Genomic DNA, 72,089 nt, shown 5'->3' on the forward strand with positions numbered 1-72,089 from the left:
ATCAAGAAAATTCATTTTTAAATAGAATATTTAAAAGATATCAATGAGATACAAAGTTCAGTTTAAAAAAATAATAAATAAAATTGATCTAGCTTGATTAACCAAGCAAAAAAGGAAACAAAGTGCCAAGGTACAGAAGAGGGGACATTCCTACAGTTCATGCAGACATTAAAAGGCTAATAAGGAAATATTATGAGAAATTTTATGCTAACAAATTTAGCAATGTAAAAGACATTGAAAAGTTCTTGAACTTTCCAAAAATGACTATAGAGACCTCAAAAGTCCTATAGCTATTACAGACTTTCAGTGTGTTGTATATTTAAACATTTGCCCATAAAAACTGTAGCCATTTATGGATGCTGGTGAATTCTGTCAAACACTTCGGGAAGAAATTGATGCCCATCTTACATAAACTCTTTAAGAATATAGGTGATAATAAAACACTTCCCATATCATTTTTTAAATTAGTTTTTATTGGAGTATAGTTGCTTTACAATGTTGTGTTAGTTTCTAACTGCACAGCAAAATGAATCAGCCATACATATACGTATATCCCCTCCCTTTTGGATTTTCCTCCCATTTAGGACACCACAGTACATTAAGTAGAGTTCCCTGTGCTAAACAGAACATTTCCCTCAGTTGTCTATTTTATATGTAGCATCAATAGTGTATATGTGTCAATCCCAATCTCCTAATTCCTCCAACCCACCTATTTCCCCCTTGGTATCCATACATTTGTTCTCTACATCTGTGTCTCTATTTCTTTTGCAAATAAGGTCATCTATACCATTTTTCTAGATTCCACATATATGCATTAATATACGATATGTGTTTTTCTCTTTCTGACTTACTTCACCCTGTATGACACTCTCTAGATCCATCCATGTCTCTAAGAATGACCCAATTTCTTTCCTTTTTATGGCTGAGTAATATTCCATTGTATATATGTACCACATCTTCTTTATCCCTTCCTCTGTTGATGGACATTTAGGTTGCTTCCATGTCCTGGTTATTGTCAATAGTGCTGCTATGGATATTGGGGAAATGTGTCCTTTTGAAATATGGTTTTCCACTAATTATTAGAGAAATGAAAATCAAAAGTACAATGAGGTATCACCTCACACCAGTCAGAATGGCCATCATCAAAAAATCTACCAACAATAAATGCTGGAGAGGGTGTGGAGAAAAGGGAACCCTCTTACACTGTTGGTGGGAATGTAAATTGATGCAGCCACTATGGGAAACAGTATGGAGGTTCCTTAAAAAACTAAAAATAGAACTACATTGTGACCCAGCAATCCCATAGCATTTTATGAGGCAACAGTTTTACTGATATCAAACTCAGAAAAACATACTACAAAACAGAAAAAAAATAGAGTGCTACCAAAACCCCTTAGCAGAATGTTAGCAAATCAAATTCAGCAATGTACAAAATTGATGAAAATAGATAATACAGAGTGATCAAGTGGGGTTTATTCCAGGAACGGAAGTTCTTTTAATATTAAAAATCAGTGAATATGGTTCAACATATTAATATAATAAATGAGATAAAATCTTTAAATAACCCAAATAAAAGTAGAAAAAATTGACAGAATTCAGTGTCCACTCATAATAATAAAGCTTAGATTATAGTGAATGGATTGGAACTTTCTCAGGCTATTCAGAACACTATGAAAAGCTGATAGCTAGGACTGAACTTAATGTTGAAAGACTATTTGATTCTGCCTAAGATCAGGAAAAAGACAGTGTTCACTATCATCACTTATGTTCTATATTTTACAGAAGATCTTGGCTAGTGCAATAAGCAGATAAAAAAGATGCACATATCTGAAAGAAAGATGATATAATTGTCTCTGTAGGAAATTCTAAAGAAAAAAAAAGCAGAATTAATAAATAATTGTAGCAAAGTTGTAGGTTTCCACATTATTATACAAAATTAACTGTATTTCTCTATAATAGGGAAAAAACTGGAAAAAAAATTAAAGCAATGCCATTTCGAGGAATATCTGAAAACGAAATGGTTAATGATAAATGTAACAGTATATGTGCAAATATACACCCTTTCCTATAAAAATTGTTAAGTGAATTTAAAGAATACCTATATTAATGAAAATATATACACACCATGGTCATGAAATAAAAGAATCAGTACATGTAAAGTGTCAATACTCTCTACATTAATCTGTAAATTTAATGCAATCCTAATCAAAATCCTAGCAGACTTTTTAAAAATTCTGTGCAATGAGCAAATTAAGTAGATGTTGAATTATCTGTTTTAGTGTTGTCAATTTTGGTCTCATTAAACAAGATAAAATAGGTGAAACCTTAATAATCAAGACCCATTTCCAATTAACTCATCTAAGTATTGCATATAAAATTAGCTATGTTCCACTACTTGTGTTAAAGGAAATTTGGGATGGTTTGTAGAAGCCTGTATAAAGCCTATTAAAATCCCCAACCTTGCTGCTGTACTAGGGCTGGATATCATCCTCTAAGGCATATTATGTTTATTAAATGACGCTTTGACTTCATTAGCGACAACAAAAACTGTCTAGCAATAATTACAATATGTTCCAAGGGTGTTCACTCACAGAACCACTGCTGTCAACCATAATAAATGGAAGGGAGGATTCTGAGTTACAATGACATTCTTTTTTTAGGATGAGAGAAAGAGGATGAATGTGGATGGATGTTCTGAGTTCGTTTTTTGCTTGCTTAGAGAACCTAGGTGTTACAATCCACACAGATGGGCTAGGGAAAAGAGCAGCTGAAACAACAGTACTTCCGCCTCCACCCCCTGCCTGGAGGGAAGCCTTTGAGCATCCACTGTTTCCCTTCTGTCCTCCTGGCCTGCCCCAGTCCCTTGTGGGCCATGGAGCTTTTGATGCATGTCTGCAGGGGAACTTTCTTAGCTTTCTGCTCTGCCCTGCCTTACCCTTGGACAATCTGTGACCTTGCACACAGAGCTAAAGGCGTGGTCACCTGGGCGTGGGTTTCTCCAAGCCCTCCTGCCTTGCTGTTGTCTTGAGGGGCATACAACTTGAAACCATACAACTGCCAAAGGCCCTGGGAAAGAACCGGCATTTGGATGTGGATGTGCTGTTTCAGAATCCCACTCCTCATAGCAGGCCACGTGCAGCTATTAAAAGGGCATTAAAGTTTGACTTACTCCTTACGCTTCTCTGTGGTGTGTTTGCTCCTCACTTATCCAGTGGCCACAGGGATGGAAGCTCCCATATATCTCTTCTCTCCTAGAATCTGCATATTCCATCTTGACATTTATTTAGGCAGGTTTCTTTGATGAGTCCTCAGCATTCTGATGGTAAAAATAAACAGGTAAATAATACATACACACATCCATCCCTATATATACATATACATAAAATAGGATTTTAAAAATTGTATTGCTTCTACTCTGTTAGAATGGGATGAGTAATTCTTGCACTTTCTACCTTTTAACAAAAATTGGAAGACACCTGGTGATGTTTCAATTTCTGTTTACTGGAATTTAAAGTGCTTAAACATAGGTAACTGCCCTGTCTATGTCCTTCTTTCAGAGTGCCTTTTATTTTGTATATTTATAAACATATTATATATATGCAGATTAAAGTGTCCTGTTATTGTTTAAGGCATATTTTAAATTGTGTTCTTTATATCTGCCAGTTTCATAATATTATGACTCTGAGAGAATATTAGCTAATTCAGAAAACTGAATCCAATTACTTAGGTTTAAAAGAATGAATCAAACCATAGTAGAGTTAAATTACAATAAACCCAGAACTGAATTGTTAAGATAATTGAAATAAACAAAGTCACCTTTCTTGGACTAATCTGATTCTGAAACCTCTGGGCAAAAATAGGTTGCATTTTGTTCTGTCATACATTTAAGTATCCATGATAGAAACAATTATTTTGGCTTGACGATTATAATCAACTTCATTTTAGTAATCTTCTACCATCTTTAGCAGTTACTTTTGAAGCTGATTTAGAAAATTTTGGGAAAGAAATAAGAAATGATATTCTGTAAAAAGTCTCTATTAATTTTCTTGTTTGGATTATGTAGTAGTAAATCCACACAGAAACAGAAAGGGAGGAGAACACAGGCTGCAGTAGGGGTGTGCTGACAACACTGCAGATGAAGGGCAGAGTAGCCTTGATGGCAAGGACAAAACCAGTTAGATACCACTCTATACACAAATTCCCAAAATGTCTTACTTCTTAAAACATGGTACCAAGAAATTGATAACCGACTTATTTGAAAAAAAAACTTGAGGACGTGATGTAGAACTAATACTATTTATTTTATTTATCCTTCTAACATAATTTAATAAATTATCTACTTATACTCAGCAGTAGAGTTTTTTTTTTTTTTTTTTTTTTTGCGGTACGCGGGTCTCTCACTGTCGTGGCCTCTCCCGTTGCGGACAGGCTCCAGACGCGCAGGCTCAGCAGTCATGGCTCACGGGCCCAGCCGCTCCGCGGCATGTGGGATCTTCCTGGACTGGGGCACGAACCCGTGTCCCCTGAATCGGCAGGCGGACTCTCAACCACTGCGCCACCAGGGAAGCCCAGCAGTAGAGTTTTGACATTGATTTTCTTTTCCTCTCATAACTGAAGACAAGTTTTTACATCTTTAAGGAAAAAAAAAATCATTTCTTTCTGTTCCTGTTGGAGGATGTCACTGAGAGATGTGACCATTGGCTGACCCTTAAGCTGGACTCAGGCAATAGGAGGGTCTTCACCAGTCTCCTGTCTTGAAATGTAAATTCTGTCTACCATTTCCACAGTGGGAGCAGTTTTCAAGGACACAGCCTTGAGAGAGTAACATGTTGTTGCCACCTTCTGGGTGGTATATGTGACTGAAGGCCCATTAAGGCCTCTGTGAAAACTTTAAGGTTCTGGTGGACGAATTGGAAATTTACTTGTCTTGAGGCTACTGTCAACAAGCCTTGTACATAAATAAGTTTCCTGGAGTATTAAAACTGCCACCTATCAACCTGGGGTGGTCTGCCTCTTTCATTGGGTTCTGCTCGCGCTCTGAAGGTGAGGGATTAGCTTCAAATTTTGCCCAGGGAACTCTGAAAGTTACAAATAAAAAATTCCGTTTCATAATATTTTTCTTTCATTACTGAATTCCTCTTACTCTTAGCATATGAATCTCACTTTGTGCTTGATCTACGTTGGTCACTGACCAGGGACTATTTTCTTATCAGATATCTTAACACTATTTCCACGATGTCACTCTTCTCTCATTTTTATTGGCTGACAACTCACTTGAAGTGCATGGTCATAACTAACTGCACTGCAAAGGAAACTCTATTTCCTTCAATTACACTCTAAAAATGCTCACTGCAATACAGATACCAAAGTTTTCTGTTTTTCTTTTTGCCTTCTGTCTCTGTATTCTGTAACCTCTCTTTAACCCTCTGATATAAAATATATGTTGGTTTTATTTTATTCATCATTCAATTTTATGTGAAATGTACCCTCTGTTGGATAAAAAACATTGATTCCAGGACAGTTCCTGGGTACTATAAATGCATTTAATCTCTAGCGACAGCTACTTGGGGTTGCTTCTAATGTTTAAAGATTGCGCATTCACTGAATTTTGGACTATGTTAAATCTGTTTGACTACTTGTTCTATACACATGGGTACTCTACTATACCTGGCACATAAAGAAATATGAAAAATGTATCAACTATGATGTGAAGACATTATATCAGAAATGTTTTTCTTTTTTCATCACTTTGTCTTAAGACTTTTTTGCTTTTAGAGCAGTTTTAGGTTCATAATTGTTCCTCCTTTACTTTTAATAATACATATATAATGATTAAAAGTTTAAATTAATGAACAAATGATATATGATGTGAGACATGACTAATATTTAAGTACTCGCTCACTTAAAAATTGTATTTCTATATTTATGAATACGAACAACATTCCAGTACTTTTCTCAACCCTGAGGATGTAGAATCAAACAACAACAAAAAAGACAGTCACTGCTCAACTAGAGCTTACATTCTATGAGAAGAAGAGAGATAGTGAAAATATGTAAGTATGCAAGACAATGTGTACTCCAGGACGATGCTGAAGAAAACAGTCTAAATGCTGGATAAAATAATTTCACCAGGCACAAGTTTAAAGTGCTATGTTGTCAAAATGCCAACACATTCATCACTGAGCATATTTTCATGCTAGGTGTCCTGTATTACTAAAATCTGTTTCAGTGTTGAAATCTTTAACTTGGGGTACTGAATAAATGTTAATTGGGAAGTATAGACACTTTACTTCAGTCTAGAGGAGTGGTTAAAAAAGTGAAGAGATAATTCTTATTTATTAAAAATAATTTTCATCACTGATCAAAGATGAGAAAATAAAGACATTATTTTAGATGTTTCATAAATATGAAAGTGATTTGACTGAAATGATTATCCTTTATAATTCTTTTTTTCCTACATTTTTGTTGATAAAACATTTTTTGCTTAATAAAACCATAGTGATTTTTTGGTAGTTGTTCGTTTAATACTGATCATTGACAGAATTAAAATAGGACACTCTATATCTGTTACTTTTCAAATTCAAAGTCTGGAAACAATTAGAAATATTCTCAAGCACACCTAACATACCCAACCACTGTCTGAGAACTTGCCAGCATTTTTAGTCAATTCATCAGCTGAGCTGATTTAGCAATAACCAATAACTGTTTTGAAGTAACAAAACACTGAGTGAAATCTACAAAGTTATTCATGTCATAATTGAACTCTAATATTAAGAATCTTTTTGTGCCCTCAGAATATGCATACAAGCCTGTGGAAAAATAGGTAATAAGAGGTAATACATTTCTACAAGGCATGAAAATTCATGCATTTTCCATAGTACACATTTTACAATCGTAACTAAGAAAAATGTCCAATGATAAATAACACCAAGGCTGACAGAATAATAATAAAAAAAAGATGCATTAGTCCATGTCTGAGGAAAAAACTTTCTATGTTCTCAAACTCTTTGGAGACACAATTTACAAAGGATGAACATAGAATAATTAGAAGCTATGTGTGTCTTATGGTAAGATGTTTTCTTTCACTTTGGTACCTAAATGTGTAACTTTACTACTATTAAATTGAACTATACTCTTGTTTCAGGAAAATAAGCCTGTTATATCAAAGGTTAATGTTATTGTGTTGTAAATATCTAAAGGGAATATAGTATGTAAAATGTTTGGGTGATCTCTGTTCAGCTATAGACTTACAAATATATGCCTTAGCTTTGTTATTCTGATGAATCTGGCATAAATCAGAAGAGGGCCTTTTGCACACTGCCTGCAATAAAGAGAGTCCTGTCATGAAGCAGTTGAGCACAGTGCACAGAGATTTTCTGCAGTAAAGCTGAGAAAGGGAACAAATCACTAATATTGAAGCATACAACTTTTTTCATCACAATTCCTAAATAAGAATGGTTGAAATTCAGTTTTAAATTTGTTACTATTCCATTTACAAGCAGATATTGCTATGAGGTGAATGCAATGCTGTATTCACAGGTTTCCATTAAGGGGGAGATTGTATGTCTGCCATTCCTGGATAAACCTCAAGTAATATTCTCCCCACATGTTTATGCAAGCTTTGTTTGTAACATGATGAAATCATAAAATATTTTCATATTGAATATATTCATACTTGGCATCACTATTTTAGTATGTAAATGATGATAATAATTATTTCATATTCAAAAACTAGTTTATTTTGTAAATTTGATATTGATTTTTCAGTAACTTGCATTTGCTTTCTGATTACACATTCCATTCATTGGCTGTTTCAGTTATAATGTATAATTAGCTAAGCACTATTTCTGAATAAACTTGCAAAAGGATGGGATGTTAAATAAGCACTTGATATTGTTTCCTTTATTCCTGTTATCTAAGTATTAACACAGATTTTAAAGTGTTTGTTGTAAGAACTAAATTGCTAACATATTCTTATATTAATGATAGATTAATAATGAATTTATCATTTGAATATCATGAATAAAATTCTGTTGTTAAAGAGTAACCCCCAAATACTCATCTTAATATTGTTGTGTAAAGATACAGTAGTTACCAGTTATGTTTTGAAAGATAAATACCTCATGTTCTGTTTGCTTATGCAGTTACAAAAATGTTAACCAGACATACTAGCTATTTTCAATTCTTTTCATCTGGGTTCATTTGCACGAAGCGTGCTACTTGGAGAAGTGCCAATTTCAGAAATTCAGCTGCTAGGGCTGGCTTAAAAACTGTAATACTAGGAGATGCTCACAAAATGTTTTAGTTTGAAAACTGGATAATTTTTGGTAATTCTGTTGGTTATAGACTTATTTAAGAATACAATGCAAAGTATGTTCTGCATATTCACTTAAATATCAAACTTTGAGTTTATATGAACTCCAGGTATCACTGGATAAAAGGAAAATCTGCCTACGTACACAAATAATAACCATGAAATATCTATCAATTGGCAATGAAAATATAGCTATAGATTAATATTTAGGTGCTAAACAGGTGCATATCTCTAGAGCTGTAACCGAATGATAAATCTCAGTTTAATATCTCTATCCCATTTATTCCTATTTTCTCTTATAGGTGTGATCAAATTTTGATTATCTTTCCTGATTAAAGTAAGTCAAAGAACACCGAAATGTTTGTTCACAATAGTCTTTGAAATATACATTTTATTTGCATTTGGATATATTCCAAAAATTTCAAATAAAATAATGACAATGTATTTCCATGGCATTTATAACCTTTTCTTCTACCTTCTCACTCCACCTTATCCGACTCCCACTATATGATAAACAACCTTATATATGATTATTAACACGGGACAAATTTCTATATTCAAAACATGTTTATTGGTTCACAGAACTATTATTATATCTTTCTGAAGTGATTTTCTTATTTTTCAATGTTTAACTTAATAAATTTAAATAAATTTAGGCACAAAAAAGTTGCAAAATCAAATATTAGATTCCTCATAGAATTCCCTACATTTTTATATATAGAAAATAATTTTTCTATATCCTTGATTCTTAAGGATAGGTGGACTTGTCATAAAATACAGTGGCCCTCCATATTCATGGGTTCCACATCCATGGATTCAACCAACCATGAATGAAAAATATCCCCCCCCCAAAAATTCCAGAAAGTTCCAAAAAGCAAAACTTGAATATGTCACATGCTGGCAATTACATAGCATTTACATTGTATTAGGTATTATAAGCCATCTAGAGATGATTTAAAGTATTCTGGAGGATGTTATATGCAAATATAACATCATTCTATATAAGGGAATTGAGTATCCTCAGATTTTGGAACCAGTCCCCTGCAGATACTGGGAGGACTGCTATTTGGTTCAACTTTTTTTCACTGAATTTCAAAAAATGCTACATTTGTATGTATTTTGTTCATATGTGGCTTTTGAAAAGTCTGATGACAGCACAATCATTTTCTCATTATAAGAAGTTTTATCACTTTGTCTGGGACTTAAGGATTTTTTCTTCTTTAAAATGTACTAGCTTTATTAGGATGTATCTTGAAGTTGATTGTTTTGGTTAATTTTCCCAGGTACCCAGTGGGACATATTAATATATAAATTCAGATTTTTCCCCAGAAGGTCTTCTTAGAGTATAATTTTAAATATTAATTCTATTCTATTGTTTTATTTTTCTTCTTCAGAAAATCCAAAACAAAGTTATTCCTCTTGCCTATTTTCCCCTCCCCCTACTTTCTCTTGAACCATTTTCTTTCCCTAATTCGTTTTCACTCCCTTGGTTGTTTTCCCGTCTTTCTTCAATGTATTTTATTTATATATTTTTTTAGTTTATTTTCTCTTAGGTACCTGCATTATATAGTCTTTACTTTTAAGAAAAATGTATTCTTTCACTTCTTGCTTCAGTTTAATGAATTCCCTTTATTCTTTTTGTCTGTTTATACACTTAGTTTTTGAATCTCTTAAGTTGAATTTTTTGTAAGTCTAAAAAATTATTTGCTTGAATATACTTAAGCACACTTGGAGAGGTGTCTTCAAGTTTTCTTCTGCTTTATGCTTGTGCTTCTAGGGAAAATTCCACTCAATTTATAAAAGTGTTGAATTTTGTTTTCTGATTTTTGCAAGAGGTGTTAATTTTTTGTTGCTTGTTTATGTTTGTGTTATTGTGATGTTTATAGGCTTCTTAATTTGGGCATCCTTATCCTCTGAGTATAGCAAATTCAGTTATTTAGTATATTTTGGTTTTGTTTTTATTTTGTTTGCTTTGATGATGGGACCGGAGTTAACATGCCCTCTAAAACTTCAGGTCTCTTAGGATGTGCAGGCCCTAAAATGCTCTCTTTTGCTTCTTCCCCCTCCAGCATCTAACAGCCAAAGAGCATTTTCCCTTCCTTTTTGACTTTTTTTTTTCCCCATGTTTCAACAAGTGTCATTTAAAATCATATGAATGTCTTAGTCCCTCCTTGGGGACATATTTTGTCCATGCATCTAACTGCCAGATGCAATTTGCATTTCAGACTGAAACATCAGGGGACTTAGTCTTCCTGGTGACAAACCGAGATCATTCTTAGGATCCACTGTTCGTTCTCTTCTCTCTTTCATTCAGTGTTTCTAGGTCAGTCTTTGCTTGCCACTTGCCCTGTCATAGGGTGTGGTTAGTGCAGGACTGGGAGAAATTCCATGCTGTGATTTGTTCTTTTTTCCTGTCTCTACTTATATTATTTTAAAGTTCAGGCACTCTCTGCCTTCAAGTTATGCTGAAGCCATGATTTTTATGTAGTTTCCTTTTCCCTCAGCATTACTGTTAGAGGAAACATGGAGATTAGTCCTAGGTACAGTTGTCTTCAAATCCCAGAAATTCTACATTTATTTTATTTTAATGTTTTAAATTCAGGACATATTAGATTGATGTTGCTATAATTCAAGTAACTAATACATATTATCTACACTTTATTTACATCTATTTTACAATGTTTAAGGTATAGCTTTTGTTATATTTGTAAAATGTCAAATATCTTACATTTAGATAGGAAGAAACAGATATCTGTAACAACCTCTTATTTAAGTTATTAATTACTTCACAGAACAACCTGGCATAATATATTCCATTATTGTAGACTCATATATAAAGAGACTGTAATTCAACAGTATGATTCACTGTGTATTTGAATACAATTTTATGTAACTCAAATGACAATGAAGTTTTCATTCCATTGATATTTTCTCTGAATTTCAAATTCTAGTTAAAACTATACCACATATGAAGTCACCATTCACATGAGCATATTAGCACAGATTATCAGAATCCATAAGATGCAAACTCATAAAAGGGAAAAATTATCCTATGTTTTTATAAAGTAACTATTAATCTTCAAAGGAAAATCAAATTAAAAAAAAACATTGAAGTCAATCATTTCTGGGATTATTTTAATCTCAAATAAAATGTTATGTTCAATTCCCATCAAAAGCGATATGATTACTCTTAGTCCACTATGATTATTTAGAAGATATTTTGCTCTGAATGGAGTCAAATTGTTAATCTCTTGATTAAAGCAATACCACAATAATGTGACTATTCTGTAAGATCCAAAAGCATTTTCTAGGGCAACAATTTATTTCAACAGTTTATTTTACAATACATTATACAGACATGGATATACTCTCAGGTCAGCAATTAGTATTTCATATAGTATCATACACATTTTATGGTAGTTTATTTTAAACCGGCTTTTATATCTTCTTTTTAACATCACTTGTGCACTTGAAGGCAATTTCTAGCTTCTATTATATCAAATAATAATAATCAATAGTACCATTAAGGAAAACTTATAAGTTAAATTTTCTAAATGTAATGCATTTTAATAAATAAATCAGTAAATTAAATAAAATTAATTTAATATTGATTTTGATAACTGAAATTTAAATACATTATCTGAAAATATAAATAAAATGAACAATTTAATTAGAAGTCTAAGTATGTCTTTTATCTCATTAAAAATCATATTATATCAATAAAGAGATAAGAATCCTTATTCTACCACTGACAGGGTAAAGAAACTAATGAAGACTTAAAAGTAGAACAGAAAAGAGTACTCTGTGTAGGGCATACACTAAAACTGGGTCTATATAATTGATTAGATTTATATTTGCATGCTGACCATTCCCAATGTGATTACATGCTACACCCTTGACCATAACAAAAGCCAAATAAATTGACTAGATCAGCAAAGGGTTGAACTGGTGGCAACTGAAGTTCAAGTATTGGCTTTTTGTTAACATGCAGACTTGGCGGCAGGCAAGTTCTGATAATATCCACTTTGGTTATGCAGTTTCCCTCAAGGTCTTGTTCTACTTAAAAGGAAATGTATTTTTCCTAGTGGGATTTTACATCCACCAAAGCATTTATTTGAATCCCATGTACTAAATCCCATGTAACTAAAATTTAGTTTGGACAACTTAAAAATGTGTTTAAAAGCAGCACTTAGTAACAAGTGCTCTGTGTAAGCACAGGTATTTTCATAAGTAATCGATGACCTCTTTTGAGGCATACTTGTCAAATGAAAGAAAGTAAATTTGCAGAGCTCCCAGTTCCCATTCTTTGTGCTTTTCTCTCTTCTTCCCATTCTCTCCTTTCCCATTTCAGTAAAGAAGCCTACTGTGTGAAAAAAGCTGGCAGCACCCTTGCACATAATGTAAATTTCTTACTGTGAATACCTCAACCTATTAAATGGTCCTAGATTTTTATCTCCAGACAAAATTTTACCCTGAATTACACACAATCACTCAGGCCAACTGCAAGGGGGGGGAGGAAAATGAGAAAAGTTATGAAAAGGAAGAAAGGTATCACGTGTGCTCTTATGATACGTTTTACTGAGGGTTAAGCAATTTAAGTGCATGGACTCATTTAATCCACTAAAGCTCTTATTACCCCCATGTGTAAATAACTGGCTCAATGAAGTTCAAGCCATTGTTGAAAACCACAGTGTTCTTAAATTTAAAAAAAAGTTTAAATTCATATTTTCTTTAAGATAAAAATAAATTTAATTTTAATATGAAAGATTAAGATAAAAGAGAATTTTTAAAAAATTAATGGCAGTTTTGTATCATTGAAATGGTAGATTTTTGACATGCACATGAGAATGATTTCATAAAATGTGCGCTGAATTAGGTCCTAGGCCTCTGCCCAGGATGATCACAGACTAAAGAGCACAAGGTAGCAGTTCCCAAGCTGTGTGCTGACGCAGGACACAGCACTGTAGGCAACTCGCAGGGGCCCGGCAGGATATTTTAAAGTTTCAAGGGAAACAAAGAGATACTGAACATCTGTCAGCCACTGCACAAAATACTAGCTTGAGGGAGTTCAGAAGTTTAATATTTGATTATGCTACACACTTTCGATGATGTCATGCTTGTGAAGCTAGGTTTTTATAGTTGCCATGATAAAAAGCAAATACTGAATGAAAATCAGGGTAAAACTGAAAATCAGGGTGGTGGAGTCCGATCTGATTCCAAGTTATATAGTGCCCAACAAATGCACACATCCCATTGGTAAATAATGATGGTTATTGAAGACAGAAATGAAAACATTCTTTTCTTCTTTCAACTTATGTGTATTGTTATTTCAAATGACTGCTAAGCTGTTAAGACATAAATAATTGTTAAGGTTTTTGGACTTAAGAGCTAAAAAATTGGAATTCTTAGATATTTCTTTAGCAAAGGGGCAGTGCACTGAAAGTGTTGCGAACCAAGAAAGTTTTGGAGCTTGTGACATAGGGTTTGGATCGGCGTCCTTGGGTTGGAATCCTGTTTAACCTCAGGCAAGTTATGTAACATCTTTCTGTCTCAGTTTTCTTACCCGAAAAATGTGGACAAAATATTAAGTATCTCAGAGGTTGTTTTGGTTTTTTTTTCCTCCAGAATGAAATGCTTTAAAAATGCATGAAGCGGAGGCAACCCAACACTGGAGCCTTCCCCGGCCCTTTGGTGGGGCTAATGGCAGACTCTGGGAGGGCTCACACCAAGGAGCACGTCCCAGAACTTCTGCTGCCAGTGTCCTTGTCTGCACGGTGAGCCACAGCCACCCCCGCCTCTGCAACACTAGCAGATAAAATACCCAGGAGCTGATATGGATATCACTTTGTCTGCTAAATCATTTTGCGTCAAATTAGCCCAGAGGAATTTGAATACCAAAGAGTATACGGCTCTCAGGAACCTCTGGCAGCATTGTTGGAGGAAGTCATCACAGATGCCAAACTCTCCAGTAAAGAAAAGAAGAAAAAATTGAAGCAGTTTCAAAAGTCCTATCCTGAAGTCTACCAAGAACGATCTCCTACACCAGAAAGTGAAGCACTTCTGTTTCCTGAAAAACCTAGAGCAAAATCACAGCTGCTGATGTGGGCACTAAAAAACCCCTTCCAACCGTTTCAAAGAACTAGAAGTTTTCGGATGTAATACTTGGATAGCTGTTAAAGACCTCTGTTGTTGCTGTTGTTTTTGAGTAAATAGGTGGTTAGAGGACTATGGTGGTGGAAGAAACAAGCACATAAACCACAGACTACTGACTTATAAAGATTTCCTGACTTAAAAAAATGTTGAGACATTATCAGTATTTTTATAAAACTCAATGCTGTTTTTAAAGTGTACAAACCAATTAAAAATAATGAGACAAATATATAGTGGTAAAGTTAATGTTTTTAATTTGTTACAAAATGTAAGGGTATTTTCATTTTTTTAATTTGTTGTTTCCTATGGTGTTTATAAAATATTTGTGTGTACATCCTAGTTACTGATGTCTTTGTGATAACCAAGACTGAAAAATAGTGTATATGTTTGAATAAGAATGACACTGGGTACTGTTACTGTGATGCTATTGACCTAATAGCCAATTGTAATTTCTGCTGTATAAACTGTTTTTCACTGTTGCACAAAGATTCTTAATGTTCTTTATTACAATGGCTGTGTCTTTTATTGCAGGTCTGTTGGGTGCTATGACAGATTTTATGAAAGCTAGTTCTTTTATGATGTATGTATTAGTTGGTGTTTACTTGTAAGTGAAGTAGATTTTCATCTGCCTGCAGTGGTGTAATTTCAGTCTTGGCTAAAGATGGAAAACTGAACTGGATAAATTCTTTTGGTCTCATTAGCCCTGTGATTCTAAGTCAAATTTTTGTTGTTTCATGAAAAACACAAATGGGTTAAGTAAAATGAGACTACTTCCTTTATAAGTATCAATATATTTTCCCCAGCTTCCTCATCCTTTTGAAAGTAAATGGAATGTAAATAAATACTGTTCTTTTTAATACTGTAAAAAAAAAATGCATGAAGCATAGAAAACAGCATCAGGCACATATTAATATTAGCTTAATAACTGTTAACTACATGTATATAAATATTACATAAACCATGATTTTGCAGCTCAAGGAACTGACAATTTTTGAGGAATCAATCAACAAGGACTCAAGCAGCTAAAAGTCAAACAGTATGAGTTTTATTACAGAGAAACAAAGCTACATGGAAGCACGGAGAAAAATATGAACAGCAATATATAAATTAACATAACTGCATAGTTTGTTTAGGGGGAATCTCTGTTCAACAATCACACATCTAAGTTAAAAACACTGGTTAATTTTACAAGGTTATATAAAATTATTTAGAATATTAGTATTTAGGTTTCAGTATACATTCTTATAAAATATGTTTTAAAAATGTTAATAGGCAAATATACACAATTTGATAGCTTATGGATGTAGAGATAGATGGTAGTATGCTATTTCAAAATGTAAAAAAGCAGTTAATACTTAACTCAGTACACTGGTTACTGCTTTGTGGTGCTATATCTGGGAGGCCACAAAGTCCACCTAAGATATAGATGTCACATAATATAATATAACATAACATAATATTTTTCATTATATTTAGCATACTGATATGTTATTATTTCATAAACTCTACATTTTATATTTTTGTGATTACTCTATTTCAAAATATAAAGATAGATCATTATAAAACATAACTTTTGCTTTTGAAACGTGGAAAAAAGCCCAGCCTGTTTATTCCACAAACATCTTACTTTGCTTTCATACTACATTCCTTTCGGATACCTCAACATCATTGGAACATACAAATTTCAATTGCAGAAGACTTTGTAAAAGAAATTTTGTCTCCTGCTAAAGACTTTAACAGAGTAGGCTTTTAACTTTTTCTGTTAATAAGCATGTAAATACTTGCCTTTGTAAAATAACACTTACTAAATTACCATAATATTAAAATATGAAACAGTTTTAACTAATGCTACTTTAAAATGATCTCACAGAGTGCGATTTATAAGAAATTAAAAATAAGGTAGTCACATTTTGAGTGAGACCATTATGACTATCCTAGCGAAACATACCAGTTTTCCTAGCATGGCACTGGATGGCAAAGTGTCTGTATGACAATGTTCACCCTTATTAGAATATTAAACTTAAAAGGACAGCCTTAAAAATACTGAAGTCAGGCTACAGGCCTGTTTGGGGATATGAAATAAACTAAGGGTGGGGAAAATGACAGATTCTTCCTGATTAGTCTGACAGGGTGGTGGGCCTAACTGATAGTTGTTCTTGGCACCATCATCCTGAAATAAAGTTGTCAGAAAATAGAATTTTCTGCCAAATTTTATTATGCTGGCAAGCTTGTTTCTACTTTCTCAACCTTCATCTGCTTTTAAAAGTTAGGGTAAGGAAAAGTCTGATAAAATTTAATAGCTCTTATATTGACTTTCTCTTTCTTTTTCTTCCTTCTTCCTCTCCTCTCCTCCTCTCCCCTCCCCTTCCTTTCTCCCTTCCTTCCTTCCTTCTTTCCTTACTTTCTTTCTTCCTCCCTCCCTCCCTCCCTCCCTTCCTCCCTTCCTTCCTTCCTTCCTTCCTTCCTGGAACTCAGTGTTATATCAGTATAAACTATCAATCTATCTCTCTTCTCCCTTAAGCTGTTGTTTACAATTAAGTTAATTTAAATATCATTATTTAATAAAATCAACAAAATGCATTATTAGTTTTTAATTAGATAACTTGAAAATTAGATTAATTGTTAATAGGGCATTTGGGAACAAGTTTCATTGAGAATCCACATATGACACCACTGAACACTGAGGATGGAACTGCACCTCATCAAAACAAATCAGTTTAGCAAATTCATTATATTTATTTTAGGGTAAAATACAGTTTAAGAATTAATTTGCAAATATTTTTATCAAATAATTAAGCATTTGTTACATGTCTACTCTGTACCAGAACTTTTAATGTAGTTATACTTCCTGACTTTGAAAAATTTTGCATTTTGTGGGAAAAACTGACTCATAAACATATAAAATAAATACTATCAATAGCTAGTACAGTATGTGGAGCTAGATTCCTGAAACTTACCAATAGCAGAGACATGAATATTGAAAATAGGTAGGGAGATAGCAAGAGACATCAATGACATGGTGAGTCTTACAAACTGAGGAACAGGAAAACCATTACCCATTAATGAAATTTGAAGACTTCTAGACAATTCTCAGAAAAATACCAGCATGATGTGTATTTTAAGTTTTATATAATTGGAAAAATAACCCCAGGCTCATATATGCAGAAAAGTGCTAAAAATGTTTATTTGAAACCTTAGAAGTTCAAGAGTTGTGAAGAAAAATTATGCACAGACAACTGGATGATATGTGAATCCCATGGAATTGCTTTAAATATCAAGAGATGATATTTAGAATATTGTAAGTGTCCCTAGCCAAGTGCACTGTTCCTAGACCTGTAAATTGCTGGTAGAAACAGTGATACCACGAAGAAAGCTAATAAAAAAGTACTAGATGAATAACTAGAAAAGTAAGTTGAAAAATAAGCCAAGGAACTTGGAAGCAACCAAGATATCCTTTGATAGATGAGTGGATAAATAAACTATGGTATATCCACACAGTGGAATATTATACAGCAATAAAATGAAATGAGATATCAAGCCAGGAGAAGACATGGAGGAACATTAAATGCATTTTGCTAAGTGAAAGACGCCAATCTGAAAAAAACAACATTAGTACAATTCCAACTACATGACAATTGGGAAAAGTCAAAACTATGGTAATAACAAAAAGATCAATTGTTGCCAGGATTTGGTAGGAATGGAAGGCAGTGAAGATATGAATTAATAGGTGAAGAGTGGGGGATTTTCAGGGCAGTGAAACTATTCTGTATAATACTATAATGGTGGATACATGTCATTATACATTCATCAAAGTCATAAAACATACTGCACAAAGAGGAAGGTCCAATATAAACTACAGGTTTACTTAGTAATAATGTGTCATATTGACTCATCAACTGCAACAAATACACCACACTAATGCAAAAAGTTAATAATAGTAGAAACTCTGTGTATGTGTGTGCACACTCCTGTGTGTTTGTGCAGGGGGGTCTGGGGATATATGAGAACTCTGTACTTTCCACTCAATAATTCTATAAACCTAAAACTACCCTAAAAATAGAATTTATCAATTTAAAAATAGGCCTAGGAATAAGGGAGTTTTGAGAAGTAGAGAGTAGTCATATTGTCCTTAATTTAACAAATACTAATGGAGAGGTGTCTGTGTACCAGGCACAATGCTAATTACTGAAGAAAAAGTAAGAATAAGATAGACACACTCAATAGTTTCACAAAGCTTATAGTCAGTTGTTACTACTAAGACCAGTGTGAAATTTAAAGATAAGACAATGGAATTAGCAGTATATAGATTATTTCTTATTGCTCTATTCACTTAAAACACCAGGTAGCCCTCTTCTCCAACACTATATTTGTGATTACCTATTTAATATGTATATTCTTCACTTGAATATAATCTCCAAGATGGCAGCAACAAAGTCTGTCTTTTCACTATTGTATAGATAGCATGTAGCAAAATGCCTATCACAGAGCTGATACATCCACATACAAATATATGTATAAACATTCATATACGTATAAATATATAGATCATTACACATATCATATATGTATATATAAATCATAAAGTACTTTCAAAAGAATGAAGACAAAATTCAAACTAAAGCTAAACTTTTATGTATGCGTGGATTTCCTCTCTTACTGTACTCAGCAGATGGTTGATATGCACATGTTAAAGTACACCTGTGATAGTTACACTAATCAACCTCTTATTAGACTAAGTCTCTCCACTGTGTGCCTGAAATGAATGACAGACGTGGAGAATTAGGCTCCTGCACTCAGGATTTTTTGGTTATATGTACGGTACTCAAAGATCCTGAATTAGTTACCTCCAGCAATGAGGAGCATTATTTGTTTTCCTTAGTATAACAGACACTTCCTTACTTATATGAAACTTATGTTTTAATTGTATAGAGAAAGAAATTAAGCATATAAACAATAAATACATATCAATTCAGGTGGTCCTAAATGGTATAAATTTAAAAAAATAATAATAAAGCTTGTGTGAAGTTGTGTGAAGTTCCAGTGAGGGTCACGTCAGTATCTCTTATTCACATGCTCTTCTAGAACATGTCACCCTCCCCTTAAGAAAAAAAGCCTAATCTCATTCCCTTGAATCCAAACTTGCCATATTGCCTATGTCCAAGAGAATGTGATGACATGTGACTTTTCATCTTGGTCAGTAAAAGTCGTGAAGCTTCTCCCTGGCTCTCTTGGAACACTTGCTCTAAGATTACTCCTTTATGTGATACTCCACTCAGAACCTAGCTACAATGCAGTGAGAGGCTAAAGACACAAGAAAAGGCCACATTTATCCAGGGCTCTGGTTGACAGTCCCAGCTGAGTGTAGTAGGCTTTGGACCATTCAGTCCAAATTCCAGACACATGAATGAGGAAGCCTCCAGGAGATTTGAGCATGACTTCTTCGAGACTTCCCAGCCAAGGCCCCAGACATTGTGAAATAGCAACAAACTCCCCCCCCGCCCCCGGTTTGCTCTGTTCTAACTCCTGACGCATAAAGAAAAAAGGGTGATTATTTTAAATACATAAAACTAAAAAAATAAATGAGTTACAAATGCCAGTACAAAAAGTCAAAAATCTAGAAAGAGCAAAATTAAAACCACTAGATCAATAAAATAGTATTTATTAAGAGTTTATTGTGCATGGAAGAACAGTTCACAAACTGGGGCATTTAAACCCAAAACTGATGGGAAGCTCAGAAGAATGACATTACATTTTTACATTAAAGTAAAAATTAGGAAATTTTAACTTTCACAATGATTGATTATTACAATGGGGGTTTCCAGATAGTGTATGCTTGGTTAAAACTGATTATCTTATATCATTTTTTGAAAGATGACACATTTCTTTTATGATTACTGGAAGCATTTACAAGAAATAACCCTGACTAACTTTTTCTTAAGTTCATGAAATAAGCTAGATTTAGTTTTCTTACGTGGTTTAAATGGTTTTGTCTGCTCAGGGGATTCTCAAGCCTGGACTCTATTTTGCATTTAATTTTAATGGATCAAACTGTCTCTTTTTGAATTACGGATTTCTCAGGGTATATGCCCAGTAGTGGAATCGCTGGGTCATATATTTTTTAAGGAACCTGCATACTGTTCTCCATAGTGGCTGTATCAATATACATTCCCACCAACAGTGCAAGAGGGTTCCGTTTTCCACACACCCTCTCCAGCGTTTATTGTTTGTAGATTTTTTGATGATGGCCACTCTGACCAGTGTGATACCTCATTGTGGTTTTGATGTGCATTTCTCTAATGATTAGTGATGTTGAGCATCCTTTCATGTGTTTATTGGCAATCTGTATATCTTCTAAGGAGAAATGTCTATTTAGGTATTCTGCCCATTTTTGGACTGGGTGGTTTGTAATTTTGATATTGAGCTGCATGAGCTGCTTGTATATTTTGAAGATTAATCCTTTGTCAAATGCTTCATTTGTGAATATTTTCTCCCATTCTGAGGGTTGTCTTCATGTGTTATTTAAGGTTTCCTTTGTTGTGCTAAAGCTTTTAAGTTTCATTAGATCCCATTTGTTTATTTTTGTTTTTAATTCCATTACTCTAGGTGGGTCAAAAACAATCTTGCTGTGATTTGTGTTATAGAGTGTTCTGCCTATGTTTTCCTCTAAGTATTTTATAGTGTCTGGCCTTAATTTAGGTCTTTGGTCTCTAATCCATTTTGAATTTATTTTTGTGTATGGTGTGAGGGAGTGTTCTAATTTCATTCTTTTACATGTAGCTGTCCAGTTTTCCCAGCAACACTTATTTAAGAGGCTGTCTTTTCTCCATTGTATATTCTTGCCTCCTTTATCAAAGATAAGATGACCATATGTGCATGGGTTTATTGTTAGGCTTTCTATACTGTTCCACTGATCTATATTTCTGTTTCTGTGCCAGTACCATATTGTCTTGATTACTGTAGCTTTGTAGTATAGTCTCAAGTCAGGGAGACTGATTCCTCCGGCTCCATTTTTCTTTCTCAAAATTGTTTTGGCTAGTCGGGGTCTTTTGTGTTTCCATACAAATTGTGAAATATTTTGTTCTAGTTCTGTGAAAAATGCCATTGGTATTTTGATAGGGATTGCATTGAATCTGTAGATTGCTATGGGTAGTATAGTCATTTTCACAATGTTGATTCTTCCAATCCAAGAAAATGGTATATCTCTCCATCTGTTTGTATCGTCTTTAATTTCTTTCATCAGTGTCTTATAGTTTTCTGCATACAGGTCTTTTGACTCCTTAGGTAGGTTTATTTCTAGGTATTTTATTCATTTTGTTGCAATGGTAAATGGGAATGTTTCCTTAATTTCTCTTTCAGATATTTCGTTGTTGTGTTTAGGAATGCAAGAGATTTCTGTGCATTAATTTTGTACCCTGCTACCATACCAAATTCATTGATTAGCTCTAGTATTTTTCTGGTAGCATCTTTAGGATTCTCTATGTAGAGTATCATGTCATCTGCAAACAGTGACAGTTTTACTTCCTTTCCGATTTGGATTCCTTTTATTTATTTTTCCTCTCTAATTGCTGTGGCTAAAACTTCCAAAACTATGTTGAATAATAGTGCTGAGAGTGGGCAACCTTGTCTTGTTCCTGATCTTAGAGGAAATGGTTTCAGTTTTTCACCATTGAGAACAATGTTGACTGTGGGTTTGTCATATATGGCCTTTATTATGTTGAGGTAGGCTCCCTCTATGCCTACTTTCTGGAGAGTTTTTATCATAAATCGTTGTTGAATTTTGTCAAAAGCTTTTTCTGCATCTACTGAGATTATGATACGGTTTTTATTCTTCAGTTTGTAATATGGTGTATCACATTGATTGAAATGTATATATTGCAGAATCACGGCATTCCTGGGATAAACCTCACCTCATCATGGTGTATGATCCTTTTAATGTGTTGATGGATTCTGTTTCTAGTATTCTGTTGAGGATTTTTGCACCTATGTTCATCAGTGATATTGGTCTGTAGTTTTCTTTTTTTGTGACATCTTCGTCTAGTTTTGGTATCAGGGTGATGGTGGCCTCGTAGAATGAGTTTGGGAGTGTTTCTCTCTCTGCTATATTTTAGAAGAGTTTGAGAAGGATAGGTGTTAGCTCTTCTCTAAATGTTTGACAGAATTCACCTGTGAAGCCATCTGGTCCTGGGCTTTTGTTTGTTGGAAGATCTTTAATCCCAGTCTCAATTTCACTTGTTGTTATTGGCCTGTTTATATTTTCTATTTCTTCCTGGTTCCATCTCAGAAGGTTGTAGTTTTCTAAGAATTTGTCCATTTCTTCCAGGTTGTCCATTTCAGTGGCATGTAGTTGCCTGTAGTAATCTCTCATGATCCTTTTTATTTCTGCCATGTCAGTTGTTACTTCTCCTTTTCCATTTCTAATTCTATTGATTAGAGTCTTCTCCCTTTTTTTCTTGATGAGTCTGGCTGATGGTTTATCAATTTTGTTTATCTTCTCAAAGAACAAACTTTTAGTTTTATTGATCTTTGCTACTGTTTACTTCATTTCTTTTTCATTTATATCTGATCTGATCTTTATGATTTCTTCCCTTCTGCTAACTTTGGGGTTTGTTTTTCTTTCTCTAATTGCTTTAGGTGTAAGTTTAGGTTGTTTACTTGAGATGTTTCTTGTCTATTGAGGTAGGATTGTATTGCTATAAACTTCCCTCTTAGCACTGATTTTGCTGCATCCCATAGGTTTTGGGTCGTCGTGTTTTCATTGTCATTTGTTTCTATGCATTTTTTGATTTCCTCTTTGATTTCCTCAGTGATCGCTTGGTTATTAATAGTGCATTGTATAGTCTCCATGTGTTTGTACTTTTTAGTTTTTTTCCTGTAATTGATATCTAGTCTCATAGCATTGTGGTTGGAAAATACACTTGATATGATTTCAACTTTCTTAAATTTACCAAGGCTTGATTTGTGACCCAAGATATTATCTATCCTGGAGAATGTTCCATGAGCACTTGAGAAGAAATTGTATTTTGTTGTTTTTGGATGGAATGTCCTATAAATATCAATTAAGTCCATCTTGTTTAATGTGTCATTTAAAGCTTGTGTTTCCTTATGTATTTTCATTTGGACGATCTATCCATTGGTGAAAGTGGCGTGTTAAAGTCCCCTAGTATTATTGTGTTACTGTCGATCTCTCCTTATATGGCTGTTAGCATTTGCCTTATGTATAGGAGTGCTCCTATGTTGGGTGCATATATATTTAGAATTGTTATACCTTCTTCTTGGGTTGATCTGTTGATCATTATGTAGTGTCCTTGTCTCCTGTAATAGTCTTTATTTTAAAGTCTATTTTGTCTGATATGAGAATTGCTACTCCAGCTTTCTTTTGATTTCCATTTACATGGAATATCTTTTTCCATTCCCTCACTTTAAGTCTGTATGTGTCCCTAGGTCTGAAGTGGGTGGGTCTCTTGTAGACAGCATATATACGCGTCTTGTTGTTGTATCCATTCAGCCAGTCTATGTCTTTTGGTTTGAGCATTTAATCTATTTATATTTAAGGTAATTACATTTAAGGTAATTATCGATACGTATGTTCCTATTACCATTTTCTCAATTGATTTGTGTTAGTTACTGTAGATCTCTTCCTTCTCTTGTTTTTCCTACCTAGAGTAGTTCCTTTAGCATTTGTTGTAAAGCTGGTTTGGTGGTGCTGAATTCTCTTAACTTTTGCTTGTCTGTAAAGGTTTTAATTTCTCCGTCAAATCTGAATGAGAGCCTTGCTGGGTAGAGTAATCTTGGTTGTAGGTTTTTCCCTTTCATCACTTTAAATGTGTTCTGGCTTGCAGAGTTTCGGCTAAAAGATCAGCTGTTAACCTTATGGGGATTCCCTTGTATATTATTTGTTGCTTTTCCCTTGTTGTTTTTAATATTTTTTCATTGAATTTAATTTTTGATAGTTTGATTAATATGTGTTTTGGCGTGTTTCTCCTTGGATTTATCCTGTATGGGACTCTGCGCTTCCTGTACTTGATTATTTGATTTCGTATGGTAGGGAAGTTTTCAACTATAATCTCTTCGAATATTTTCTCAGACCTTTTCTTTTTCTCTTCTTCTTCTGAGACCCCTATAATTTGAATGTTGATGTGTTTAATGTTGTCCCAGAGGTCTCTGGGACTGTCCTCAATTCTTTTCATTCTTTTTTCTTTATTCTGCACTGCAGTAGTTATATCCACTATTTTATCTTCCAGGTCACTTATCCATTCTTTTGCCTCAGTTATTCTGCTATTGATTCCTTCTAGAGAAATTTAATTTCTTTTATTGTGTTGTTTATCAGTTTGTTTGCTGTTTAGTTCTTCTACATCATTGTTAAACATTTCTTATATTTTCTCCATTCTATTTCCAAGATTTTGGATCATATTTACTATCATTACTCCGAATTCTTTTTCAGGTTGACTGTCTATTTCATCTTCATTTGTTTGGTCTCGTGGTGTTTTACCTTGCTCCTTCATCTGTCTGCCTATGATTTTAGGCAGCCTCTCTGATAATGGGTGAGGTTGTGTTCCTTTCTTGCTTGTTGTTTGGCATGGGGCATCCAGCTGTGGAGCTTGCTGGCCATTGGGTGGAGCTGAGTCTTAGTGCTGAGACAGAGATCTCTGGGAGAGCTCTTGCTGATTGATATTACATGGGGCCGGGAGGTCTCTGGTGGTCCAGTGTCCTGGACTTGGCTCTCCTACCTTGGAGGGTCAGGCCTGACACCTGGCTGGAATACCAAGACCCTGTCAGCCACACAGCTCAGAAGAAAAGGAAGCAAAAAAAAAGGAAAAAAAAATAAAAAAAACAGAAGAGGGCAACCAAACAAATAAACAAATCCACAAATGATAACAAGCACTAAAAACTAAGATAAACATAAAAATTAGAAACAAATCAGTCGCAGACAGCAGACCCCAATTCTACAGTTGCTCCCAGAGGCTACCATCTCAATTTTGGGAACATTCATTGTCTATTCAGGCATTCCACTTATTCTGGGTTCGTCAAATTGATTGTGGGGATTTAATCCTCTGCTCCTGCGGCTGCACGGAGAAATTTCCCTTTCTCTTATTTGTTTGCACAGCTCCTGGGGTTCAGCTTTGGTTTTGGCCCTGCCTCTGCATGTAGGCTGCCCTAAGGCGTCTGTTCCCCACCCAGACAGGAGGGGGTTAAAGGAGCGCCTGATTAGGTGTCTGTTGCTCGCTCAGCCTGGGGAGAGGGAGGGGTATGAGAGTTATAATTGAAATTCAGGGAAAGCCTGCAGCGCAGAGGCCAGCATGACATTGCAACAGCCTGAGGCATGCCATGTGTTCTCCAGGGGAAGTTGTTCCTTGATCTCAGGACCCTGGCAGGGGTGTGCTGCATAGGCTCCTGGGGCAGGGCGGGTGTGGGTAGTGACCTGTGCTTGCTCACTGGATTCTTGGTGGTAGTGGCAGCAGCATTAGCATTTCATGCCCATCTCTGGGGTGTGAGCTGATAGCCAGGGCTCACGCCCATGCCTACAGCTCGCTTAGGTGGTGCTCTGCCTTGTGCGGGCACACGGGGAAGGAATCCCCCTTCTCCTCCTGCACCCCAAAACAATGGTCTCTTGCCTGTTTGTCAGGTCCAGACTTTTTCCCTAACTCCCTCCCGGCTAGTGGTGGCGCACTAGCCCCCTTCAGGCGCTCTTCAGGCAGCCAACCCCAGTCCTCTCCCTGGGATCTAACCTCTGAAGCCCAAGCCTCAGCTCCCAGCCTCCACCTGTCCCGGTGGGTGAGCAGACAAGCCTCTCAGGTTGGTGAGTGCAGGTCGGCACCAATCCTCTGTGTGGGAAAATCTCTGCTTTGCCTTCTGCACCCCTGTTGCTGCACTCCGTGGCTCCGAATCTTGCCCCTCGCCCATCCCCCATCCCCACCAGTGAAGGGGCTTCCTAGTGTGGGGAAACTTTCCCTCTTTTATAGCTCCCTCCCAGAGGTGCAGGTCCTGCCCCTATTCTTTTGTCACTGATTTTTCTTTTGCTCTACCCAGGTACATGGGGATTTTCTTGCCTTTGGGGAAGTCTGAGGCCTTCTGCCAGCGTTCAGTAGGCGTTCTGTAGGTGCTGTTCCACATGGATATATATATATATATATGTGTATATATATATATATATATATATTTTTTTTTTTTTTGCAGTACGTGGGCCTCTCACTGTTGTGGCCTCTCCCATTGCAGAGCACAGGCTCTGGATGCACAGGCTCAGCGGCCATGGCTCACGGGCCCAGCCGCTCCGCGGCATGTGGGATCTTCCTGGACCGGGGCACGAACCCATGTCCCCTGCATCGGCAGGCAGACTCTCAACCACTGCACCACCAGGGAAGCCCGAGATATATTTTTGATGTATTTGTGGGGAGGAAGGTGATCTCCACATCTTACTCCTCCACTATTTGAAGGTCTGCCCATCAACCAGACTTCTAATATTAGTTGATTTATTTTTATACCACAAAGCTATGGTAATTAAAACAGTATGATAGTGGTGCAAAAAAAGATACAGAGATCAGTGGAACATAATAGAGAGACCAGAAATAAACCTGCACATTTATGGTCAATAATCTATGACAAAGGAGGCAAGAATATACAATGGAGAAAATATAGTCTCTTTAGTAAGTGGTGCTGGGAAAACTGGACAGCTACATGTAAAAGAATGAAATTAGAACATTCTCTATCATCATATACAGAAATAAACTAAAAATGGGTTAAAGATCTAAATGTAAGACCTGATACTACAAAACTCCTAGAGGAAAACATAGGTAGAACCTTTTTTGACATAAATTGCAGCAATATTTTTTTTGCATTCATGTCCTAACAAAAGAAAAAATAAACAAATGGGACCTAATTAAACTTAAAAGTTTTTGCACACCAAAGGAAACATCAACAAAGTAAAAACACAACCTACTGAATGGGAAAGGATATTTTCAAATGACATGGTTGATAAGGGGTTAATATCTAAAATATATAAACAGCTCATACAGCTCAACAAAAAGAAAAACGAACACAATTAAAAAAATAGGAAGAAGACCTGAATAGACATTCTTCCAAACAAGAAGTGCAGATGACCAACAGGCACATGAAAAGATGCTCAACATCACTAATCATCAGGGAAATGCAAATCAAAACCACAATGAGATATCACTTCACACCTGTCAGAATGGCTATCATCAAATGGTTATCATCAAACAAATAATGTTAATTGATTTTTAACATTTTCTACTAGTAAATATGGAAACTTATTTGCAAAGTAAAATATCAGTCCTGTGTGTATTGGTGTTTACTCTATTACTCTATATTTTTCTCTAGTTTTGAAAGACTTACTATTAAAAAGAAGAGCAGAATTTTTTATCCCATGCCATTGAATTTTGATTGGACATCTTTACATTTAGGGTATCTCAATGAAGTCAGTAAAATCCTGTTGTAACAGCAGAAAACAACAGGCTATTTATCTGTAGGCTTTCCCCCAGCAACACCCAAGACCAAATAACAATGGAGCAGCATCTAAACTTTTCTTAGAAAAGAATTATAGCTTAAATATATGCAACCATAGCACATTTTCTTAACATGAAAAACAGAGAGCATTCTTTTTAAAAATTTTTATTGCAGTATAGTTGATTTACAATGTTGTGTTAGTATCTACTGTACAGCAAAATGACAAACATATATATATATATTCTTTCCCATTCTGGTTTATCACAGGATAGTCAATATAGTTCCCTGTGCTATACAGTAAGGCAATGTTGTTTATCCATCCTGTGTGTACTAGTTTGCATCTGCCTATCCCAAACTCCCAATCCTTCCCTCCCCCACCCCTCTTCCCCTTGGCAACCATAAGTCTGTTCTCTATGTCTGTGAGTCTATTTCTGTTTCATAGATATGTTCATTTACGTTGTATTTTAAATTCCACATATAAGTGATATATTGCACTTGTCTTTCTCTTTCTGACTTTAGTATGATAATCTCTAGATCCATCCATGTTGTTACAAATGGCATTATTTCATTATTTTTATGGCTGAGTAATATTCCATTGTATATGTATACACCACATCTTTTTTGTCATTCATCTGTTCATGGACATTTAGGTTGTTTCCATGTCTTGGCTATCGTAAATAGTGCTGCTATGAACATAGTTTGTGTGTACTTTCCAAATTATAGTTTTGTCTGGGTGTATGCCCAGGAGTGGGATTGCTGGATCATATGGCAACTCTATTTATAGTTTTTTGAGGGACCTCCACATTGTTTTCCATAATGGCTGCACCAGTTTACATTCCAACCAACAGTGTAAGAGGGTTACATGTTAAGAGAGCATTTTTAAACATGAAAGATTTTAAAAATAAAACACCTATGAATCCTTTACACTTAAGGCATTTTAAAGTTTTTCACACTAGAACCATGATCCTGTTCATTGTTTCTGAGGTTTCTATTTGAAGAATATGCCAGATTTAAAACTTTTAATAGCTCACGAAATGCTTACTATGTGAAGGTACTATTAAGCATTCTTTACACATTTTACTGAATTATCTTAAAACATGTAGCAGGGGGGCTTCCTTGGTGCACAGTAGTTAAGAATCCACCTGTCAAGAAAGGGATATGGGTTCGAGCCCTGGTCCAGGAAGATCTCACATGCCACGGAGCACGTAAGCCTGTTCACCACAACTACTGAGCCTGCGCTCTAGAGCCTGAGAGCCACAACTACTGAGCCTGTGTGCCACAACTACTGAAGCCTGTGCACCTAGAGCCCGTGCTCTGCAACAAGAGAAGCCACTGCAATGAGAAGCCCGCACACTGCAACAAAGCGTAGCTCCCCTCGCCACAACTAGAGAAGAGCCCCCACACAGCAACAAAGACCCAACACAGCCAAAAATAAAAAAATAATAATAAATAAATTTTAAAAAATTAAAACAAACAAACATGTAGCAGGTACCAAAACTGTCCACATCTTATGTCAGAATCTTATTTGGAGGCTATAGTAGGGAAGCTATCAGGATCACAAAGCTTATAAGTTGTGGAACCAAGACTTGAACTTAGGAATTCTGGTTTTAAATGCTATGTTCTCTATTACCATACTCTGTTTCTCTCACGGATTAAGATAAATAGGTTTACATAGTTGTAAGATTTTAACTCTTAAGAGAAAGCAATAGATTATCTATTTCATTTTCTTTTCAAAAACAACTATGTTAAAAAAAATCAATTGCCTCTCTGTCTAGGGGCAAAAACCATCTATGTTTGTTCAATAACCTGTTACAATAGTTAATCAGATTTTCAATTATAAAATCTATTCTTACTTCAATCCAACACAGCCCTTCTATGATTTAATCTGTTAACTCTAATTCCCTCTATAGAGATGGAGATCAGGAAACTGGTACCATCCTTATAAAACTACTTTACACAAGTGAAAAATATAATCTAAAATTTTATCAACTTGCAAGGGGGAATGCAGGAAACCACAGTGGGAACTGGAAATAATTAAGCTCAGTGGGAACTGAAAATAATTATAAGCTCAATATAATAGCTCCGTGTCCTTTCACATACTTTTCTCAAGTGAATATAAGGATAAGTTTTTAAAAAATCAGTTCATGCCTAGTATATATGATAGTTCTTCCCCCAAGATAAAAATATACTATGGAATTTTAGGGAATACATCTGAGTTATATTTGGACCATTATTTATACCAATAAAGCATTACCCGTGAAATAAATTATTTTCAGGAATGGTGAAAACTATTGGAGACCATTTGCTCCATTGATTAGAACTTCCAAATGTTGCTTTTTCATCAATATAAATCACGGCTAGTGGAGACAAAGTTTAAAAAAAAAAAACAAAAAAGTTAAAATTAGGAAATATGGAGCAATGGTTGCCAAAGTTTGTGTGAAAAAAGTAGTAGCTGGGTTCTTCTGAGGTGTATTATTTCATAAAATAATGTGAAAAATCACCATAGAAGAATATAAGAAGAACCTTGTGCTGGACTGAGCATAAAGAAAGTGATTATTAAAGAATACTAGGAATCTTGTATCTTTTTATCTCTGTAATAATCATGTAGTACATAAGTACATAGTGAAAAGAGCATCTTTATTTTGTTTTAAAACTGTACTTTATTTTCTTTTTCACAGATGTTGTGGGAAGATCTGTCTACAAAGGCAAAGATCATAATCATGCAAGGAACAAGGAAGTTAAAATTGCCTACAGTCAGGCATAAGAAATAAGCTCCGCAGAAAAACAAAAATCAACACTTATTTGAACGCTAGACTTAACATGACTTAAAAAGTACAAGGTCAACTTTACAGGTGTTAATAAGGCTCGATGTACACCTCCATGTGTACTGTGCTCTATTGCTTTGATGCATTTGAATGAAAACAACATTTTCCTTCTGCCTTTAGTGACATCCTCTGACCCATGTTCTGTGAAACAAATTTTTACTCATCCCTCACAACTTGGCCTAAAGCTCACTATTCTACTTATAACAATTTTCTTAGAAATTATTGTACATTTATTGTTCATGTGAACTTTAGGATGCTCAATAACACACTGTATGTCTGTTAGTGCAGTAGAAATCAGCCTAAAGTATACATTAATTTTTTTCATTAAATGAAGGATAAAGCCAGCAGTCCTGAATATAACCTTTCATGGCTATTAGTAATTTCACATACCACTAGTGTACATTTCCTATTCTCAAGAAGGTTGACATAACTAAATTAATTTAGTATTCTCCAGGCTTCCCAGATGACAAGTGTGTCTGTGTTTGCATGAAAGTGAGCTACCTATGCTAACCTAAGTTATTTACGTTTAGGGGAAAAGAGTAAGCCTAATATGATGGCAGAAAACAACCACCAAAGATGATTATTTACCTTCACCTTCAAAGAGAAGTTTTAACTGAAAAATATTACTTGAAGAGAATAAAATTTTCTCATTTAATTGTATTATAGCAAGCTTTAAAAAATATAAGAAATTCTATGCATATTATGCCATTGAACATTACGGGAGAGGAACAGAGGATGCACTTACATAAACTTAAAGAAGCTGACATATGATGTGCATAAGTGATCCTTAAAGTAAAAATTTCTAACGGGAGTTCAACACCAAGGAGGAATGTTTCTAGGTACATATATGTTTAAAAGTCTTCAGGAAGTACGATTTTGCAATTTCAGATTAAGAGAATATGTGTGAATTCTAGCTGGTGAAAGTAAATATATTTTCGCAGAAAAATGACAGTTTCAAATCACAGATTTTAGGATATATGGATACAATTCAGAAAGGATTTTACAAAAAGAATAAAAAGAAAGATGTATAATGCAAGTTTTGTATGAAAGTACCCTTAGAAAGCATAGTGATGCTCCATATGTGTGCGTGTATTTTCTATATATTTTATGTTATCTGCCATATATATGTATATACTCTTTTCTTTTCTTTTTTTTTTTTTTTGCGGTACGCTGGCCTCTCACTGTTGTGGCCTCTCCCATTGCGGAGCACAGGCTCCGGACGCACAGGCTCAGCGGCCATGGCTCACGGGCCCAGCCATTCCGCGGCATGTGGGATCCTCCCGGACCAGGGCACGAACCCGTGTCCCCTGCATCGGCAGGCGGACTCTCAACCACTGCGCCACCAGGGAAGCCTCTGTATATACTCTTAAATAGCGTATGCTTGTATATATACATGTTCATGTATATATATATTTAGATATTACATATACTATTACATAAAGTGTGTGTGTGTGTGTGTGTGTGTGTGTGTATATATATATATGATGTGTGTACATACTCACTGTGTATATACAGATTGGGAGAGAGAGAATAAATGATAAAACAAATTGGGCAAAATGTCAACAATAAACAAACGGCTAAGAATACAGTATGTATGCAACTTGCTTATAGGTATAGAAAATAAGTGATAATAAGGATGACAAAAGTAACAATAATAATAACAATAAAAAGGGCTAAAGTAGGAATAATCATAGAAACAATTGGAGATCAGTCTCAGAGGAGGAAGGAAAGGCTTACATAAGGAATTGATATGTAAGCTCAGACCTGAATTATAGGATGGCCAACAGGAAAGAAAAAAGTAGACAAACATATAGAAAATCCTGAAGGTGAAAGAGAAAGGTAATTTTTGGAGACCAAAGTGGTTAGAAGAGTTGGAATTGAGAGTGGTGGCTGACCAGGAGGGAAAAATGGTCAGCAGTTGGGTCATGTAGGTCCATTTAATCCACTTTGAGGATTCAGACTTTATTTGCTGGGGTTAACAGAGGATTTTTAACATAGAACTTACTTGGAAACTATATTAGTTCAATATTTTGAGATAATTAAAAATGGACATGTCTGGATCAACAAGACTACTTAAGAGATTGCTGCTGTAATTTAAGATAGGAATATATCACCAGTTTGACTAGTATACTATTACACTGACATCTGGAATGCAGATAAGAGGATGGACTAAAAAATAGAAGTTGAGCCAGTTGACATTCAGCATGGAATTCACAAGAAGAAGGATGAATCAAAGATATGGCAATTGTGTTAGCATTCCATACACTCTGTTAGCTGCAATGGGTGAGAAACAAAGGCCCACATTAAGGGTGATTTTTGGATGGTAGCACACACATTTTTCTACTCCAAGCACCCAGACATCATTCTGGATAACTCTATCTAAAAATGAAAAAATCTAGGAAATGACACAAATTCTCATTTTAATGATACCTTTCCAAAAACCAACTTTCAGAGCCAAATATTGGACGACTTGATCACTGAAAAATATTCCAATTTAGAAATCTGCACATGAAACACCCCACTCTGTTCTCATCTTCCTCTTTTGCCAACTTCCCCACTCAGTTATTTCCACCACCTCTGTTCCTAAACTTTACTGAAAATTCAAGACCTGGAACCTTCTACATTTTCCATGTTTATTGATACCTTCCTTTCTTATCTTCATAGCACGGACTCTGGAGCCACACCACCTCATTTTAAATACTAATCTCCCACTTACTCTGTGGAGCAATTCATTAACTTCTCCACACACTGATTTTCACACTTGCAAATGGTGATCAAAATAGCACCTTCTTATGAGGGTCATTGTAAGGAAAAAATAAGCTGAGCACATGACTACTATGCAACTGAAAGCCCTTTTTATAAACCATCTGTGATTTATAACACTTTCAAAGTATGAATTTAACTGAATTATAATTAGTCCATATCCTTCAGTAAATTACAAGTTCTTTGATGAAGTCATACTAAATGTTTATATCCATATTCACTGGTCCTTGTCTTTTTCTGGGCACAAAGGTAGTCAGTAACTGTTTATTGAATGGATATATTGCCAATTTATAGCTAAGCCCATCCTCCATGGGCTGATTTTTATCCAGGGGACTTGTCCCAAGTCATTGCTGCATATGTTATAATAGCTAAGCCTTTTAAGAATGCCTGACATCCCAGCATGTTTCAGGATTAAAATTAATGATGTCAAGAGAACTTCCACAGCAGCTTATGTGTATATGTCAGTTTCCTTCATTAGACTGTTAAGTCCCTGTATTGAAGAAACTGTACTTTATTCACTTCTGTATGCTTCACCGCACCTTAGCAGAATACCCTGAATTTAATAAGCCTTCAGTACATATTGAGTTGAACTGAGTTATTTGCTCCTTCAAAATCCAGCTCAGATGTCACTTCTTAGACAAGACTTCCCTGAGTTTTCCATGCAGAACTGATTATTCCCTATCCTATAGTAAGTGTGTGTGAAGTGAAGTGACAGTGACAGTGAAGCGGTCTTTTGAATATGGAAAGTTTCTACCTACACACAGAAATGAACATATGACTACACTGATCAAACTATAGTTTCCTTTCCCTGAACACACTGATTCATTGATTAATCCAGAACAGGTATCTGACCCAAGTCAGGCCTCTTGAAGACCTTCACAGGAAGACAGAAAAAAAAAAAAAATCAGTCAAGAAATTGAAAGATAGAGAGGAAAACAGTCTTCACTTCCCTAATTCTTCTATTTCTTGTCATTATGTCTTTGATTCTGTACACTGTCCAGAAAAAATTAAATTTAGTCAAATCAAGCTTTTGTAACTTGTACAAAACAAAGTATAGACCAATACACCTTGCCTCACTGATAACAGTGTTGTCTTTCTCTTTCTTTTCTTTCTTTCCTTCCTCTTTCATTCTTTCTTCCTCTTCCTACCTAGTGTGTTTCATCTTTCTTAAAAATGTTAACAAAATACAATTAATTCCTATTTATTCTATCTCAAAATCATTTCCCAAATTTACCTACATATATTCATGTCCACTGTTCCCCTTCTAGACAAAATTAAATCCTGAATTATATAGATAGAGAAATAGATACTATATTGTTTATTACCCTTTTTCAAAATCTTTATTAGCTTTTTATTTTGTTCAGAATGAAATCAAACCTTTTATTGTGAATTATCTAGCTCTACACAATACAAGATGAGAATCCTGCTTAACTTTACACCTCATCTACTTCCCCTACCCTCTGTTTAAAGTGATTCAAAGGGTAGGGGAGGTACCTGTCTTTCCTTGTTCCTTAAGCACAGGGAACTCACCTCTGCCATGGATCTTGGCACTAACTACTTTTGCTGTTTGATGTGCTCTTGTGGCTGGCTTATTCTCTCATTTATCTTAAATCTCACTTTCTTGGAGATTCCTTCCTTGAACTCCCAACATAAAGGATTTTTTTTTCATCCTTCCCTATAGCATAACATGTTTTTATTTTCACCTGTATTTGTTTATTTATTTGTTCATTGCCTGTCTCCTTTATACTTCATGGGGCAGAAAACTTGTCATCTCTGTAACTGTAAGGCAGAGCATAATAATGGGGTTTTCAAAGTGGGATAAAAACAAGGCCAAACAGTAATATTTGTACAAGAATATACACGTTGTAATTGCAACACATTTTTTCGAAAATGTATTGCCTGTCGAAACTGCAATACATTTTTTAATTTTCAAAAAAATGTTTTCTGTATAGCCATGATTCCTCTACATTGGCCAACCTCTCTAGAATTGTTCCTAAGGCTAATATATTCTTCTATTTACAATCCAACTCTACTCCTATCTTCTGTATTCATTGTATATGAGCTAATATAACATCCAAGCATATTGTATGGGTATAATGATTTTCCATGGAGTATTCTGAGGCTGTCTGAATAATGAATTAACATCTTTGAAGACTTGTTAAAAAAGTGATTAAGACCATAGACTTGAGACTCAGAGACTTAAGCAGAAGTCCTGGGTCTATTCCACTTCCAGACTGTGTGACCTTGACAAAATTATGAAACGTTTCCAGATCTTTTGATTTTCACATGTGTAGTGTGAATAATAATAGTACCAATGCCATAAAGTACCTATGAGCATTATACAAGTCATGCATTTGGGGGGCCAGACCTGTCAGAATTACTGCTTGGATCCCCTTAGAATTTCTGATCACACATCTAGTAGTCAGTACAACATCACTGTATGAAGGATATCCTGGCTTGTTAAAATCCACACTGTGAATCTACAGATGGGACAGAAGTGACTGGGAAACAATGTCCCTGAAGAGGACAGACCTTTAGCAATGTCTGATAGATGGGTAGATACTAATATTCCTATTCCCATTTTTTTCTTGGCCACAATACATCTAAGGCGTGTATTCTGCATCATTACGCAGAATGGTCCTGCAGGATTACTCCATGTAACTGGCTACTTAATGTATTTCTCTTGGCTGCATTCCCTTCCCTGTACCATCTTCCCTCTCACCTGCCATTGTATATTGACCCTTCCAAATAAACTATGTCTTAGCTTCTCCTTTGCTTATATGCAGAAGATCCCAGATAAAGCTACAGAAATAACTCAGCACAAAAGGCTCTTGCAACAATTCACCATCTCCCTTCTACCCAACACAGACATCCTGTTTAAATACAGACTTTACTATTATTAATTCTATGACTTTAGGCAAATCATCTAATTTCACTGAGTTGTTACCTAATCTGTAAATCAAAGCTTACTAATGTTTAAAACTTCAGTGGTTTAAATCTTTAGAAGAAAAATAACTGAATAAAAACTAAGAAAAGTCATATAAATCTCTATTGGATATTTCATAAAATTATTACAAAATGGGAAGAAATCTAAGTTCAAAAACAAGTGACAGTATGATAAATAGAAAGATGAGAATATCTTTCATATTTGTACATTAAAACTGCATTTTCTTTCCAGCACCTGTTGCTGCTTCTCTCTCTTTGCCTTACTCATTTTAGTCATATGTTATCAAATGCTGAATAACATCTACAGGATACCAGGTGCATCAAGGAAAGCACCACATTCAGAAGAGTCCAAGAAAAGTCTGGAAACCAGAACAGGAAGATCTCTCCATGCATATGTCTAGATGTGGCTTCTCTCTGTTTCTGGAATTATCACTTATGGCTTACCCTTTCTAATTTCATTGTCAGTGTCCTGTCTATTTTTACCTTGACCTTTAGAAAATCACCTCATTTAGCAAATGCTTATTAAGCTTCTACAACACCTGAAAGAGTATGCTAAGTCTTGATGGGAAAAAATAATCAATACAAGGAGACAACTTCTGGATAATCTAATGGTTGCTTCTCTATATTATTTGCAACTTAAATTATAACTAATTCCATTTTTCATGGCTTCTTTGTTGATGTCACATTATTTTGAGCTTGAATCTTGCTATAAATAAACTCTGGGATTCAAAACATAGTCTTATATTTTCTATAAGTTGTCTATGGTGCCATATATAGAGAGAGACCGAGAGATATTATAAGTAATAAAAAGCAAAAATTAAACATTTTGAATATGACTTGAACTATCTGATCTTTTCTTTATGACTGATTAATAGGCTAAAAATAATATAATCACTAGAATTTCTTTTGTTTCTGTCTGCCAATTTATTCACAAATTTAATATGTATGAAGAGTTGCTGACTTTTATCGAATAAAGATAAAAGATCACAAATATCTAAAATGATCTCATAATAACAGCAATGTAAAAACAATCAGCTTGAAAATTTCTTGATTTTTTTTCTCCCTCTCAAAAATGAATGCTCATCATTCACAATTCCAGAATATAAAAAATTTAGTTGGACAAAAGTTTCACTGGAAATGACACTATTTGTATAGTTTGCCTTTACATATCCTTGCAAATTTCTTTTTTTGGAAATTGCAAGTAACATAATTAAATGACAAGAATGCTGGGGATTAGGCAGTGAAATGCAATATGTAAGGATAAGAATACAAGAACTAGGTCTGACTGTGTTTGTAGAAAATGATTTAGCTCTTTATCATTTACCTGGAATTATCAGAAGTCTTTTCAAAATACAGAAATAATTTGGGCTTCATGTAAACCAGAACTGGAATTAAATGGACTGGATCTACATAACAAAGATTCTCTATTAAAAAGAAAACACTGCAAGATATTTAGCCTGAAAAGTGTAACTAACTCATCGTTCCTGAAATAGAAAAGCTAAACAATTGAAAAGATATGAATTACATAATTATACCTACAGAAAGTAACTATGATTGGATTATGTGAAATTATCATGCTTATAGGTCAATAGAAGTAAATACTAACAAATTCATATGCTTTGGATTAAGCAACAGTAAATGTTTGGTGAATGGTAAATTGATGAATGAGTGAATAATAGGAGGTATACAAGAATATACAGGTTAAAAAATCCACCAGGTACAGCAGGATGTTTTTTTAAGGGATTGTGGAGCAATACATTGTTTCAAGTGATATAAAGAATTAATAGCCAAACATTAGGGGAGACACACTTCTAAATTACAGAACCTGAATTAATTGATCATTTGCTTTTGTAAATCAATGAATGAAAATTTCCAATGGATTCAGTCAGAATGGAGTTTTTCACAAAGTTTATGTATAAGTTACGACAATAACAGCAGCATTAATGAGAAACCAAAAACATTTCAAAGGCTTATTACGACAGAGGATTTTCTTTTCTCATTTCCATAAATACAAAACAACTTCCATCTTTGGCTCCGATATCTTCAACACACAATTTCCAAAGTCGTCCTGTGCTATCAGAAGGAGAATGAACGTGAAAGTATGCTAAACCAGGCAGTCCCACACATTTCTCCAACTCTCACTCCATTGGGTACAACAACACGTGACTAGATCGAATTTTGAGGGAACCTACGTAAATAGTAATCTTTACCGTAATACCTTATCTCCTGCTAGATTATAGTTAGTAATAAGCATACACAATGTGCACTAGATTCTCAGCTGTCTATTGTGAGGACTTTACCCCTTAACAGACTGTTGTGCTTTTCTTTGTGCCTCTTTTTTTTTTTTTTTTTGGTGGGGGGGGGCATTTAAAAATAATTTACATACAGTAAAATTCACCACTTTTATTGTGTATTTCAATGAGTTTTGACAAACATATGCATTCATATATCTACCAAAACAATCACAATATATAATGTGAATCACCTCAAAAAACTTCCTTGTGATCCTCTGCAGGGAATCCTTTCTTCTATCCCTGACTCCTATCAATAACTGATCAATTTTTTTGTCCCTACAGTTTTGCTTTTGCAAGAAATTCATAGAAATAGAATCATGTGATATATTGTATTTTGTCTTTGTCTCCTTTTACTTAGTATAAGGCATCTGAGAGTCATCCTTGTATTGTGTGTCTCAATAGCTCATTCTTTTGTATGACTGAGTAGTATTCAATTGCATGAATCACAGTCTGGTTTCCCATATACCAGTTGAAGGGACTGGCAATCATGAATCAAGGTATTTTAAACATCCACACATAGTTTTTGTGTGAACTTGGGTAACCAGTAAGATTGCTAGTTAATATGGTAAGTACATGTTTAACTCCATAAGAAAATGCCAAAAGGTTTTCCAACACCATTCATAGTCTTTACAGGTAATTATTTTAATGAAAAAATAAGTAAAATATCTTATGATATATTATTTCTATTTAAAGTATGCTATTCTTAAACCAACTTTGTTAAATATACAAATCATACAATTTTCCCCCAAATCATCATTTAGTTTTCATTCTGTTGTCTGATCTTGCGATTTAACTTTATTTTAAAACATGTGGGTTCATTTGTCTTTGATTTCAAATGTATGCAATACCCATATAAGAAAGAAAATGTATTTTCCAGGTTTCTTGAAACATTTTTGACAGATCAATTCCAATTAAGTGCATATAAAGTGAGGGTCACAAAAGTAAACCAACACTCATTAAAAAATTAGTCATAGGACAAATGTTACCATGTCAACATAGACAGTTACCAAAGATTTTAGAAACTAAAACGGCATTCACAGTAGCACATTATCCCAGCAGGCAAATTCACTAGGGTTTTTAATGGTGTCTCACTAATTGAGGAATAAAGAGCTTCTGTCACATTTATAGCTTATTCTTATGAGTTACAATAATAAGAAAAAAAATCAAACGTGTGTGTGGAAATGATGTAGAGTGGAGATAACGTTCTATTACATAGTTTTAGGACTCTTTCTTTCTTTCAGCTAAAGTTATAAAAACTGGCAAAATTTCATAGAGAAATACCTGTCACTGCTTTAGCCACCTTGTCCCTTTGGCTTTTCCTTACAGCTCCCAATCATAACCCTGCCTCAGGGCCTTTGTAATGGAAATCCCTTTAGTCTAGTTTCTTGCCCAGATAGCAACTTGACCTGCATTCTCACTTAATGCCACAGCTCTGCTCAAATGCTATCTTGTGAAAACAGGTCTCCCATTTATGCCAATAGATATAGCAGAACTTCCTTAAAAAATTCAGCCATCTGTTTACACCATATTTTACTTCTTAGCACTTCTCATGCCCCAGCAAGTGTGACCCCATGAGTTTAGTTTATAACTGTCTTATATAGCTTGCTTTCACATATCCTTAAAAATTTATGAGTTTGCAAGTTCATGAACTTGCAATGCAATGAACTACAATGCAAGGTCATGAGTTAAACCCTGCCTTGTCATTTATTCTCCAGAAGACCATTTTTTGAATTAAAAGATAAATAAATAAATAAAAATGTAATTTGATATACATAATTCCTAGCCACATACAAAATAAATTTACACAAAAAATTAAGGCTACTCTATAGTTAAAATGTAATTGCATTTTCTGATATAACATCCTCTTTGCCCAAGGCAGCTACTGAATGAAGGACTTTCATTAATGTTTTAATTAAAGATATGTGTCCATACCATCTGCAGGGTACTGGTAGTTCCAACAAAACACAGTTTTGAATGATATAACCACAGTTTAGCCAGACAAACAATTACACAGAAAATTATAATAAATTTTGAAAATTGCTAAGAAAGGAGATGTTTAAATTGTTATGAAGGAGAGATGAAGATGTGACTTATTACCCTAAGGAGAAACAGAATAACAATTTTATGTTGTATTAGGAAAAAATAATAGAGTAAGTCAGGAAGAGGGTAGACTAAAAGCATTGCAGTGAGTGTCATGCAGGGGGTGGGGAATTAATCAAGGCTGGTGGGCTGGGGTCTGTTGAGTGAGGGAATGTGCAGCATCATGAGGAGATAGGAAGTACAAAGCCTTGTGTACCAAAACAGAAACAGTCTCTTTTCCCAAGTGCCACTGAATTGACCAAATTTGATTTGAACACAGGATGTCTGTGTGCAGCTGTGGAAGCTGTACTCAGGATAGAAAAGCAGGGACTGTTGAATGTTATATTATGCTGGGGTTGGTGGAGTTTGATGTAAGTGATAATATTAGAAACATAGTTTATAGAAAAAAATCTAATTTTGTAAGAACAATTTAAAAATCTGATTTATCAAAGAGGAAGAAACCATTACATGAAAATATCAAATGCCACTTAGATGTTTCTTAACTTTTTCAAAAAATGCAAAAATGAAGGGAATAATATATTTTAAAAACATCATGTACTCCACCACTTACTTTCAACAATTATTAGCTCATGGTTAATCTTGTTTCATTTATACCTACTCTGACACCACCGATCCCACAAAGGGAAAAATGTGAAGCAAATCTCAGGAAAGATATCATTCATCCCATGTATCTTTTAGTATATACATACAATTTAATTTTAGAAACCTGACACTTTATCATTGGAAATAAAACATGTATAGGAATCATGTTCTTTTTGTTGATAAACATTTGCATGACTTACCCATTCTTCTTTTGTAGAAGTGGTGCAGTCTCCCAAATTGTAATTAAAAATTCCAGTTAAGACCCCAAAACGGAGCACGAAACACTATTTTCACCTTGTTCAATCATTTAAAACTGAAAGGAAATATTTAAAATCCACTGATTTGGGGAATAGAACTTTTTGAATATGAAATATATTGCCTGATTTTACAAAATCCATACCCTTTAGAATATGTGAAAAGCACTTTTTTTCAGGTAACGTATATCTAGGCATACCCTTAAGAATTTTCCAAACTGATCTGATTATTATGGATTACATTATATTTTTTGATACAAAGAAATGTATTAATGAGTGTGTTCATAATTTCAAGTTGTTGTATTATATCTTTTAATTCTGTGGGGACAAAAGAGCATAATTGTAGGTGCCAGAAAACTAGCTATAAAAGTATGGAAAGTGAAAATTTTGAAATATGAACCAACAGAAAGTGCTAAAAAATTTTAAATGGTTCTACCCATCAAATTCTAAATATCCATGCAAATTATTAATCATTTTAAGATCTAAAGAGTACAGCTGCTTTCCAATTATGCATGTAAGTTGAGAAAGAGGGGGACTGTCATGGGTGGCCAGACACTCCATTTATCTAGGACTGAAATAAGTCTTCTAAAATAAGTATGTGATCTTTCAAAAATAAATGAATTGGAGAAGCAAAAAAATTAGTAGCATAAAACAATTGTCTTCCTAATTTTCTTCTTAGAACAAAAAGAACAAAAGGCTCTGTTCCTTTTAAAATTTGATTACTCTAAGTCAACCAAACCACCTAGGTAATTCTCCATGCTCCTCTTCCTTTAATCATGTATTTACTGAATATCATGTACAGTCACATATTTCCTATCATTTACTGCCCTCCTCTGCAAATGAGCTCTGGTCACATTTGCCCTGGTTCACACAGATCAGTTTTATTAATTTTGAATCCTTGCCAAATTTAATTGTCATTTTAATATTTTTACTACCATATGATCTGTATTATCATTATAAAAATTTGCCTAGTACTTTTTCATAAACAGTCAGCCTCCATGTTTGTAGTTGCCAAATAACCCTAATACCTATGAAAAAATATTTTGACAATTGTGAAAGCTTGTAAGGGAGACTTTATTCATAACTATTGCAATAGGTGTTGAGACTACAGCAATTTGAGAGACAGAGATTGGTCTGAGAGGTTAATTGCTCTTAATTTACTCTGGTGCTTTATTTAAAAGATAGGAAATTACCTACTTAAAGAGAAAACCCTACTGTTCCTCTCTCCTCTCACTTTTGTTCTTGCTCTCAAACTCACTGTCTTCTTCTCTCTTTCTTTGATTACTGAGTATGAACCCAGTCAAATCTGGGTTCAAGTGAGGAAACATTTCATTTATAAATTATGTCTTTTGAAAAATAACACCATTCAGTCTTTTTATCTGTGAAAAGAGGAGATAAAATATTCCACAGAATCTTTTAAAAAAACTAAATGAATCAATACCTATAAAGGGATGTAGACAAGCAATCCAGGAAATAAGAGGATCCCAAATGATAGTTAAGTTCCCTTTTTCCTTTTTATGGAGATAACTCATTTCTAGGCCTTTATTACTAGTACTTCATTTAAGAAAGTTGTGTTATAGTGGAAAGGTATTACATCGAGAATCACAAAAATTTTTCAAAAAGAGAGATAAAAACAAATATTCTGAATGCCTACTATGTTCTAGGCATGGTGCTATGCTTTTCTGGTTCTAACTTTATGTCCTTGGACGAACAACCTAACATAGCCTTGTTTAAGTTTAACTTCAAAATGAATAAGTTAAAAGCAATTTTCATTTTCCCAAGGACATGTCATAAACACTACCTCTACAGGTATTGATTGATTATTAGGATGGAGAAAAACAAAGTTTTCTTTAGTTAAGTAATTTGGGAAATGATAGATTAAACCAAATTAAGCCTTTTTCCTTGGATTTGGAAATAGACCTAGGTCTGATTATTGGCTACGCACTTATTAGTTAATTAAACTCCGGCAATTTGCTTAACCTAAGCCTCACTTTGAATATCATTAAAATAGGACAAAAGGAATCACAGAAGAATGTTGTACAGAAAGGAAAGCATTAGGGAAAATTTCTAAAATGCACAGAATGGCTAGAACACAACAAACCCTTGAAAAAAGGTAAAATTGTTATTAATATTATCTTAATTAGCACTCACCTCTTCAAAGGTATAGAATATTAAGACAAAGACTTATTTTCCTTCTTCCTTTCTGGAATAGATCAGGCAGCTTTTTAAAAAGCAGGAAGAAGAGGTTCCTGAGAACATGTGAGGTTTCCTCTCCTTCAAGCTCTAAGTCTATTGATAGCATCTCAGCAGGAAAAGTTGCACAAGCACTATATGATGCCTGTAAGCAACCATTCGTCCTTAAAAAAAAAAAAAAAAATCAGCCAAGTAGGAACTCATTTTCTTAATAGTACACAGGAGAAAACATAACTAGTACCTTACTGGCTCTAAATTAGTAATTAAAACCAATTAGTTTCTCATACCCAACTGTATTGCATTTTGCTCTGTACAATTTAGGACATAAATAGGTAGATAAAAATGCCTGACTAATTAGAGAAGTCCTTTTTTTGTAATTTAGGATAGATGACTTTATAATCCAGTATGAGATGTGAATACAAATATATCAATAATTTTTATAGCTAATAAACTATCAGATTAGACAATTCCAAAAGACAATTAGCAAAAACACTTAAGCAAAGGATCATCACTGGAATACACACATACCTCTTACAATGATTATATTGGGGAAAAAAAACACATATTTGAATACAAACATACATGAACATACATTTCAATGCTTTAAACTGCATCTTTAATTTTTATTTTTGCATTATTTTTAATTAAAACTCTGTATTAGTATCTGAATGTTTCTAGATCTTTCCCACAGCAGAATGATTCTTAAAAACATATATTTTCTAGCATTTTGATCCTTTAAAAAACAATGCTAAGTACAGTCATATGCAATAAGGAGCTTAAAATATTTTGAGCAATGGAATAATTACTAGAATGAATGACGAGAAATCCAGATGCCTCGCTTGAAGGGAAAAATGAATTTGAAATCATGTCATACTATGTTTCTTTTAAAATCAGTTACATTGAATTTTTATATAATTATTAGTGGAAAATAGAATTGGAGGAGCTAAGTGTTTTGGGGTAAAAGCTATGTGACCTTTGGAAAGTTTTCTAAAGCCTTTTGAGCAATAAGCTCCTAGTTTTTAAAATGAGAATGATGATATTTAACTTGAAAAGGTGCATGTTGTAAAGAATAATGAGACATACAAAATACCTGGCACATGGCTAGTAAGCAAAATATTTCTACTTGAACAACTGTGTGAATGGTAGTGGCATTTGTTGAAATGGGGAAAATGGGATACGGGACAGAATTAGTTATTAAAAACAAAAGGCCCAATTCTGGATGTTAAATTTACTGTTCTCATGTAACAACCGATCAAGATAAGAAGTAAGTGATTTGGTGTAAAAAGGGCCAAAAGGTTGGGCTTGGAAATATCTATTAATTGGAAGCCATCAACATGTAGATAATATGGAAAACACGGAAATGATAATATCAACTAAAAAAAAGTAGAGCGAGATAAAAGTTGTGGCCCATGTTTGAGGCCCAGGAAAACAGTAATTAGCAGTCAAGTGATAAAGGAACAGGAAAAAGTGACTGAGAAGAAACATCGAGAAATACATAATTAGAGACAGGAGAACAGAGGAGGAGCCCAGAGGAGCCCAGTGAGCAGCATAGTTCATGTGGAATGAGGTGGACAGTAATGTTGAATACTCCTGAGAGTTGAGAAAACTGTTAAGTGATACAAGGTAATGATTTGCATTTGAAAACCAAAGAAATAGGGTGGTAGCTGGAGAGTTAGGGGTTGTTTTCCTTCCTTTTTTGGTATTTATCTTGTACATTTCTTTATTTACTTGTTATTTTAAAGGAGATCATTGTATAATATTTTCATGCTACTTGAGTTGAGACAACAAAGATATGAAGTCCAATAATATAGAATATAGAGGGGGAAGCAGAAGGGGAAGGAAGGGATGAATTGGCAGAGCACAGAGGATATTTAGGGCAGGAAAACTATTCAGCATTTCATTATAATGGTGGATATATATTATTACACATTTGTCAAAATCTGTAAAATTTACAGGAGTTAACCATAATGTAAACTATGGGCTTTAGGTGATAATGATTCATCAAAATAGTTTCATCAATTGTAACAACTGTACCACTCTGGTGTGGGATGTTAATAATGGGGGAGGCTGTGCTTTTATGAGGGCACAGTTCATATGGGAAATCTCTGTACTTCCTGCTCAATTTTGCTGTGACCTTAAAACTGCTCTAAAGAATAAAGTCTACTAAGAGAAATTCAATGGAAGAATATGCACCTTATTACTCATATAGATCTCTGTGTCACAAAGAATGATGATGGAAGTTGGTATAACACCATTATAAAAGCACACCTAATTTTCAGCTCTAGAATTTTCACTTGATAACTATTTATATTTTCTTTTCAGCTTTGTGATAAGCTCAACAATTGTCCCTCCAAGATATCTATGTCCTAATCTGCCAAATCTGAGAACACTGTATTTCGTGGCTAAAGGTAATTTGCATATGTGATTCAGTTGAGATGGAGAGTTTCCTGGATTATCTGTATTGGCCCTAAATATAACCACCAGTGTCCCTACAGGAGGAAGGTAAATGGAGATTTGACATAGTGGAGGAGGTGATGTGGCCTCAGAAGCAGAGATCTGAGTGATGTGGCCAAGAGCCAAGGGATCCTGACAGCCTCTAGAAGTGAAAGCAGCAAAACAAGGATTTTCTCTGTTGCATGCAGAGGAACCAGCTCTCCTGGCAATTTGATTTATCCCAGTAAACTGATTTCGGACTTCTAATCCCCAAACTAAAAAATAATAAATTTGTATTGTTTTAAGTCACTGAATTTGGAATAATTTGTTACAGCAGTAATAGGAAACTAATACAAATGTGCTTGACTCTTCTCTCATTATATTATCTTTCTCTGAAATTCTTTGAACATTTCATAAATATTTATCTGTGAAATTCAATAACTAGGGGCACATGGAGTCACTGTCTATTGACTACTTTTTCCCCTGATGATAAGTGATAATTTTCTGTGTCTTTTCACGTCTAGTATTTTTTGGTTGAAAACTGGACATTGTAAATATGTAACATGTCAATGACAAGGTGATTTTTTTCCTATGGATGTCTCCCTTAGGTAATCTGACCTCTTTTTTAGGCTTCTCTTTGTGGGGATTTCTCCTGCAACTTCACAGACTGCCAGTAAATTAACAATTTGGACAGACTTCAAGACAGCTGGACTCAGGGTCTCTGCAGTTCTTTTGTTGCTGGGTCCTGCCTATATTTCTTCCCTATATATATCAAGAACCAAGAATAGCTATATGACATAATCCAGGAAGGCTTCCACTTGCTGAGGTGTGTATCGGTTTCTGTCTACTTTTTCACCAGGCTCTCTGGGGACTTCCACAGCATGCAAAATCTAACAATTAGCCAGGGATAAGAATAGAGTTTATACTCAGATTTTGGATTTCAAACTGTGGCTTTCTCAGTTCCAAAACGTTCCCTTTAAATTTCCAGTGGCCCAGCTGCTCTAAACTCTATTATCTGTCCCTTGAGCTTACAAAACTATGTTTTTCCATCTGAGGGGAGTCTTGGGAGGACTCCAAACATAAACTCACAGTTCTTACCTGATACACTAGCAATCTTTCCATAGTAAATTCTTTTAAAGTTTTACCCTCTATTTGCTCATTTTCCAAGTCCTTCAAATATGTTTTCAAGATTTTTTTGTTTTGTAAACTTCAAGTGTCTTCTGTGGGAATAATCACTCAGCCTCTTCATGCCCTATAACCAGATAATCTCTACCAACATTTAAAAATATGTTTGATGGGGTTGATAACATAATTTTAAAATGAGATGAAGTCTTTTCAGACTAATAAGATTATCATTACCTTGCTACCACAATGTTACAAATAAGAAGTTATTCATTTTAAGCACATAAAGGTATGAATATATTTAATAATTAGTGTAAACTATTTACCAGTATAAAATTCAGGGACATAACTTTTAAATGTTTTATTTAATCTAGTTTTTGGAAGAGTACTGTATTTATGGGAGAGACAGAATGGAACTGAGTTGAGTTTGATCAACATAGAACAATACATAAGATCCTATTATTTTTACACCATTGCCAGGCAGCTTTTGCAACTAATTTTTCAGATATTTAGACTTTCTTTACAAAAGGCAGTCACCAAGAAGAAGGTTATAGAGTTCACCCATCCCCAGGAGCTTAATCTGCTGAGTGTCCCCAGATTGCACTCATTCAGTCAATTACTCTCTGTCAAGAGTCACAGTGGGAAGACTTCTCACTAGCATCCAGATCCCATATTATTTTTATCTTCTTCACATCTAACCACTCAGAATACTTTTTTTTTCTTTCTTACTGTTAATTCAAAAATTTTCAAGCTGTGGCATACTAAATGCTTTGGAGAATGGAGAGATGTTAATAGTCTTAAAGCTGTATTTCATGAACTTCAAGTGTTTACTCCAATTAATGTAGCTACATATGCAATCAACTCCACTAATTGTAATTGCAACAATGCTCTGGTATTTTCTTTTAATTTTTCATCAGGTAAATAATCTGAAAATTCTAATATTGTTGAAATTTCACATAAACCTCCCAGTGTCCCTCTTAGTTCTTCTGCTTCCACAATCAAACACTTTCAAACCACAAAGGTATTTTAACTGGTATATACCTCCATATTTCTAAATATTTTTGTTCTTGACTCAATTTTATATATAACATTTTTCTTACTATTATGACAGTTAAAATTTTAGATCAAATGGTATGAGTCCACTGCTTTTTCATTCATACTAAATTGTGAAGCAGAAAAGAACAGACTAGAATCTCTGCCCATATGTTTGAGTGTGTGTGTATGTGTGTTTGTGTGTACTGGAAGTGCTGAGAGTACACTGCTGGTCTTCAATGTAAGGCATTTAATTATTCTATCAGTTCGGGTCAGGTGAAGAAGGGATTTACAGAAGGGATTAGGTAGTTAAAGCTTTGTTTGAAGGTCTAGAGGAAGACAAGGCAGCTTGATATTTTGCACTGTTTAGTTCAAGGGCACATGATGATACCTGAAGTAGAGATGAGTAAGTCACTGCTGCTGTTACAACTAATTTGAACATCTATGATGATAGTGATTAGACACTTTGCTCCTGGATCAGGATGCCAAAAACTTTCTCAACAACTACATTTTACAATACTGTCTGTCTAGCATCAGTACCAGACAGATAATTTCCACCCGTTTCTGTGTTTCAAAATTTAGTACATTGTGAAGTTAAATTTTAATCCAGAACCTTATATACAAGGGACTCTGAGGAATATATATTACAATTCTAAGAGAAGACAGCCAGTATACCATATTTTACATGGATCAAATTATACAGGTAATTTTCTGCTATTGGAAAACTCGAGTTGTCATTACTTACTGGTCTCTTCTCTTGAGCAATTTAGATCATCCATAGAAATATCCTCCAATCTCCTGCCTATGAGATTTGGGTCTTGTGTGGATAAGAGAACTTGTTTCCTTACCTTTCAAAGGTATATCGTTCCTGTTTTCATCATGGTACATTACCACTGTCATTCTCAGAGCCTTCAGATATTCGAGAACAGAATTCTGTCTGGCTTAGTAGAGGAGCTTTTCCTCACTCAACTGTGCGAGATTTAACTGAGAAGATATAAAGGTCAACTTTGATGCTCTTTCAAATTCTCCTTTTCCACTGCCACACTCTCATTTTCTGCATTTTCCGTGTAGCACCATGCCTCCAATTCCTGAAACATGACTTAATTCCATGTAAACCAGTTTACACACACACACCAGGTTTAGAATCATCATCTCATTGTTATTTCCTCTTTCTCCCTATTTTTCATGGTCATCTAGCATCATGTGGAGATAGAGACACCTCTAATCTTCATCAAATATAGAACAAATGCTTCATTTTCCTTTATGCTTCATTTGTTTTAGGATCATATGAATGAGGAAAAAGCTGTATAAAATTTCTGCTTTGCCATACTGAATTCAGGTATCTTCAAAATTTTTTCTTGATGAAACTGTCATTCTATAAAACTGGTGAGTGAATCAGTAATACAGATGTGGAATATAAATTAGAAGTAATCCACATACACTTGCAAAATCAGTTGGGTTGTCTCACTCAGTGCTAGTCATAGCTCTAACAAAAGAAGGGTACATTATTTTGAACAACTTAACCGTAGAATTTTTAATAAGATATCATTTAACTATATTTTGATATATGCCTAAAATGTCAATCTGTGATTTAATTTTTAACATGCACATTTAAATCTGCTTAATTTTTAGAACTGAGATTTGTTACTTTTTAAAATATACAGATACACATAATATATGATTAATAGACATATATTTACCATAAGCTTTAAATTTTTATATTTTATGATGCACCTAATGGGAATTTACAAAAAATAATATTACTTTATAACGAAATAGGAATTCCATAACCAACTGAGCAAAACAGGTACAATAGGCATTTAAGATTTGTTAATACCATTATACTATATGTGAATATTATCATCAGCAGCATAATATTTAAAATTTCATTTTGAGTTGTCCTCACAAGAGATATTAATATCTATTAAATAAATGTGTGATGGTTTTTATTTATTTATAGGTTACTATGGGATAATATTGGGAACAACTTCCATTAAATCTCTTCATAATTGATATAGAATATCTGATTTCCATGGTTCATAAACTAATAATGACCTTTTTTTCAACAATTTCTCTCATCATTTGCTAACTACCCTTTACATTGATTTTTAAAAATATCAAACTGAAGAGTTAAATGGCATTTGAGTTAATTGATGAAGTTATAATACTTTTTTTTTTTTTTGGATTATATACCCCTTTTGTGGCAAAGACTACTTCTTTTAAGATGACTAGGCTCTTGGAATTATTTAGAGATAAGTGGTCATTATGTAAAAACACACATTATAAATATTTAATTTCCAAATGAAAATCTCAGAAGAAAGAAGTATGTATTAGTTTTTTCTCAAGATTTTTGAAATATTTGATTCATTAATTTTAATGGTCTTATTTAGTTAATTTAAATAATTTTAAATTTTATTATATATGCTACAATTATCTCATTAAGAATTATTGCCTTTTTTAAATTATTGAGGTGCTATAGTAGAGTTCAAAAATTTTCAAACAATATATATTATATACACTAATATAGAAAGGAGGCAAATAATATAAATATCCTTGAACCAATGAAACCACTAACAGTGTTTAAATCAGTATTCTTTCCCCAAGTTGTCTTTAATGATTTCATCTAATAGTAGAATCTGCAATTCAATTTGAAATTCAGAGTTTGCTATTTTGCAAGCAGTCCATTTACGCCTTCCTAAAACTTTAATCAGAGGGTTTAACTCTTAAAGAAGTTTGGATTACAAGTATCAAACTCATCTGCAAATCATTTTATTGCTTTGTTTGTTCCCCTTCATTTAATTAGATTCTCTTGAGTTTAATTAGGTTTAAAGCACAGTGATTATAGAAAAACTATGCTGTTTATTGCACACATTTTCCCAAGTGGTCTTTGCAAATTCCCCAACTTTATTTAGTGGATATTCAATCACCTTGCTAATTACTGGAAGAAAACAGCTCAAAAGCACATTCCCTACTGATGGTTGGTTAGTACTATCATCCTATTATAGAAAAGACAGTACAATTAAGCAAAGAAGTTTGTAAAGCTTACAGCATTAATTATTATTCAATGTTTTTAAGGAAATGCTCACCTTCTACTTATATTCTTGTCCAAGTGGAAAATCATTCTATTGCTAATATACTTTCAGGAAATCAAGTCCAAACAAATGAATTGAAATGATCTAAACAGCCTAGAAAATTATACTTCCTTTATGAAGAATCTACTTCCAGGGACTCTATCTTTTCATATTTCAAATATGCATGAAAAACTTTAATCTCATGTCTCAATTATTTTTTCAAATGAAAGTACATTGGAGAGCAGCAATTGGTATGAATAGGCTCATTAAATACAATCCACAAATTTAAATAAATTTCAAATTTTGCACAGGCCATTTTTAACCATTTCCTCATGTATCTGGTTAATCGTTTACTTATTTTGGCCTTTCTTTTAAAAAAATCACACAATTATATGTCATAAGTATTAATAAAATTACCTAACTGTTCTGTGACAGATAATTATATCTAAAAAATAACCAAAGTAAAGAAATGTAGATCTTTACAGTAAATACAATATAAAAAATTAACCTTAATAAAAATAAAATGTCAAATGAAAACTTGAAATCTAAAATACAAGACAAATAGTACATGCTTTGATTTTTAGAATTTTTTATCTTTTTCTGTTCCAATAAACCATTCCCCCCCAAGAAAAAACCCCTTTTTCCTGACTTTTCCTTCAATTTATTATTGATAATGTAATACAGTATAGTTTTTCCAAAGCTACACGCATTGTTCACTATTTTTATTATAGTTTTGTAGCTGTATGTATAGTGTACAGAAAAAATCTTAAAATTTTTTTGAGGTTTCCTTTGTGGCTTAAAAACAGGATTTTATTAGTAAATATATTTTGAGAGCTAGAAAATGTCTAATCCCAAATTGCTGACTGCCAAGGTATATGATATCCAATAAATCATACATATTTATATTTGCGCAACTCTTTCATAAACCACTATTAAATTTTATGAACTAAATCTATTCAGTTCTGAGGTTTTATAATTTCTCTCTCTCTCGTGTGTGTCTGTGTGTGTGTTCATGTGTGAATTTCATAATTTTAATAGTACACAATTATAATGTTCAGTGTTAAGGTTGGTGATCAAAAGACCCAAACCCCTCCATGGTTTTCAGAGTAGAGTTTTTAAAGGCAACAGTAGGGGTGAAGGCTGCAGATCAGCTCGAGCACGGTCTTCTGCTTGGTTAGCAATGAAGCAACAAAATGAGGTTTCAAGGGTCAGTATCACCAATCTTCTGGCTCCAACCATCTGGGGTCTACATGCTTGAGGTCAGCAGTTTACATCTGGTGCAGGTCTGGTTTCTATAACAACTTACGGAAGTTGTTGTGCTGTGTGTCAGGCCTTTATCTATGTCTTTCAAAAGGAACTGGGAGTCTTCGTGACTCTGCTATGTGGCTGATTTATAATTCTAAATTGTTAGCAATTCCTCTGATCAATAGCTATGTTTTGTTTTTAAACATTCATATTTTCTTAATCATTAATTCTTGAGCTAGCTTTCTGAGACTCTGAAGAAGCCTAGAAAACTGAAGCAAAAGTCTTGCTTCACAAGACAGGGAGACAGAGGTTCTTGTACAGTTTCATTTTCTTCTGTGCAATTCTAATGTTCTTCTTCTCCAACTCTTCCAATTCCATCCAAGATAGAGTAGATTTACTCTCCATTAAATAACCAAAACATGTGGACTAAACATGAAATAACCGTCATTAGACATTGCACATCAGGTAATGCAGAACAATAGTCTCTGAGACAGTGGAAACAAACTAGGTGAGGTCTATGATTGTTCAAGACTCCTTCTCAGAAAGAGTTTCCAGGCTAAGTCAAAAGATTTACTAAAACTAACCTTAATGGTCTCTCTTGGTTAAGAAGATGGGGATGGAAATCAGGGTGGGGGATGGGGAGGGATGGTATCTTACTATGGAGGTGAAGTAAAATTAGACTCTGCAAAGCAAGTCTTGAAAGGATCAAAGTATTTCCATGTGATTAACTGCATCGCAAAACAAAACTAGGATTTATAGGAACACAAAAATATTTAGCATCCAAAACTTGAAATTTACAAGCAGCTCATGCAGCTCAATATCAAAAAAACAAACAACCCAATCCAAAAACAGGCAGAAGATCTAAATACACATTTCTCCAAAGATGATATACATATTGCCAAGAAACACATGAAAGCATGCTCAACATTACTAATCATTAGAGAAATGCAAATCAAAACTGCAATGAGGTATCACTTCACACCAGTCAGAATGGCCATCATCAAAAAATCTACAGAGGATAAATGATGGAGAGGGTGTGGAAAACAGGGAACCCTCTTGCACTGTTGGTGGGAATGTAAATTGGTGCAGCCACTATGGAAAACAGTATGGATGTTCATGAAAAAACTAAAAATAGAACTACCATATGACCCAGCAATCCCATTACTGGGCATATACCCTGAGAAAGCCATAATTCAATAAGAGACATGTACCACAATGTTCACTGCAGCTCTATTTACAATAGCCAGGATATGGAAGCAACCTAAGTGTCCATCGACAGATGAATAAAGAAGATGTGGCACATATATACAATGGAATATTACTCATCCATAAAAAGAAACGAACTTGAGTTATTTGTAGTGAGATGGATGGACGTAGAGTCTGTCATACAGAGTGAAGTAAGTCAGAAAGAGTAAAACAAATATCGTATGCTAACATATATATATATGGTATTAAAAAAAAAGTGGTTCTGAAGAACCTAGAGGCAGGACAGGAATAAAGACACTGACGTAGAGAATGGACTTGATGATACAGGGAGTGGGAACGGTAAGCTGTGAGGAAGTGAGAGAGTGGTATGGACATATATACACTACCAAATGTAAAATAGATAGGTGGTGGGAAGCAGCCACATAGCACAGGGAGATTAGCTCCCTGCTTTGTGACCACCTAGAGGGGTGGGATAGAGAGGAAGGGAGGGAGACACAAGAGGGGAGATATGGGGATATATGTATAGCTGATTCACTTTGTTATAAAGCAGAAACTAACACACTATTGTAAAGCAATTATACTCCAAAAAATGTTTTTAAAAAAATTGAAAAAACTTATTTTAATGTTTGAATTGTCAGGACCTAGTACAGTTAATTCAGTAGAATAGGAGCTTGATAAATATCTAGTGAATTATGTGTGCATTAAATGAAGAAATGGATGAATCTGTGTAAAATGATATCATTTAAGAATCTCAGATATATCTTAAGATATATTTGACTTAAGCACTTATAAATCTAGTACATGTGATACAGTTGCGCTGGTAATCTGGAATCAAATACTTTCTTGGTGACGGTGATAGAATAGCCAAATGTCCAGTGAAGTAAAAGCGGGGACAGTGATTTTAAAGATAACATGCTTACTGTGTGGGGCACTTACCCAAAGACTGAAGAGTAAATGTCTACATAAGTATGGATGTTGGAGAGATTGATGCAAAAACCACCAGCTAGATTAGCTTTAGATTCCAGGAATGTACTTCTATGCTTCTTATATAAAACACGTGTCAACAGGGTAAAAATGCTCTCCAAAGTAAACCAGGAATAACTGGAACACCTTCAACCACTTCCTCTAACAGGGAGCAAGGAGAGCACATCTAGGAAATGGACAAAGTGGGGGACCTGACAAATTACAGGGCAGCAGGTAACAGAAATTGCAATTATATGTGTACAGGTCATAAGGAGGCTGAGTAGGGTAATCTGCATGCCATGCCTACCCTCAAAAACTAACTGCATAGTTGAGACACTGCTTCACCAAACAAGCTGCAATTGGATCTACTATACTTTCTCAAGCTCCAACTCACTTGGAGAGGATGGTTTGGGGAATCAGTAATTAAATCAACTAAAAATGAAGGGCTCTGGGATACAAGCCTTTCCTGACCCCACCCAGGGAATTTTACATCAGATTCTGGAATCTGTACCCTCTCACACAAGACAGGTGGGAAATCAAGTGGATGGGTATTTAAAGTAAATCCTACAGAGCAGATACAAGTGACCACAGTATTTAAATTGTTTTATGCCAAATATCTGTGTCACCTCCCACTGCGAAGATTTGCTATGCTGAAACAGTGTTCGGTCTTTAGGTCTGGGAACGTATCTTTATCTTTCCGATGTAATTATATGCCTGGTCTGGTAATAGAGATTGAAGTGGGGTTGATTGTACTACTTTCTTATTACTCAGAGATGGTGGTTAGAACAAATTCCAATAGGCTAGCCTTTTACTGTTTGCTTCTGGTAAGTACTGGATACCTAGATAACCTCCTTTACATTCTATATGCTGGTGCCTGTCAAAAGATAACTTCAGAGTAGAGGTACAAGCCTTCAGCTTTCATTTTCCTGACTGAAGTTGCACACATGGAAGAATCTTTTGGAAAGTTTACGATAACCATAAAGCAAAATAGGAAATTATAGAGAACTTTCCAAGCTATTTGTCATATTATGAATTATGAACCTGGAAGAAAAATTTAAGGTAGGTTTTAGGTGATAGTCTACCTTAAATCTATAAAAAGATCTATAAAGAGAATATTGAACAAAACATAAATAATCCATAGTACACTGAAGAATTGTATTTTGCCATCATATTTAAATTCCCAAAATATTAATTATTCCAGATTGTGGTGGTACAAAAGACACTGTCAAAATACACATGTGTAATGCCTACTATACTCTTAATAACACCAAAATTTCAATAATGCTATGCCAGGGTTCTAAAAATGGGTTATTTTCTAGGATGACGCTGGTTTTCATTATTGGATTTGAGTGTGATTATCAAATTTATATGACTGGTAGGAATACAGATTAAAGCTGCCATCATATGTCACTTGGGCTGTATCAATTTGAAAGTGTTAGAGGGAGCACTGAGCCGCCAAGTTTTGAGGTGGTCATTAGGACAATGAACCAAACTAAAAGTAACAACTAAGCCTTTATTCACTCACTGAAATAACGCAAGCAAGAGGCCAAAAGAGAAGGCACCAGTTCCTTCAATGTTCCATTGTTTTCCCCCCAAAGATCAGAGAGTTTGATGTACCGGTACATATGGGGGCAGAGGACTGAGTCCTTCACTGTCTGAGTCTTATCTGAGATGACAGGGGTGACTTGTCACACGTCTCGTTATTTTGCAGCCTATATCATGGCTCTTCACAGGGTGGTCGTGGCAGGGCTTCCTAAGTGCAGCAGGAGATGATGTCCCAAGGAGGAAGTAAGTGTCTTTCAAGATTCTGCTTGGGTCATGTTTGGTCACTGAATAAAACTCTTTGTGTCAATCCAAACTTAAGAGGGAGGAAAAAATCATATCTTTTGATGGGAGAGGAAAATCTGTGGCAATTTTTTTTAATCTACCAAGATGGCAACAGAGCAACTCTTACAAGGAAGTGAAAGGCAAATACAAAATTATTTGACCAGGATAAGACAGAGAATAACAGAAAGGAAGTTAAAAAGCACCCTTGACTGTCACCAGGAGGGAAGTGAGATTATACACAGAACCAATACCTAAAGACAGTACTTCATCACTCCAAGTGAACATAATTTTGTTTACACAGAAGGAGAAAATCAACAATTCTCTTCACTATCAGGTAAGAGCTTTCCCTTAATAATCACCTATGTACACCTTGAATTCATGAATCAAAAGGAAATAGATTAAGTCCTGAGACTTTGTTAAGTATCCTGATCTTAAAGTTCAAGAACCTAACAGGACTCTACCTTTCTTTAAAAACTCAGAGCATATATAAACCATTGGAAGCTTAAGTATTTATATTTGATCCCCAGAGTCAGCGGAGGTATAAAAGTGAAAGTTATAATGCCAGTTCTTGGGTTTAGTGGAATGTTGAGAAAAATATACTTTTACATTTTCTTTATAGAATCATTAGATAAACTAAAAATTTAGTAGAATTACCTAATATGAAGAAAAATAGTTCTGATTTCTCATCCTTTGAAAATCTGATAGGAAAAACTGAGCATGTTGAGAACTACCGTTTTAGGCATAGCATCTTGCCTTTTAACTCTGCCTTTAATAACCATCAACTACCACTACATTGCAGCACATATAACTGAATTTCTTTTTATTGTAAAAAATTGGTTCAGCATTTTCTTACATCTATATGGCCATTTACATTCATAAAGTCTGTATATTCTAGTCATAAAATTAACAGATTTAAATTAAATGACAGAAAAGACTAGAAGTGGAAGGCATTAAAACTGTACATTAAGTATGTTCTGTGCTTCTGCTTTCTCCCATATGATAAGAGGGTATTTCTCCACCATTTCACACTTCATAATTGCCATCTGACTTATTCTATCAGGCGGAATATGAGCAGAATTGATATGTGTCCCCTCCTGGTTGAAAGTGTAACAGGCAGTGCCTGGGCTGCCACATTGTCTTCCCATCTCATGGAAGCATTGCAGAGATAAAGTATCTTTTATTCTGGTTACCTGAGTGACTACGGTGCTCAAAGACACTTGCTCCCCTCATTCCTCCTGCATCCACCTTAAGTAGATATTTCAGTATGCTAGAGAACTAAATTTTCTCGGTTAACTCCCTGGGATTTCGGAGTGGTGTGTTAGCATAGTGTATCATAGCTCATCTTGACTAAAACAGACATTTGTACCTAGAAATCAGGTGTTCCCATAACAATAGTTGGCTAAGAAACTCTTGAAGTCTTGAAGAATGGTGACCAATATAATGCAGTGGTTTTATATTGTTACAATTGTCACTAGTGATAACTAGGAAAGCAAGTAATATACTTAATAAACTTGATAGACCTACAGAATGAGAATGGAAAGTAGGAAATTATTAGTGTGTGTTTCTGTGCTTGGCAAGGTATTACAAGAAGGTGATTCGTGCTCGAAACAATTGGGTCATTTGTAAGTAGAACAAACAACAAAACAGAGTTATAGATACAGAGAACAAACAGGTGGTTGCCAGAAGGGAGAGGGATGGGGGAGGAAAGAAATAGGTAAGGGAGATTAGGAGGTACAAACTTTCAGTTGCAAAATAAGAGAGTCACATATATGAAATGTACAGTGTGGAGAATATAATCAATAATTATGTAATATCTTTATATGGTGACAGTAGACATTGTGATGATCGTTTTGGAAGGTACAGAAATATGGAATCACTATGTTGTGTAACAGGAACTAGTGCAGTGCTGTTGATCAACTATATTTCAAAAACAAACAAGCAAACTCAGAGGGGAACAAAAAAGATCAGATTTGTGGTTACCAGAGGCAGGGGTGTGGGGGGGGGAATTAGATGAAGGCAGTCAAAAGGTACAAACTTTCAGTTATAAGATAAATAAGTACTAGGGATACAATTTTCAGCATGACAGAAATAATTGACACTGCCATATGTTATATATGAAAGTTGTTAAGAGGGTAAATCCTAAGAGTTCTCATCACAAGGAAAAATTTTATTTTTTAAATTGTGTATCTACATGAGATGATGGATGTTCACTAAACCTACTGTGATAATTTCATGACGTATGTAAGTCAAATCATTACGCTGTACTCCTTAAACTTATATGGTGCTGTATGTCAATCATATCTCAATAAAACTGAGAGAAAAAATGCAAATCTCACAAGAAAGAAGAGCTACATCAAAACAAAACGGATTATTTTCCGATATAAAAACTATGTGCACCATCTGAGTTTGACGGTCTGAGTGGACGGTAAGGGCACTTTTGCGGGGAGGCTAAGTATACTATTTTTGCAGAATGAATTTAAGAACCATGTAGCTTGATTTGGAAAATGAATTTTGAGTGTAAATTATATGTATTACTTCTACCCTGAGCCCTAGGGCCACTGTCTGACTTGCCAGCTCCTGGTTCTTCTCCATTTGTGATCACGGAAGGGATCAAGGATGCGCTTGTTGAGGATGGACTTTCTAATATTTTCTTGTTTATTTTGCATTATTGCAAAATAAATTTATAGGAAGATAAACTGTCTTATAAAAGGCTAGGGGCAATTTGAGATCCCAGATTCAGCTTCTATTGTAAAAAGATTCAACTTCAGGTAGCGCAATTTCATGTCTGTTTTTAATCCTGAACATTCTTGAAACCAGAAACAGCCGACTATTTAAACAACACACTCACCCTGACTCCAGCGCCCGTGGACCCACAGCCTCCGGCTCAGAGACCACCATGCTGCAGGCTCAGGAGGGCCCGGCTGCTGACAACGCTGGCCAGGTCCCGGCATCCCGGTCCTTTTCGCTCCAGGCACCTTCTGAACGCACAACACTACCCCAACCCGGCCGCCGCCTGAGGTAGCAGCCCCTCCCCAGCGGCGAGCAGGAAACCGGAAGGAGTCTTGCGTGCGGGTGTGGGCCTTCCGGGTGGCGCCCGGGCGGCCGGCGGCGAGGAGCCTGAGCGGGAGGCTTCACTAGGGCCGCATCCGGCTGCCTGGCAGCCCAGGAGAAGGAGGAAGGAGAAAGGAGGCTCACGGGTGTGGCAGCCCCTGCCCACGGTGGGGAGAGCTGCTTGAGACTCCTGGTGGTGGCCGCGTGCAGCACCTGGTGGCTGCCGACTTCGCTGCTAGAGTGCACCTGCCGGTGGGCCCTGAAATCCAGGCCACCTTCCTGCTGCGGGACTGCCACGCGCTCTTCTTGTTCTTCCTGGTGGTGGTGCGGGGAGGCAGCTCGAAGCCACCAAAGTCCAGGTGCGCGAGCTCCAGCAGCTCGTCGAAGATGTTCTGGAAATTCTCCCCAGCAGGCAGGTACCGACAGCTCTTGGAACACTGGGGTGAGGAGGTCGCATCCTGTGTGAACTACCCTGAGTGGCTCTTGAACTTGAACTTTCCGAAGCGGGCCTTGTTGATTGGCAGGAAGTCTTCGGTGGACCGAAGGAGCTGCACGTTCCTCTCCCGGAAGTTCGCTGGATCAGGTAGGCCTGTGACCCTGGTGTCAGCCTGGGGGCTTTCGTTATGTATTTTCATATGCATCCGCATACGTGTATTACAGATATAGTTACTGCTGTAGGGTGTAGTACCAGTTGCATTTATACTAATGCAATGTATACATATATATTACTATATATATATATGTATGTTTATAGTCATATAAAACGTTCATATTATATGCATATTGTATGTATATAGGACAGGCAGATGTATTATACATAGTAATGTGCATATGATAACATAATACATAATTTAGATACAATTTTGTGTTTATATGTGTTATGCATATGTATGTAATTATGTACAACCCAGGACACTGACTTCTTCCTTGAGCCAGGTAGAAACTTACTCTGTACTATACCATGGGATTTGGGGTCCATTGTTACTACAGGATAAGCTAACTCAAAATTTATTAATTGATAATATATTATTTATTATTTGACTCTATGCATCAGAGTAACTTTAAGCAAATCTCAAATTCTCTAAGCCTCCTTGTGCCTGTTCTAAAATTGAAAAAAATAATGCTTGTCCTTCCTGTCTGTATGCGATGATGCATATGAAATTTTTCCTTTTATTTTTAATGCTATTAAAGTAATATTTGTTATAGAATAATATATTGAGAAGAGTAAGAATGTGCAAAAAGTGAAGTTTTGCAAATGATCACTTACAGTTTAAGGAATTCCAAATTGCAGCCATATTTTTGCAGGAACATTTTCCTAAACTTCGTAATCTGAGTTTATAACATTTCTGTCATAATTCTCTAAATCTGGGCAATTTGAAAACCAGTCACTTCATCTTTTAATTTGACAGACTTCTAAAAAGGAGAGAAAAAGGCAGTGTTGCAAAATAATTATATATACAAATATTCACATATTTTTAAATAAAAGATAGAATTTAAATCTTTATTTCCAGGTATAAAAAACATATTTAAATATGAGTACATAAATTTGAGTGGGGTATCATTGTATAGAAATCTTCTAATGATCACAGTGTAGTTTTTTTAACCAGATTTACTGTGCAAGGAATATTTATGTGCATATTATAATATTCAGAGTTGTTCCCAGTGCTAATACCATAATACTGGCTATCGTGTTGTAATATTATTCTCTGTACATCTGACACTATTCCCCACCCAGGAGAAATTATTTTGATTCTGTGCAGAGAGATATTTTCCTAGCTTGATTTATTATTTACTCAGATATATTCTTTAGGCATTCTTTGTGCCATGTTGAAAACAACCAACAAAAAAGCGTCTTCATTTTTTTGTCCTCTGAATTCTAGACCTGCAATTCTAATGTATAGATCTCAAGTGATCAATAGTTTTCAGAATTAATCTTAAAATACATATGTATATAGTATATACATGTATTATACATATGTATATATAATATTACAAGTTATATATACTAATTTTTATATTGTCAAAAATTCAGAAATAACAGAAGTAAAATCAAGGAATCACTGAAGTATAATTAGTAGTAAAAGTTTATTGTGCACACACCAAAAAATCAGCTTGACACTTGGGAACACTCAAACCAGAGCATGGAATGAGGCTCTGGGGTATATTATTATAAAGCAGTTTATATAGTAAGAAGACAGTGACTATTTACTCTTTACAGTGATTGGTTATAATAATAGAATTTTCTTAAATGCCAGGGAATTGGTCAATGGTTACCTCATATCAACTGTGGGAAACTGTTTTGCTTATGATTTCCAGAGGCATAAACAAGAAATGATCCAGGTCAAGATAGTCTTGCAAAATATGATAAATTAAGCTTTTTTTTTTGGTATGACTAAACTGGTTTTGTCTGCTCAGGATATTTTGAAAGCTGGTCTTTGTTCTTGATTTAACACTATATATGTGTGTACATGTATATATATATATATATGATATCATATGGTGAGGAAGCTAAGAAGCAGGTTTAAGTAAAGGTCTTCCAACTTCTAGTGGTAGTTTTAAATAGTTTTATCTTACTGGGAACATAATAAAGAAAGAGCAGTGTACCAATTTTGGAACTTTTACTGTTCTCTAGTCAACCTTTCATTCTTACATAGGGAGACCTTGTGTCCTACTGCTCAATTTCCCCACAGCTCCATGCTTCTGTACAGGGTTCTTGAAAACTATTAGTTTTATTCTAGACCTATAATGAAAGTGACTGAGAAACATTTTCTGAGAGAAAGTTCTTTATTTTAAAGAATAGCAATTATATTTTTGAGTCTATGTATCTCAAGACCCATGCAATAAATGACGTAAAATTTAAAGTCTTCACAAAGAGCAAATGGAATGATTGTCATTTTCTTCTGCAAGAAACTTTAAATTTTTTTCTATCAAAGGAGAATTCGACAGACACGATGCTTCTTTATGCTTTAATCCTGATAAAATTACATAGAAAACTTAATGCTCAAGAAAAACAGGTCATACTTTCCCCTAAAACTTATAAAATTCAGAACGTGTTAAAATTGGAACAGAAAATATTTGCTTAAATGTTGTCCAGGGTAAGTGTTTAGTAGGCAGAATATATGGGTTCCTAAAGGTAACAATTTTAAACCCATTTCAGTCTCCTTTCAACAGTTTCTTTCCTTAGCAAATTGACTCCTGACAGCTCTCTTTCAGAAGCTAGCTTTAATGAGGGCCCACTGAATCAGCTGTTTTTGGACTCCCAATTGAAGTAGAGTGTAATCAGGCTGTTTTGCATCTGTGAATATATTTGGCATTTTTCGGAGCCACAGTTCGTTGTTTGTCAAATAATCATTTCCTATAATAAGGGAGCAGGGTGTAAACATGCTTTTCAGTAATTTCTCTATCTTTGGATATCTGACTTTTTTCATAGAACATGAAATTCTGATGAGTTTTGTAACTTCACAGTGTGTTTCCAATTAGATATTTAATGGAAAAAAATGAAGTTTAACAGTTATGTATTGTAAAGTATTTGTTAATCTTTCTGACATATTTTCTTATCTCTTCTTTCTTCTATCTCTCTTTCTTATCTCTTATCTCTTCTTATCTCTTATTTTTCTTATCTTTCTTATTTTCACTAAGAGGTATTTCACTCTGTAAAAAACACCTTTTCCACCTTACCTACAAAAGTTATGGGTTTCTTTAAGTGTTACTGTATGGATGCTGTTCATACATATAACTTAAATATTTCTTCATATCACTATTTTCAGAATTTGTCATGTTGTGTTAAGTTCTGTCTTATATACTCTTGATCACTTTCTCATAAGAAATATAGTAGAAACTATATCTCATTGTGACATACACTGTCCTACATAATTTAATCTGTCACCCTCTCTCCAGCCTCATCCTGTTGTTTTCACCTTTGACCCCTAGGCTTTTGTCACACAAGTCTTTGCAGGTGCTTTTTATTCTGCCTGAAATACCTTCATCTCTGAAACACGTCTTGCTTCCTTACTTCATTTAGGTTTAAACTGAAAGACCATCACCCTAGGGAAGATGTCCATCTTCCTGCTCTCTGCAAAGGTGTTTATTATACTTATCCTCTAGTTTGCTTTATTTTGAAGTACTCGTTATGGACTGAATTGTCTCCCCCCAAAATTCATATGTTGAAAGCCTAACCCCCAATACCTCAGCATATGACTGTCTTTGGAGGGTCTTTAAAGAGGTAAAATGAGGCCATTAGGGTGGACCTAATCCATTATGACTGGTGTCCTTATAGTAAGTAGAGTTTAGGACATAAATCCAAACAGAGGAATGACCATGTGAAGACGTGGAGAAAAGACAGGCATATACATGCCAAGGAGAGAGGCCCCAGGAGAAACCAACACTGCCCACACTTTGATCTCAGACTTCTAGCCTCTAGGACTATGAGCAAATAAATTTCTGTTGGTTAAGCCACCAAGTCTCTGGTACATTGTTATGGAAGCCCTTGCAAACTAATATAGCACTTAATCATTATGTGATAGTTTTGGTATATAGTTATTTGGTTTTCATATTTCCCTCCACTAGTGCAAAAGCTTCCTGAAAACAGCATTTTAGTCCATCCCTGTATACTCAGCAATTAGGCAATATCTGGCAAAAATTGATGGCCAAAGAATATTTGTTGAATAACTACATAAATTGCTGAAGGTTTTGTGAGTTTGGTACCTGCTGTGATTTTTATTCATTCATTGGGAAGAATGATTTTATCAGGTTGTTTTTCATCCTGGAACTCATTTGTTAAGTGGCAAGAAATATTAAAAAAAAAAGTATGAGAACACCAAGAAATATTGGGAATACTGCATTCAAATGGGACCCGTATAAATTCTACCTGTTTGAAGTGTATGTACAGCCATTGAGTCCAGTATTATATTAACTGTCTTAAAAAAAAGTGTGGAGGGGTGTGTGTGTGTGTAAAAGACAAAGCTAGAAAGCACAAGCTTAGATGTTCAATGATGGTACCCGCGATATGAACCTATACTGCGGACATGGAAAGCCATGTAGCACACTGCTTCATTCTACAGCAACAATAAGGCAGTACATTCTCTTCCCTTCTTCAGTTGATAAATATTCAACTTACTGTCATTTAGTATGTCATATATTAGTCTTTAGAGAAATTTATCTGAAATCTTATTCTTAAAAAAGATCAAAATGTATGCTATACAGGGAAGAGATACTGCTTAAAAGCACTGAGATAAAATATGTAATTGTTATTAATATTAAAGATCATTCTTTTAAAATTCTGCATAGATTTCATAGACAGAATATTTAGTATGTATGTTGTGTACTACAAGGTATAAGTAAAGCTATGATTAGATGGATTCTCTGGCAATGTGATATGCTTTTATGTTTTCTTTTTAACTAGTCCTATAATTTATTTTCTAAAGGAAGACAAACACCGCTTACCAACAGAATTTTATATTTCCAGAGCCATTTAATGATAGAATTCAATATGATTCGTTTCACAAAATACTGATTGAACCCAACTCTGAGTTTCACAGTGGGCTTAATAATAAAGTTAGCAAAGAACAAGGTAACCATACCCTCCTGGATTATGGTCAAATGACTTGACTCCTTCCATGTCACTTATTAAATGTGAGTTTTATAATTTTCTCTTTGTCTCAATTTCCTGATCTGTGAATTAATAATTTTAACAAAATTTGTATTGTGATTATTGTTTGGATTGAAATTAAATATTATTGTGAATTTTAAACCATAAAACACTATGCAAGTGCCAAGGATACATACCTTAACTAATTTTTAGAAGGCATACTAATCTGAAGAGTAGTTTACAGACTGACTTTTTTTTTTTTGCGGCACGTGGGCCTCTCACTGTTGTGGCCTCTCCCGTTGCAGAGCACAGGCTCTGGACGCGCAGGCTCAGCGGCCATGGCTCACGGGCCCAGCCCCTCTGCGGCATGTGGGATCTTCCCGAACCGGGGCACGAACCCGTGTCCCCTGCATCGGCAGGCGGACTCTCAGCCACTGCGCCACCAGGGAAGCCCCAGACTGACTTTTTTAAACCAAATTTTAAAAAGTCAAGTTCAATTTTAGTCACATGTATAAAGTTATCAGATATTTGAATATTAATTCAAAGGATTATTTACAATTTGACAGCACAGGCATTGTGAAGTACTTTTTAAATTTTCTGAGTAAAGTGAGAAAGATAATGAGAGAATATTACATTGTAAGGAAGCATTAACATAGAAATTATAAATATGTTTTTTGAAATTTTAAATAGAGGATTTCTATTAAAGAAAGAGATCCATTCTGATTCTTTATCTACTGTCTAGTTTTTGTCTCCTTATAATATGTGGACAAGAATTTAATTTTGTTGATCATCTCTTGTAATTGACTATCTGGGCTGTAGTAGACTACAGATCTCTCTAATCAAGGCAGATTACTGTTTTTGTGACCTTGAATAGTTTATTTGACTCTCTGTAGCTATTTCTCTTGAACTGGAAAATTAAATCTTAAGTAGAATCTCAGTGCCAAACAGATGCTACCTTGGCTTGAATTGTCTGGGGTAAGTTATAAAATAATAATTAATAACCAAGAGCCAGTGCCCAGAAATTATGCATGCATATCCATTACCTCTGTACATAAACAAAATCAATTCTCATTAAATATGTTAATTCCAAACAGCATCACTATCAAAGCTTTGTCAATGCCTGAGTAGGCAGTATGCCTTATTTTCTAAATCAAGCAAACCATTTTTCATTATTTGTTTTGATTATCTTCAATATGGCCCATCCTAATTATGTTGAGAACAGGTGCATTTGTGTTGCTAAAGAAACCAAAATAACAGTCGGAATATAAACCTTTTATATGCCATGTGGTGCAGTTATTTCATAGGGGTACACAGTGGGAAATAGTCTACTGATAGAACCTTTAATGTAATTATAGGCCAATCAGGGAATAAAAAGGGAGCAGGAAAATTGTAAATGATGATTTCCAACAGCATCTTTTAGTTGAATCAGTGAACAGTAATATTTGTAGATATTTGAGAATTTTTAGAATAAAACCATTGATTATCTAGAATTTATTCCTGCTCTACATTTTTACTTTTTCAAGTAAAATACATTTTAAAAGAAATGATGTAACTTCACTGTTTACTTAAATATATTTATATATTCTGCATAATTAATTGAATTTGCTTACTTTAAAAAATAGGATGTCTACCTAACCAAACAGGTAAATTGAGAGAGATTTTGTGCCCTTATTAATTGGATTCAGGAATTTTTTATTATTGATTTGAATGACAGTAGTCATTGATCTATCAGGTGTTCACTACCATTAATATCACGTAATCCTTATATAATCCTTATATAAGCTGCTATAATTATTTTATAATATTTATAATTATTTTTACATCTTAAAAAGGAAGAAAACAGAGCTTGTCAAAGCAAAGTAATTTGTCCAAGGTCAAACACTTAGTAAATTAGTTGTAGGAAGTTCAAGTCTGTTTCAAAACAGCAGAGTCTACGTTCTATACATACGTATTCTTCAGGGCTGTGTAATATTACATATGACTGAATATTGCGTATCATTCAGCAGGTAAAGATTCCTGGAGCAGATGTTAATGTTTTTGTAAATGTTATTTTTAATCTCTTAATATCTTACCAGTTATAATTTATTTTTCACTGGAAATGCTCAATGTTAAAATTATGCTATAAACTGTAATAATTATTAGGATAAATTGTAGAAAAACATATCCAAGTCTTTATTATGTATGATATGTGAAAACAAGTATTATCAAATAACGGAAAAGAGTGGACACTTGAACCCCCCATTTCACTGCCTGTTTCAGTTCTCTCTCCATACAAATGATATGCCATGCCAGTAACCTAATTAATTTATATTTTTATATAGTTTATTTTTTAGCTCTAAGTTGGAATTGAAGTAACTAATGTAGTGACAAAGCATGTTTACTTAATGAGGTGATTCTGTATGCTATTAATGTACCTTAGCTCAAGTGAACAATAAGTTGTCTTTTAAATAAGACAACATTTAAAAGAAAATATATAGCCCTTGTTTACTTTATCTTTGTAAAGTACTTAAAGTTGGCCAAGGGCAATTAAGAGTCTAAATCACTCAGAAGCCCAAATAAAATAATTTCTCTAAAAAATTCATGTAATATGCCTATTTGGCTTTCACTTTTTTAGCTAAATAATTTTCATTTTGAATACATTTTTATTGTAATCACATAGAATCAATTAGCTTTAGCCCATAATTCGGATAATATTACATCTATACAACCTTAATAAATAAATTTCTAAAACCTTTGAAATAATGGTGACAAGTTTTATTGAAATGTAGAGATTTATAAATTAACATTTTTAAAAAAGGCATTTACACTTTTGAAGTTTAGGAATTAGATTTTCAGCAGTCTATCCAAAATCATAATATCATGGTGAAAAAATAATTATAAGAGAAGATTTGAGAGGTGGACAATCAAAAGGAAGATGAAATGGTTGTAATATAAGACTAGATGCTTTAACCGTAGAATCATTTGCAAACATGAGTTGACTAGGCTTTATGACAGCTTCAAGCAAAGGATTGTTGCTAGGGTGATTCTCAATAAGAATACACAGAAGAAGTTGAGAAAATGTAAATGGAGAAGTTGAAATTTGATCCATACTATTTAAAGCATAAGTCAGCCATTATTTGAGAAAGAACTGCTGGTAGATTTACATTAGAGAGAAACTGGTAGGGAATAAATGGGACTCTGTGGGTCATTAAAAACCACTCTCTTTTAAGCACCTGTTTCTGTGTCTGAATAATCGTTTATTCCTTTATTAATTCAACAATTATTAATTAAACACATACTGTACTCAAGTCTTGTTGCTAAGCACTGGAATAAGTAAGACAGACCTGATTACATACTTTATGAAGCTCATTGTCTGACTAGGAATATAGCCAAGAAACAAATAATGACGTGTGCTTGTGAACCTACTAGTGCAACGAAATGGAGTAGAAAGCTAAGGGATTATATAATCAGATCTATATTAATTTAGGAGTTAAGGAAGCATCCTTAAGAAATCGATGAGCAGAAATCTGAAATATGTATATGAATTGTCAGTCAAAGAAAATGTATCTCTGGTAGTTGAAAGTGCATGTTCAAGATCCAGGGTGTCAGGAGAGAAGATGTCCATATGGCTGGAGAAAAGAGTGTCAAAAAGTGAGATAAGAGTAAGGCTAAGAGCTAAGAAGGGCCAAATTATTGAGAGCTATGTAGGTGGCTAAGTTATAGTTGAAGGTAGCAAAGGACTAATTTTTAAATTTGACTTTTAAACTCACTTTTCTGTTCTGTGGACATTGGATTATATTGTGCAAAATTGATAGCAGGAACACCACTTAGCAGAGTATTTCACCCCACTGTATTGAGTCATGCTGCCAAATAGGCACAGTGGGTGAAGAAATTTAATTTTGTCCATTGTGTAAATAATGTGTATCCCAAGAATTTGGGAGAGTGTTTGGCACATAGTACTCAATAAATATTTGTTGAATGAATAATAAAGTGAGCTAACAAATGAAAGAGTGGTATAGTTTATTGAGATTGTGAACAGGGAATATAAATACACACATATATATTCAATTTATATTGACATTGTTAAATATTATGGATATAAAGATGATATGAAGTTTAATTATAGATCTAGTGTGATGAAGAGATGACATGCTAACAAATTTAGTATAAAATAATAACTGATATAATGGAGGTGATTAGTTTTCCTTTAGGTTTCTATTTTTCTGAGGAATCCTCTTTCAGTGTTTACCTGATGTCTCCAGGAAGAGTTGAAGCTATTTTTTTTTTCAATTTTTGCTTGATATTTTACAACTGCTTTAATTAATTGTTACAATTAATTCTATTTGTCAACATGTCTGGGCCATGGTACCCAGATACTTGGCCAGACATTATTTTGGATATTTCTGTGAGAGTGTTTTTGATGAGATATACATTGAAATCTATGAATTTTAAGTAAAGCAAATTACCTTCCATAATGTGGGTGGGCCTCATCCAATCAGTTGAAGGCCTGAATAGCACAAAGAGCTGACATTCCTCCTAACAAGAGGGAATTCTCTAGTAGATTAGCCTTGAACTTAAACTGAAACTCTTTCCTGAGTCTCTAGCTTGCTGGCCTCCCTCATCAGATTCTGCACTCAACTAAGACTCCACAATTGAATGAGCTAATTTTTTAAAGTAAATATTTTTCTATATATGTATATAGATGGCCCCTGACTTATTTATGATGGTTCAACTTAGAATTTTTCAACTTTATCATGGTACAAAAGCAATATGCGTTCAGTAGAGACTGTACTTGAGAATTTGAATTTTGATCTTTACCAGGCTAGTGATATGCAGGAGGACACTCTCTTGTGATGCTGGGCTGTGGCAGCAAGGCACAGTTCCCAGTTAACTGTGTGATCACTAGGGTAAATGACCGATACACTTAACAACCATTTTGTACCCATACAGTGATACTGTTTTTCAGTTTCAGTACAGTATTCAATACATTACATGAGATATTCAACAGTCTATTTTAAACAGGCTTTGTGTTAGAGAATTTTGCCTAACTGTAAGCTAATGTAAGTGTTCTGAGTACGTTTAAGTTAAGCTAGGCTAAGCTATGATGTTCAGAAGATTAGGTATATTAAGTGCATTTTTTGACTCAGGATATTTTCAACTTGCAGTGGGTTTATCGGGGTGTAACCCCATCATAAGTCATGGAATATCTGTATACACATTCTCTTGGCTCTGTTTCTCTGTAGAATGCTGACTAAACACCAGTATAACCTCAGATTCCAGAAGCCCCTATCACTTTAAAATGAGGTCACATTTGTGTATATGTATATTACTAAAGATAAGAGGGAAAATAGTGCATGATATATCAATCCTTCCGTGCAGCAGATAGTCAAAGAATGTTGGAAGGAGAAATGTCAATCTAATCCAGGATCCTTCCTAAAAAAAAAAAAAAAAAAGTAACTTAAGAAACACATGGAAGATTATACTGACATTGGTGTTCAAATTCTTCCCCAGCAAAACCACAGATGGTTTTTGTAGTCTGGCTGTACTGCAATACCTAGGAATCTATCAAACAGGCTCTGAATAGCCTGTCATCATTGATCCCCCACTTGACTCCCTATCATGGTACCCTATGGGTGTGACATTATAGGTGAATATATCTAAGGCATTTTGTTTCATATACATCACAATCTAAATCTCTTTCTGTAGAGTGGAAGTCTTTGAGCCATGGTTTACTTATGTTGTACTCTGGTGCATTTTGCTCTAGGAAACTCTGAAATAATTCATATTTTCTTGTTTTGCTTTCTTAAAGCTTCAAAGTGCTGGATAGTGCTTTGCAATAACCTCCATAACTCGACTGTTACACAGAAAATCAATCAAAGATTATATGCATTCACTGCACTTTTCCCTTCACATCTGATCAAACTGCAGGCTGTAAATACACATCAAATGGCAGTGGAAAAATACGCTTTTTTGGTTAATAAATTTTCAAGAAATTGATGAACGTTTAAATGTAATTTGTTTATTTCTCCTTCTCCTCCTGCTTCTTCACTATTATGTTTTATGTTTTACATTCTCATATGGTCATTCATTTCATTTTGAATTGGATTTTAGTTTGAAATTAATTGAGCCAAATCAAAAAAAAAAGATTCTTCATGTAGTAAGTCAACTAATATAAGGTAATAGTGGAATGACTTAGGGATCCAGAGATGTTATGATAAGGTGGTGTAAAGAATAATTAAAAGAATCACCTGTATCAGTAATTCATAAATTTTATTTACTTTATTTTTTGTATATATTTTAAATTTTTTTATAGTTAAGTATAGTTGATTTATAATGTTCTGTTAGTTTCAGGTGTACAGTAAAGTGATATAGTTATATATCTATTCTTTTTCAGATTCATTTCCCTTATAGGTTATTACAAAATATTGAGTATAGTTCCCTGTGCTATACAGTAAGTTCCCTTGTTGGTTATCTGTTTTACATATAGTAGTGTGTGTATGTTAATCCCAAACTCCTTATTTATCACTCCTCTTCCCTTTCCCCTTTGTTAACTATAAGTTTGTTTTCTATGTCTAAACTACAATGAGGTATCACTTCACACCAGTCAACTGGCCATCATCAAAAAGTCTATAAATAATAACTGCTGGAGAGGGTGTGGAGAAAAAGGAACCCTCCTACACTATTGATGACA

The sequence above is a fragment of the Grampus griseus genome, assembly GCF_964374135.1.
Source record: "Grampus griseus genome assembly, chromosome: 3".
Classification (NCBI taxonomy): Eukaryota; Metazoa; Chordata; class Mammalia; order Artiodactyla; family Delphinidae; genus Grampus; species Grampus griseus.